This window comes from Protopterus annectens, chromosome 1.part1 (genome assembly GCF_019279795.1).
Source record: "Protopterus annectens isolate FY-2018-M chromosome 1.part1, PAN1.0, whole genome shotgun sequence".
Lineage (NCBI taxonomy): Eukaryota > Metazoa > Chordata > Ceratodontiformes > Protopteridae > Protopterus > Protopterus annectens.
This window is the reverse complement of record NC_056726.1, coordinates 537,665,822-537,730,963: the sequence shown is the minus strand read 5'-3', so window position 1 is coordinate 537,730,963 and position 65,142 is coordinate 537,665,822. Positions and strand designations below refer to the sequence as shown.

General features: G+C 40.7%; 1 protein-coding gene across 1 annotated transcript; it reads right to left on the bottom strand.

Annotated features, from left to right (window-relative positions):
- Positions 1 to 5,709: 5,709 nt before the first annotated feature.
- BTBD18 (BTB domain containing 18) lies at positions 5,710 to 59,552 on the bottom strand. Its single transcript, XM_044085624.1, has 2 exons — positions 59,377 to 59,552; positions 5,710 to 9,623 (listed from the first exon to the last, which is right to left on the bottom strand). Exons 1-2 carry the CDS (start codon positions 59,498 to 59,500, stop codon positions 5,905 to 5,907), a joined length of 3,843 nt encoding a protein of 1,280 aa, XP_043941559.1. The 5' UTR covers positions 59,501 to 59,552; the 3' UTR covers positions 5,710 to 5,904.
- Positions 59,553 to 65,142: the final 5,590 nt, after the last annotated feature.

The window sequence follows — 65,142 nt, the reverse complement described above, 5'->3', positions numbered from 1 at the left end:
ATAGAGTGGATCCACTGAGTGCAACTCTCCCATGTCACAGCTCCACCCCAATAGCACAGCTACCACAATGAACTCATGAAGATGACCACAGCATTCAACTTCTTAGTGCAAGAAATGTAGGGAAAGCTTTAAATAACATGGGGGGGGGGGGGCAAAGGCCAAAAATAGGGACAATTTTTAATTATTATTACAGTAGGTCTGGATTTGGATCCAGAATCCAAGGGTGGTGGATTAAGTGAGGAGGAACGGACTTCAATCCTTGACGAATTGCTAAAAAACCAAAACTTTTATAAGGAACAGACCAAAAAGATGAAGTAAAAATCTGGACAATTGACAGAAACAGAGATGACTGCCGCTCACAATCAGGTGCAAGTCTCCAAAGTCAATCTGTGCTTTGAGCCATAAGAAAACCAGTCCCAGGGAGCAATCCCGTGGAGTCAAGGCAGAGAGAGAGTGAGTGAGTGAGACAGACAAACAGTCGAGGTCTGTATGCAATCCCAAAACCATACAGGCATGAGGGAAAACAAACTCATCGAAGCAGCATCAAAAGCTAGCACTAAGGGACCCACCTATATAGCAAAAGGGGTACAACTCTTTTCCTTTCCCCATGCTTTCTGAAGGCAAAAAGAGAACCACACGTTTGTGTTCAAGACATTCTGCACAAGCAATGCACAATGGAAGAGCTGCAACACAGCAGGAATTGAACACACACCAGACGCCACCACAGTCAGATCCAATGAATGTCTCGACCCAAAGAAACAAGCAGCCCCTCAACAGCTCCATATCTGAAACCACTGGACAAAAGGAATAGCTCAGCTTCATTGGTGCATCTAGCTAGTTGCTGGATCCTGGGCTTGGGATCCTCCAATAGAAGAAAGCAAGCAAACAAGATCGTAAGGTTTGTCTTTCTTTTTTTTTTGTAAATGGGTGGATCTGAAACCTCGGATCCACTGAAAATACAAAAAGTTGAAAAGACCCAACCTGTCAGATCTGAGTAACGCTTTGGATCTGTAAGAAGTCCTAGGATCTGAATATTTCATATCAGATGGAATGTGAGTAAATTGTAAAAACTTGATCAGACCAAAACCTGTTGGATCCAAGTAACACTTTGGATCCAGAGGAGGTCCTACGATTCAAATACCTCAGATCCGACAAAAAAAAAAAAAAAAAACGAAACTGGAAAAAACAATTGGACCAGACCTGCAAGATCTGAGAGACACTTTGGATCCAGAGGAGGTCCTAGGATGTTAGGATCTGAGAGCAAGGATCCAAAGTCCTGTTGGTTCAATTACATTGATTTTTTTTTTTTTTTTTTTACATACATCATTTTATGGAGGGGGATGTGAACCCCTGAAGACAGCAGTGAACAATAAGGAAAGACACCATGAAGCTGCTCCAACCACTCTACATTTATATCTGAGAAACACTGGTAAGTCATTGCTTTTCACGGCTCAGCAGGTAAGTCCAAATCAAAATAAGAGGGCAGCATGAAGCACATAGGATCTTTGTCCGTCTCCCAAAAAACATACTCACAAAAGTCACTGACTAAAGCATGTCACAGCATGATAAAAACATAAGTGAAAAGTAAACAAGGTCAACCTATTACCCATCAGTGCTTTTCTGGAATAGACAGACTGAGGAACAAAAAATAAAAACAGTTACGTGTCTAATAGAGTAGGAACTAGTCAGCATAATTAATACTCATTTGGTCTCAAAAGGCTTTCTTCAAAACTAGAAGTCCTCTACCCACTCCTGTACACACCTTCAACCCTTTTCTTCTTCATATTCCTTTCTTCGAGTATATATTTTGATGGATAAGAAGTCTATAAATGCAACGGCTGACACGCAGACTTTAAACTAGAAGTGAGAAACCAGATATTCAAAGTAGAACAGAAGAAAGGAAATCAATAGTGCAAATGAAAATGATATGGACAGCAGTACCCAACCAAAAGGCAGCTGTGGAGATGCCAATCTATGCTGCTGGCAATACGGAACAGAGGAATCTCTTGCTGTGAGGCAGAGAAGGTATAGCTGCACAAAAGAAAGAATCCAAAAGGGACCAGCTAGTCTAACAGGCATAGCAAAAGCAGTGAAGAGCATCTGTGGCTAACTCAGGATTTAGATAATACTAATTGTACTGGAACCCAGGTTGACAGTAGCCTTTCATTCGACACTCATATTGCTAAAGTAGTTAGGAAGACCTTCTACATTGCCCACCTTATCATGAAGGGATTCACATCTAGATCAAGGGAAGTCATAGTCTCCCTATACTCATCACTCATCAGACCAATGATCGAGTACAATGCCCCATTCGGAATGTATCTGACCCGACACTTGCAGCAGCTGGAGAGGCCACAAATGTTCCTCACCAAAAGGATAAAGGGTCTCAAAAATCTGTCTTATGCTGCCCGACTGAAAGAACTCCAGTTATATTCAGTTGCTTACCGCTTGCTCAGAGGTGACCTATGCCTGACATACAAGGCCATGTCAAACCCAGATTTGATGAACATGCTTCATCTCAAAAAATCTAGATCCCTCAGAGCCACAAGGGCGGGAGACTTAAACCTCGACACGGTCATTAATAGGACGTGCTGGAGGGATAGATTCATCACCCAAAGACTCCCTATGCTGTGGAACAAAATCCCGGTTTATGTGAGGCAGAGCACCTCGCTGGCCTTGTTCAAGAGGAATCTTGACCAATGGATGGGAGATCGCAGATACACCCCAGGGGTTACCTCAGTGTCACTGCTCGACAGAGGCACAGCAAAATAATGGGCATAGTTTCTCCAAACTAAAGGGGTGGCGTAAGCCACAAAACTATGGGCTAGGCTTATAAATGCCCTCGGGCAGATAGCCTAGTATGAACCTATGAACCTATAAAAAAATAATTAAATAGAACAGTAACTACAACAAACTTGTTGACAGAGGGAGGAAGGTGCCATTAAAAAAAAAAAAGAAAAAGAAAAAGATTTCTAGGCTTACAAAAATTCCATTTGAAGAAAAGGAGAAGAAATAAAACTACCCAATAGCTCGAGATTTAGCAATCTTCTGTCTTACCACAAAGGTGGCAAACGAGATCTGTCAAGATAGGGACAAGTGTGGTGTATTATAGGAAGAGGGAGGAGCTCGAGATTGGGATCCAAAGTCTAGTAAATGTGGCCAATCCAGATCCGAGGATCAGATCCAAGACCCATAGGTGAGGAAGAATGAAAAGGACAACATCAGATCATCATTTTAGCAGCAGAAACTACACCCTTATTGTCTTTCTGTTTCTTCTTCCTAGGGACATCTGTGGATGAAGACTGAGAAAGGGAAATTATATCATCTTGAGTAAGAAGTCTCTTTCCTCACACTGGACACTGGAACAGCTGAAGAGGACTTGTTAGACCCCAATTTGTAATTACTAGCAATGCTACAACATAGGGAGTTGAGAAAACCAATAAGTGGTCTAAAGGACCAGCAGTAGCCAATGTAGTTTCCTGCCATTGGCTGATGTGCTGAATGAACTTGTATTATAGGCAAAAGCTTGTGTGTTGACTTTTTTTTTTGGCAGGGGGTACACTGGAGGAAGTAACAGCAATACCAGGAAAAGTATCAAACATACTTCTCAACTGTCCAGATTTTTGCAGAATGTCTGGATTTTTTGTCTCATGCTTTTGGTCTGTTCATCATAAAAAATTTGGTTTCCTGGTAAATCGGTGACAAGCCATTGAGAACTCGAGTCAGAAAATGACGACAGACATTTGAATTTAAGACTTAATACCCTTCGGAAAATTCATGCTAATGCAAAACCTGTTATTCGAGCAATGCTTCAAGTTTGTAATAGCAAGATTTAAAAAATGTTCCTATTTTGCCCCCACCTCCCACTGTTTATGGATTTTTCCAGATTTCCTGTTCAAAGAGTTTGACAGGTGTGTAGATGAGGAAGATGCCCGATTGCTTGTAAGTGCTTCTGGGAAGAGTCAGTTGGAAGGAAAGGTCAGACAAGTATTCACAAGCAGCATACTTTTGTCTTTTAAAAGAAGCAGACAATTTAGGTAATGACTTAGGGACGTGAAAAATCCTAGACACTCCCTACATTAGTTTATGGCTCTCATTTAATTGCTTGAGTACTTGTGTAGCAGAAGGTCCGTATCTAACTTCTCCCTCTAAGGAAGAGTTCAGGATTCCTGGCCAAGTCATTTGAAAACTTCTGGCTATGTACACAGACAATCTTCAAGGCTGTGACAGAATCAGAAGCCCTAAAAACTGTACCAGCACAATCATACACACTTTACGTTACATACAGATAATTTAATAAAAATTATTAAAAATGTGAAGAAAAGTAACTTATGACATAGGCAATCATGCATTTATAAAGATGCAAACAAACCATACTGAATCTGTTACAAAACATTGTACATCACATATAATCTTCTGTATAGTAATTACTGTCAATCCAAAATTACACAGATCACTCGATCCTTGCCTTCCCTTAAACCTCATTCCTCCTCCAAAACATTAGTCTGCATACATTGCTCCCACAATTCCCACTTTTGTTTTAATGTACTTTGCTCCTACCCTTTTCTAAAGGTTCCACTTTCAGTTCTTTTATCTCTGTTACTATGTTCACTACTTCAAATACGGTTGGTTTAGTCTTTGATTTCCATTTTCTAGTAATTGTGTTTTTTGGGTCAACTGAATTAAACTTAGCAAGGCCTTACTATGTTTGGTAATTCAGATCCTGTATCCCAGCTCAAAAAAATAATTTCCTTAGTAACATCAATTTTCTCACCCTGTATTTCTGACACAGTAGTCTGTTGGGAATTTCTAAGGTATGTTTAGATACCTGAGACACATTAGCCACAATCCGATTAAACTAAGTACTCCCTTCAAAATTCCAAAGTAAAATCACAAGCAGTACGCTAATTTCCTGTCAGATCCAAGTCTCTTTCACAGAAAGTGCACTTACAGAAAACAAGAAAAGATGTTATGAAGGGTATTCAAGCACCAAACAAATACATTTCAAGCCCTGAAATGCACTTCATACTGCCTAAACATAACACCTTCAAGCAAAACGTCTCAAGCAGTGAAATAATGAAGACAAGTAGTCACGAAGTTTACACAAGCACCGAAGCACTCAAGTAGTGTTTTAAGAACATCAAAAAAATCCCTAAGCTTTAAATCCTTAAACTTCAGTTAAAATGTCTTAAAAGTGGTACATTTTGTCATAAAAAACAAAACGTAGCTACCCAGTATTCAATAAGCCTTGTTCTAAAAATAGCAGTTTCTGACAAGAAACTTCTGATATTAATAAAAATAGACAATATTCTTTATAAAACATAAAATACATAAAAAATATTTAAAAGTATTTTCAGTGTGGAAAGGCTCACCATGAGAGCTTATCTGTTAGAAATGAAGCCTGTAATAAATTCTTGGTTCATCTGAAGTGTCTTAAGTGTTTATTCCTTGAGGCATCAAGAAAGTTCTGAAGATTTTCAGTCACTCTGGCTGTTTATATAGCTTCTTCCAAAATGGTTTCAGCACATAAACAGCCAAAGCGACAGTGCAGGAGGTGATAAAAGCATCTGAAAGCTGGCCAGTTGCTATATCCTTGGCATGATACAACCCATGAGCTACTGCAACAGAGAGAATCACAGGTGATTGCACGGCTGTCATGTATGCCATTCTACAGCCAATAATGTTTTAGATCAGCATGTAGTTCTGAACTTTTTTTTAACAGCACTTTTTATTTTTTTTCCACTCACATGAAAAAAAATACACACTAACATGTAAATAATTGTTCAAAATACAGTATTTCTAATTGGCCAATAAACATATTTAAATTTTTTTCAATATGGTGTTAGTGCTAGTAGACATTTCAATGTTCTTTCCAAATATACCTTCATGAATTCATGTTATATATCAGTCAACTACAATAAACTCTGTTTCAGACTCTGAAGAAGGATCAGGCCACACAGGAATGTACTCTATCTCAGCTTCACAGCCTCCAAGGATGTCAACTTCATCTGAATCAGAGGAATTAACAGAAGACCCAGAAATATCCAGATTGCAACAAGTAGTCACAAGAGGCAGACTACTGTTCATAAACTCAGTCACATGTAAGGAAGCGGTCATATTTCTTAGATCTTTACTGCTGCCAGCAATGGATTTTATTACATTTTCCTTGTCTGTGATACAAGTTTGTACAGCATTACCAAGATTTGCATTAGTAAAGTCAGCAAAAATGTTTATTCCTTGATTGGCTTTGCCACGTAAATAAGACTTTACTTTCCCTTCTCCTGCTCTGGCTTCAGAAGCTTTGTTGAAAACAGCTTTGTGGTTCAAAACATCTGCCAATGAAGTGCTTCCAAGTTCAGCTATTGCTCTCGTGCCAGGCACTTGCTCACTTTTTTCTTTCCAGCAACTACCACACAAATGTGGAAGACATGAAGTTTGTGTGTTAAAGTTTGCTACCGTGGCAGCAAGCTGTTTTAGTGACTCAACTTCCACGCAATCTAGAACACATGATTTAGTAGCATTCATCTGATTATGTGGCAAATTCTGCATCACAGGATATGCAGTTAACATACACTGATCTCCCTTAGGAATGGGAACAGGGTCTACACTTGGAACAGATAAAGTCTCAAGGTAATTCTCACTGCCTAGGGTGGCAGTAGTTTGTACTTGCCTGGGAGATCTCCCGTCAATTTTAACAGTACTACATACTGATTTACATGGTAGCCCTTCTCTTTTCAGTAAGGATCCTGCTGGACTTGTAACAGTACTGCTATTCGGCTTTCCTTCTCTTGGCTGACAAACCATCACATGTGAATGGGAATTATTACAAAGACAAGACGACACTTCTGATTGTTTTGCCTCATCCGCAATTAACAATTTGGCTTTTTTTCCACTGTTTTGTGTTAAATCTATGTGCTCTTGGAACTGCAGCTCAGAACAGAGACCAGCAGTTTCCTGCTCTACATCAGCATTGCTCTTTTTATTCTTGACTTGACAGGAAAGAATTCCTTCTCCAACTGACTCAGCCTGACAAAGGAGTTCATTGGCTTTAATAAAGAATTGTGTTTCTTTTAAAGTCAACCGAGCTCCAAGATTCCCACAGCCAGTTTTAGAAGGCATTTCAGAATATGGAGACAACTGAAAATTTGTATCAGATACCCTACTCTGATCAAGGATATCCATAAATGACTTTTTCATAACATCATCTTCCACCTGTATGTCTGTGTTACAAAGAAAATGCTCTACAGGGAGACTGTCAAAAGCTTTGTTTTTAGAGTGGCCTCTGTAAGATTCACTCTCTTTGTGGTGGTTAAGTGCAGCAGGTAAGGAATCTGTTGCTTTGTTTATACAACTAGGAACCCACAGACTGTTCTCTTCTCCTGTGATAGTAGTGTGAACCTGTGAAGACTCACAAAGTTCCACAGCTATATCTTTTTTGTCTGGCTTCTTTGCAATTACTCCTTCACCTCTTGTCTGTGTGTCTTGAGATCCAAAGGTATGAGTCACAAACTGATTAAGGTCTTCTGGTTTAATGTGGCTGCCAGCTGCTGTAGACAAGCTATTTTCACCTGTCGTATCAAGGGGCTTGTCTATGACATCAAGAAGTTTGTCAATCTCTTCCATTATAGTGTCTGTTGAATTACTTTCTATTGAGGATTCATCCAAGTCGTCAACATTTCCAGTCACCAGTGGTGCATTTGTGTTCAGTACATCTGCAACATTATCCTGCCACACATCCACACAGCATACTGTGGAACAGCTGTCAGAACTTGTCTGTTTCTGGGTGACAACAGAATGTGGAAGCGTTTCTGTATCACTGGTGGCAGAATGTGGATTATTCGCGGCAGTATGATCTTCTGTTTTACTGGTGAAAGAGGAATGTTGGCAAGTTTTATTTGCTTCCTTACAATTATTTATCAGATTATCTACTTCCTTAATGCATTCTGACAATTTGTCTACAGACTGACTAGAACTATCTGTACACTCATTGACTGTCATTATAGGATCTTCTGGGCAGCATACAGTGTATTCTTTAAGTGAAATCTCTGTACTGCTGCCAAATGGAGGTGTAAATATTTCTGCGGTCTCAACAGTAAAAGGCTCTCCTCCTGCCACACTCTCCTCTTTGGGGGTATTTTCTGTAGTATGTAAAGAACTGCAGACTTTAGTGCTATTCAATACACCTAAAATACCTTCACACATAACAGTCTGAAGATGATCTAGTGAAACATGATCACACTCAGCATACTGCTCGACTTTTAACTTTTTCGGGTATATCTCGGTTTCCTCACTGTTTCTGTCATTTCTGAGAGAGCACACAGGTTGTGTTATTTCATTATACAAAGTAGTACCTTTAAAGATTTTTGGCATAGGAAATGAGATACTTCTGTTAATGTACTCATTTGACTCGCAGCTTGTGTAATGTTTGGATGATGAAGGAAGTCTCTCCTCTTGCCAATCAGTTCTCAATGTTGTCCGCCAACGTCTTCCACGGGTGAGTGTCCTGTTGTCTACAGCATTCTCACTACTGCTAAGTCTTTCACTGAACACATTATCTTTAAATGATTTAAGACAAAATCGGCTAATCTTAATCTTTCGTGGTTCTCGAGTATCACATTGTGTATCATTGTTGGCAGCATGAGTCTTATCTTTGACAGTTTCCTCCTTTATTTTGTCAGGTTTTGATTGATGGTCCATTAATGTGGCATTTTTTGAGGGATTTCCAGTAACATTGCTGATAAGATTCCCTTCAGGGCTCCTTCCTTCATCTGTGACAGATGCAGATAGTGAAGAAATTATATCTGTGTGTGTTTCTAAATGTCTGGGTATGCTGCATTCTAAAATGGAAATACACTTTTCTTCTGGAGAACTACACACTGAGGATGCTGGTAGGGAGAAAAGACAGTCAGTATTAGGCAGGCTATATTTCACTGCAACAGGAACTTGTGATTCTGAATGTTTTGGCAATGGTGACTTGGGCAACAACAAGTTCATACTTTTGGCAGGATCTGAACTTTCAGACCCAGATTGCACTGCACTCAGGTCTGTAACACTGCCTTGGTCACTGACCACAATTTCCATGGCAGTTGAGAGAGAAACATTTTCAACCAACTTTTCTTCTTTCCCCTCAGCAGTCACTTTGCAAACCAAGGTTTCTTGCTCAGTGCTGTTGCTTCTTCCTATGCACATACGTTCTTCATCATGTTTCAAATTGCTAGCTTGACTTAGCTCAGTATGCCTTTTGAGTAACCCGGTTGTGTTTTCAAGGGAAGGATGCAAGAAGTGAGCAGATATGCTGCTCCCACATGCTGCTCTGAAGCAGTCTCTATTGATACGCTTGCCAAGATGTACCTTTGTTAGCTTGGTCCCATCCAGCTCGACTGCCTCAAGTTCCTCTATCTGGAAATATTTTGCAGCATTCAGAAGCTCCACAACCTCCTCCCTGAAGACTACTACCTCAGAAGTATAAATAAATTCCAAAAGCATCTTCAGAGTTTTTAGCTTTATGCCCTGGAGTTCCATTGATATATTTTTTTCAGACTGAGAGTGCAGGGTGGAGAACTGAGACTGGAAGTAAGGACTGACAGCTGACAGAATACACTGATGGGCTGGAACTCCTGTACCTGTGGAAAATATATAATAAAAATTAAAGTAACAAGTGCTTAGGTCCACATGTTTAACAGAAAACAATGACCAGGTGTGCTCTGCAATAGAAGAAAAAGTAAAAGTTTAACAATGGAGAAACCCTGCTACTCCATCATAATGCACACAATAAAATGCATTTTTGTGACTTACATACAGTTAACAGAATCAGCCACTAATACTAATGAACCATGACAAATTATAAAAGAGCTTTAAAAATATAACTAAATGATTTGCTTTAATACTAGTTATGCAATATAAAAGTGTTCACTGCTGGATGGACAGAATAACTGGTCAATTAAATGGATTTTTTTAGAAATTTAAAATTCACAGCTATAAAACAGAAGCCTTTGTACATAAACACCCACAATACCCACAGATCAGGGAAGATCTACAACAGGTTTGGGCACAGTAGAGTACTTTCTCATCTTGTTCTACACACAACTTTGCAATCACATACAGTCACACCCTCCTTTGCATATCCTGCACACCTAAAAATAAAGGACACTCAATGCCACAGACTCCAAAGTCTTTTCTCAGACTGAATCAGGAAACCTTCATGTACTGAAATAAACTCTTCATAATGACTTTCTGTTACTAACTGATAAACTGTTTCAAATTCTCAAAGATGTTGACACATTTGCTTTAGACTCATCTCTTTAAGGGTCAACAGATAAAGTATTCAAATACTGATACCCTCTCATCTTTTAGGGACTCGTATTTGGTTCTTCAACTGGGGCAAGTAGTTTATCAAAAAGGACTGGGATAAGGAAGACAAATTTATGTAAATATACATACTAAGTGACCATCAGGATAGTCCTGCTAATATAGACTCAGCTCACAGAACACAGATGTAAATTACAGTGTGCAGTAAATGTATGCACTGGTAAGTATAATGCCACAGTTTACAGTGTAAATGTCTGCTACAGATGCATACTGAAACAAGCCACCAAAAATCCCAACCCTACACCTTAACGTCCTTTTAACCTATTACAAAGCAAAATGGAAACCGCTTGGTAGCAAGAAATATTGCATTTGTGCAACCACTTGAAGAGCATCTCTTGGGTTACTAACTTTCTGTACTTGCAGCAAAGATCTTTCCTCTTTCATGAGGATGAAAAATGGCCCGTGTATGTCAAAACACTATGGAGACTGGTTATGTCCCAGTTCTAGGCCTCTTGGAAAAACATTAGAAGATGAATAGAATGATTCAAGGGGATCTCCAACTCTACTGTTAGGAGAAATCAAGAATTATTTTGCAAGGAGAGCTGATTTCCAATGGAAAAATAAGTTAGTTCTGTTACACATACTAACTCGTAAGTTCTGAAAGGAGAAATAGATACCACAAAGATGCAGCCTTCCAGGACACAAACATAAAAACTGAAAAAAGGTATGCTTGAAAAAAGTCTGTCATAAAATTCAGTCTTAAGTAGCAAACATAATTCTGATACAGGATAGCATGGATTGGAATTCAGCTAGTGAAAAGGTATCTCAAAAGGATTACTTTCAGACTTCTAAGATGTCTGCACACTGATCAACAGCTTAACTTCTTCCCTTCCAGTGTGAAAAACTGAGACAGTTACTTGCTAGTAAGTACACTGCCTGGATGCCAGCAAGCAAAGAAGAAACTTGGAAAAACCTTAAAAACATCAATGAGAAAAGGTGAACAGAAAACACTGTCTTGGAAGGATTCTGCAGCTGGTCAGTTTAAAGCATTTCAATCTTCAGCTTTGGTTCAAGAGATGACTTCCAGTAATTTAGAGGAAAAATATATCAAATGCACTCTGAGGTGATTAAAATTAATGAAACACTGAAGGAATATATTAACTCAAATAAAACGCTGGAAAAATTAGAAGAAGCTTTAACTAGCTGTTCAGATGAACTGATAAAAGTGCACAAATCACAAGTTGAAATAAAGAGAAGGCTTGTTGAGTATCAGGTTTCTCATGAAGAGTGATTTCAAAAAACAGTAGAGGTAAAATACAGAGCTCTCAAAGCAAATCTGAGATTTTTCCTGCTAGACCAGACAAAATGAAAGGAAGAGACTATTAATTTTATGAATGCAAAAATAAGACATGGGACTGGTGTTCCACAGCAGGATTTGTTAACTGAAATGGCAAAGAGTGTATCCCCCAAACCTGGCCATGAGAAAGCATCCAAGACCGATATTAGTAAAGATATCATCAGAAAGAGTAGATCCTGACAAATCTATGACAGTAAGGCAAAGCATTAAAAATTGAAGCCAGCAGTGTGTTTGTAGAAAATGATTATTCACTCGAGACCAGGCAGTAGAGAAACAAATTTATCCCAGCAATCAGGGAATGTCAACAGACAGGCTTGTGATTCAAGCTGCTGTATCCAGCTGACTTCACAGTATTGTTTTATTGGAGGATCAGATATTTTTGATGCAGAGAAGGCTAAAGAGAAAATATAAAAGTTTATCCAACAAAAAGTGAGCCAGCAAGCAGATGGGGGGGACTCTGTTTCTCATTCATCTGACAGTAAAATCTCAGAGTAATTTTGCCAGTGAAAATATTTCCAATGTTCCAAAGGAAAATGCTTGAGAGAGAGAAAAAATGCAGAAGTTGACTAGAAGAATCAGGAGTACCTTGGACTTGAACCAGAGTCTAGTGTTGAGAAATGGAGATAAGCAGCAAGACCACCAGTAACACTGAAATTAGTGAGTAAATGGGAGACTATAAAGCATCAATCATGTTTGTGAAATATGGCTTTGCAGGAAAATTTTTCTGAAAAAGACTGGAGTTTTGCTGAGTGAAACTTGTAGGACTGTAAAATATATACCCTACTTTATGCCATTAATGTTTAGAAGGGCGCTAAAAGGGTAACCAAGTAAGAATTTTTGTTCTTATCTGCATAAAATTTATACTGGTGTATTTGTATAAAACATTTCATGATATACACCATGTTATATATAGTAAAAAGTTTTGTGTAGTCAGGAGTATTTTAAATGTAGGGGAGTCTTCAGTGACTGCTGTGTGTGTAAGAGAAGAAAGGCTGGACAAAAGCAAATTTAATGTTAATATGCTGTGAACGTGGGCTGCTGGGATGGGGGCAGGGTGTAAGAGCACACTAATTATATGTAGAATTAAGTAAGATATTTTGTTTTTACAAGGGTGAGTTATCTAGATAAATGCAAGTTTTTTTTTTTTATAGATCACAGATCATAGGATCATAGATTAGTACTAGGCTATCTGCCCTTGCGAGACATTTTAAGCCTAGCCAATTATCCCTTGTGAGACTCAAACCCTGCACCTTGTGTTTGTAAGGCAAACACCTTAACCATTAGCCCACCCTCCCTTATAAGCAAGTAGCCTTGAAAAATAAGATAAAATGATGAAAGCCATGAAAAATCCAAAGCTTCTCACATCTGCAAAGATGTTGGCTTGTTTTTTCCATTAGTAAATATTCAGTGAGAGTCAAGACAGCTGTAGCTGAAAACAGTAATATATTCCAAGTGAAATTTACAGAGACTCACTGGTGACTACTTTTACATGGAAACGAGCTGTCTGCAAGTTGTTTGTCTTTTTGGCTTTTCCCAGTTAGGGGTCACCACAGCGGAACTCCGGTCCGCTAATGATTGGCAGTAGATATTTTATGGTGCTAAGTTGCCAGCCCGACGCCCAACCTTCAGTGAAGGCACGCCCATTCACACACGTCTTTCGGAGGCCACTCGACCGCGGGGAGGACATGCAGACTCCACACAGAAGGCACTCCAGACGTGATGTTATATGTGTGGCTATATTAAGAATATTTCTTCCTGGATTATCAAAATCATTTTTGATGTAGAAAAGGCTAAGGAGGAAATACAAAAGTTTGTCCAGCAAAAAGTCAGCCATCAAGCAGAAAGGGACTCTCATTCTTGCGAGCTGTAAGTGCAAACAATTAATCTCGAGTTCTAAGCAGTTGTTGCTGAGGGTAATGCAAAATTTAAAGTTACAATGACAACTGGTTCAGTGAAGAATAAGGTTTAAAATTTTGGGAAGTGAATATGACAACAGCCTCCCAAACAGCCTTAATACTTTGATGCATTTAATAGAACAGTGTACAATTTAGTTTTATTTAAAGATAGGCAGTGCACTTTTCCTTAGGAATAAAAATTAATGTTTTTTTTAAAGTGTACAAGCTGTTCTTTCACATCAGAAATAAGAAAAGAACAGACAGCGATCAGTGCAAGTTGGAACACAGGCTGTAGAATGCTCTTTAGCATGGGTAACCTTAATTTTAGATTAAGTAATGCCTGTGGGGCAGCTGTCAATTTGAGGCAATTGTTTCTATCTGGAGGGTAAAATTTCATTTTTTGAAGCTGTAGATATAGTTGTGTGTTCTAAGTTAATAGGAGATGGGAGGATCTGAAAAAGTATTTTTTTTTTGTTTTGAGTATTTTTATTAAAACAGTCTTGAAAATGTGACATAGTTCAAATGGAGATAAAGAACTGTATAAAAGTTCAGCCTGCTAAACAGTGTGCGCATGTAACACAAAAGCTGGAAATGTACAGACATGCATAATACATGGAAACAATAGCTTTTTATCATAATGGCAACCATATCCATATTATCTGCAATGTAAATGGCCTTACAGGTATAGACGAAAAAGAAACAGTACTGAATTATATTAAGAAATGCAGATTGCAAATATCAATGCTGCAGAAGACAAGTTTGGAAAGAAATCAGCACGTGAATTTGACAAAGGATTTCAGGATGAATATTCAGCAGAATATCAGACAAAGGGAAAAAGAGTATTTATATTAACTGCAATAGTAACAGAACAGTAAGGGGCTACTAGCAAGGAAGGAGAATTATGCCAGAGTTTATTCATATTCCTCCAAAAACTGGTATTATGGAGCTTAAGAAAATTCTGGGAGAAGTAATCACCTTTCAACAGGGAATATTACTTATAGGCAAGGACTGGAAATTGCTTTACAACAGTGACTATTTATCAGAAGGACCTAGAAGGTAAAATTTTATAAAAAGTGTAGCTTTCTGAACACATTTATGAAAATATTTGGTATGGAACATGTGACGTCAGTAGTAGGAACTCTGACAGAGTTTACACATTTCCAAAGGTATGATAACTGGGCTAGACAAGGCAAACTATATTCCATAGGAACATCTGCGTCAAACTGAAATATTAGAGACACATTCAGTAACTATGTCAGGTCATACACCACCAAAAATAATAAAAATGTAGGGTAATGTTGCAAGAATGAGACACTGTCGCTTTCCTACCAACCTGTAAAAGGGAGAGAAAATTAAGGAATGAGTAGTAGAAATTATTCAAGAGTTATTAGGGAAGACAGAATTATTTTCAAAAGCTATAGCTACTGAGTGGGATAAAATGAAAACAGAGTTTAAAACAGCGTAAAAAAAGATATATGGTTAAGCAATACAACTTACTTAGGTTTACAAATGTTAACATATTGGAGAATACAGGGAATCTCAGAGAACAGGAGTAGGCATAAACACAGAGCACTGAAGAGAAAATAAGGGAATATCTGGATAATATGCATGAGTTTAGAAAGACTGCTGTTAAGCAACTATTTTTGGTAATAAACCCCATAGCACAAAAACTTTTGGCATGACAGCTTACACAAGTATTCGTGTCTACAACAGCTAAAAGAATGGCAAAGTAGTTGCCAGAATTGATGGATATGGATCAGTGTGGTTTTGTAGAGGGAAGATAAACATTTGACAACATTAACAGGGCAATGATGGTCCTGGAGGACGTAGAATGTAAGAAAATTTCACTGCTATTGATCAGTCTTGATGCAGGGAAAATATTCGGAGTCAGCTGGGATTTTATGAATAGGGCAAAGGAAGAGTTTTCATTCCCTGATGCAATAATAAGGTTAATTAGGAGAATATATGAGTGATTGGAGGCAAAAGTCAAAGTGGGAGGATTCCTCTCTGATACGTTGTGTCTGAACAAAGGAACCAGGCAGTGGTGTCCTCTTTCCCCTTTGTTATTTTCGTTATATTTAGAACCATCGGCAAAGAAAATAAGGGACTCAGAAATTTAACAATATAATTGGTATGGTATTTAAGAAAAGTTGACTTTATCTGATGATATTTTGTACCTGATGGAACCAGAAAAGGACATCTCAGTGTTGTGGACGAGACTTTTTTTTTAGGATATAAAATTAATGAAGATGCAACAAAGGTTATACCTCCTGCAAACTATGCACTCACACACAAATCGGTTCATCAATACCATATTTATGGGGACATGATACAATGAAGTATTTAGGAGTATGGGTTAAAAAGGATTTTGTTATGTTAGCTAAGGATATCTGTGAAGGGACTACACAAAAATTAAGAGAAACTGGAAGCTCTTGCCCCTGGATAAAAAAAAAAAAGTTTTTAGTCCCTTTAATCTTATACACAAGGCCAGGCATATTTTTATCAACCAGAGAAGAAGTTGTAGATAGTAATTAAGAGAGTTGAAGGATTTTATCTAGGAGGGAAAAAGGAAAAGAGTCAAGTGGGATAAGCTGATCCTTCCAAAAGAACAAGAAGATTTAGGATTACCTGATTTGAAGAGATATTTTTGAGCTACACATTTAAGGCTCTTACACATAGCAGCAAAAAGCTACAATTCAAAGTAGAAAGGGATGATGATGAAGCAGGGGGCATTCAAGAAATAAGGAAAGATTTAGATTTTGGGTGCAGATCCTTAAGGAGAACATCAGTATACAGAATATTGTTTTCATAAAGTAGTAGAAAGCATACTAAGAACTGAACCAACACAAGAATGGAGAAAGGAGAGTTTGCCGATAAAAATGACTGTAATTAGGGGGTACACAGAATAGGCAAGAGGGGGTTGAAATTTACAGGAGGAAACTGGCAAATGAACCAAGGTATTGGGAACAGACAGAAAAAGAAATAAAATGGGAAGAGACCAAGAAGACATTTGCACTGCAGGCTAGAGAAAGCCTTCCCTATCGGGGATTGATATCAAGAGTTTAGGTAAAGAGAAAGGGATAAGGGAATCCTAAATTAAAGACCTGCACTGGTTGAGTTTTTAGTTGAATCGAAGACAGAAGCTGCTGTTGAAAAACAGATAATTAGTAGGGCAAGTAAAATATTGCATAACTAGGAATCAATCAGGTGGTCAAAAAAGATTGCAAATTTCTTATCTAATCTCTTTTTCCATAGATACAATGGGAGGACATGTATATGGCTTCCAAATATGCAACAAAATCTTGAAGATTTAGGATTTTTGCCTTGAAGTGTTTGCATATGTACTTTTATACTCCAAGCAGATGCCAAAGACTTTTTCATCAGGGAGATGGCAAATGTTGGAGGTATAACTGGGAAGAAAGGGATACCTGGAAGCATATATTTTAGGAGTGTAGTGAATTGGCAGACTTTAAAAATTCCCTACAGAGTACTCTCTCAGGAATAATGTGCGAGCAAATGACTGTCACTAAGGAAATGATTTTGCCTAGCATAGTAAGGACTTAAGTTTAATTCTGTTGGCTACAAAAAAAGCATACTTGAACTAGTGAATACTGTTAACGCAAAAAAGAACAGGAAGTGGGATCTTTAGAAAAGGGTAGGAGTACATTAAATTAAAAAAATATGGAAATTGTGGGAACAATACATACAAAAAAATGTTGTGGAGAAGGAATAAAGTTTAAGAGAAAGCAAGGAACTGAATAATTTACACAATTTTGGTTTGATTATATTGTGTAGAACAATATATATGTGTAATGTTTGTAAATGTGAACTTGTTAATATATGTTTTGATTACTTTTATATAAATATGTTTTCCTATGTCACAAATGATAATTTAATAATGTTGATTAGAAAATACCATTTTACTAAATTTCAATAACTAAAATGAAATTATGTCAGAGATGGAGACAGACTAGACAGTTGTAGAAAATAGAAGCAGGAGGATCCAGAACAAGTTCCCAAGTCAAAAACAGAGCTATGCTTCACTTTTCTATTTTAATTAATGTAAAAAGCATGTTTCTAAACCACCAGCATGATCTCAAGACCAACTTCAAAAGGCCAAGAGAACGACAAAGAAAATATTGTATATCCATGAAATGAAACTCTGCAGTGATGTCCAGCTCTCCTATGTAGTGAAATGAAGGAGACAGTGATAACCAGAAGCAGCTATACTTCTTCCTCTTCAAGAAGAAATCATCAAGACCATTAGGACTGCGAACCAAGTGACTAAGTCGTATGTATGCTGACAAGACATTTTGCTTTCACATTTGTTTTAGTAGAAAAGCCCAGACTACCTTAACGTTTGAAAGAACAGAGCAACTCAGCAATGTAAATGTTAGTAGTGTTATGTTTACTTTTTGGAACAGATTAGGTGTAAGCTCTTGGCCTACTGGATAATTACCTGTGAACCTCAGAAGGTGGGTAGTCTAAAGTCAAGAAATCCACTCAGTAACTTAGTTTATTCTGAAAAAGTATTTGTTGCTATTTCCCCCCCTTAACTCTTGCGTCCTTTTTCTGTTGTGCTCTTAACTTGGTGGCTCATGAATAATGTGCTCCTTATGCTAATTCATCTTAAACCACCTTCTCCTCTAGGAATCCTATTTAATGTTCCCATTTGATCTCTCAAGTTTGAATAGACTAGGTACATGAAAAATGCTGCTCACCTGCACAAGTACTTTACCTTATCAGTAGATCACTGTTGCAGTAGCCTAAGCTATATGGGACTTCTTCCCAAGGACTTGACCAGCCAGCTTCAAAGCTTTAGGATACCTTCCACATGTTGCTGCACAGTGCAAGGAAGTCAGGATAAAGGCAATGGCTAGGGTGCCAAAGCCTGAGAGCTTTCTTGCCTCAGAACAGGGAGTCTACAGTCCTGGCAGGTAGATACAAGTTAGGAAAAAACAGAAAAGCACATACATCCACACTCCAGTAAAAAAGGGGGCAGGGTGAAGGTACTGCAACAGTGATCTACTCTAACTTCTTCTGCTATGTTAAGCTTACTTATACAACTGTATTATGTTCTTCATTAGATTACTACTGTAGTAGCCTAAGCTATATGGGATGACTATCGGAGCTTAGCAAGGAGGAAGAAGGTTGAGAAGTTCAGGAGTCCCTGGAGAATACTACTAGCAAAGCCTACTGTGAATCTACAGAAAGAATCTAGCTTATAGTGCTTGTTAAAGGTATTCACAGATGACCAAGTTGCTGCTTCTAGTACATTTCTAGAGTCCACCATTTTCCAAAAAGCCACTGAAGTAGCCAAAGCCCTGGCAGAATGGAACCTGACCTTACTTGGAAGTCTTATTATGATTAGAATACCAAAGGGCAATAACATGGGACAATCATTTAGAAATTGTATGTTTTGAGCCTGCTCAATTTCATACCTCCACAGGAAATACAACAGCTGATCCTCAGTCCTAAAGGTTTCTGTCCTGTTAATGTATCATCTGAGGTGCCTATGGACATCCAAAGTAAAATGCTTTCACTCACACATTTTTAGGCTCTGGAGAGGAAACAGAGATGCATAGTTTGGCTTAGTGTAAACTCTTAAATAACCTTAGTACTTAGGGTTACTTTAAGAACAAATCTTTCTTTATTTTTGTGAAAAATTAAATAGGGATGACTCACCATAACAGCCTGCAGCGCAGAAACCTTTCTTGCAGAAATCAGCAATGAGTAACACTGTTTTCCAAGATAAGAACTTCAAATTAGCCTTATGACTAGATTTGAAAGTAAACAGTGTTAAGTTTTAATAGTAGAATCCCAAGAAGAAGCCACCTGCCTTCTAAGTGGAAAAGTAAAAACCCTTTAAAAACTGTTTTCAATTGAGGTAGGTTAGAAAGGGGGATTTAAGGGCTGACAAGCAAAAACGGCCAAAGATAAAAAAAAAGTCAGAGGATAACTCACACAAATATGGAAAACTCGCATGCCAAAGATTCCTGTCAGTCCATGAAAGACTCTGCAAAAACAAGGCAATCTAAATATGGAAAAAAATAAGAATGCCCTGCAATATGCTATTACAACAGACAAGCACTTTGTAAACACTCTTGGAGCTGTAGATAAAAGCCAAAGGGGAATGCAGAAAACTGAAAATCTAAACCAAACACAGAAAAATGCAACAAGCATCTGAATTATTTGATGTCTGAAATTTGATATGCATTTTTTAAATCCAAAGATAACAAATAACAGATGTGGCACAAGATGTAACAGAGACTGTACAGAGAGCATTTTGAACTTTGGGATTTTGATATGAAGCTTTAGAAAACTAGGACAGGTCTCCAGGTTCTTTCTTTCTTTGGCACCAGAAAGATTCTTGAGTAAAATTCTTTCCCTCTCTGATGAAGGGGAACAAGTTCTGGAACCCACTGAAACATACCTGCTCTAAGATAGGACAGACCACAAATTTTGACTGGATGGGACTTCCACTGCCAGTTGTGGCCTTTGTGAATAACTGAGTTGCAGAATACAGGTGTCTGAAGTTACCTGATGACAGATGAAAGTGAAGATCTACATTTTGGGACTGCCAAGGGGGCAGGGAGGGGAAAACATCTGAAAGGACGTATAGTCAAGACAGTTTTCTTAGATTATCTTTGGTTATGTGCGGGCCCTCTTAGTCTTCTAACCTCCTGCTAAAAATGTCTGAAAATTTTGTCTGTGCTTAATTAGAAATGTTTATTCTGTTTCCTGAAAGAACCAGAACTGGAAGAAAAAAATTCTATTACACTCTGTAACTCCTTGATTTAACTTTCTCCATTTTACTAAACCTTTCAAGGGCCTTAGAAACGAAGAACCAAATAATATGTCTTTAGCCAGAGGAGCATTCAGGATCTCAGCTTTGATATACTCTGAAAAATTCTTAGAATGGAGTCAAGCAAATCTTCTCATAACAGAGCCAGTGGCAGCCATTCTGGATACAGCATCAGCATTGTCATAAGTACATTTAAAGTATGTTTGGTTACCTGAGACACAGAAGATATTACAGAATTCAGTGATGCTTTGACTTCTGAAGAAGAGAGGTCAGCACTTAATTTCCTAATACTGTAAAATGAACAGAGCAGAAATTTAGACATGCAAGCCTAACCAACTACTACTCTGAAGGCCAAGGTGGAGGAATTAAACTTTCTTCCCAAACCTATCAAAGGCTTTCACTGGTTTGTCAAAAGGGATAGGGCTAGCTGCAGATAGCAGTTTGGCAGAAGCTGATTGACAGAGAAATTACTAAAGGATCTGACCTGAGTTAGAAAAAAAGGAATTTGTGGGACTAATGAACCTCATACCATTCAGACTTCTTGGGATCAGGTGGCCGACTGTCAAGCAAATTGCTGGCTGCCAAAAATGCATTGTTTAAAGCTGGCAACACAGTAGGAACAGCTGCAGGTTGAGGAAATCACCTGCAACAAAATCATACCACCTTTGCTGAGATTCTGGAATGTATTTTTGTTTCCACTGAAACACATCCATCATTCTGGCTACACTATCAGAAAAAAATTAACTCTTCAGGATGCAAATCTGAAGAATAATATTCCTCAGTCATATTCCCCATTATGAGGAGTGAGAACTTAAGAAACATAGTCCAAGTCAAATTCTTGACCCAGATACTAGGAATCAGTATTACAGGGAATGGAAATATTTTCTTTGAAGTTGAGACAAAGACTCAGCATTTAAAGACTCAAAAGCTCTAAATAAACCCTTAGCAAAGCCCAGCCAATCCTCCCTATTTACATTAGGAGAAAAAAGAAGTTATGTACTCACCATAATGTTCCATGTTTGTAGTCCATCTCGCTGCCCTTCATTCTTACATATGGGTTCGGAGCTGATCATCGGCTCTGACTCGGCCAATTACAAAGCTCAAAGTCTCTCAGTTGGCTCGTGGCAAGATAGGTATCCCATAGTTCACTAGTAAGAATCTCCAGATTTTGTTTGCTGCTGACTATAAAAGTGATAGAAAAGTTTTCCACAAGGAACAACAAGATGAAAGGTCTCCACCCTAAAAAAAGCAATACTATCTTGTCTCCAGATCCTCCAAGGATACATGGACAGGGGTAGGTGGGTGGGTTCATAAGAATGAAGGGCGAGATGGACTACAAAAACATGGAACATTATGGTGAGTACATAACTTCTTTATGTTCTATAGTCCTATCTAGCCTTCATTCTTACATATGGGACAGCGTCCCTAGCACCTTTTTCTCAGGTGGCTCACGAGAATATACTCCTAAGAACCGTGGAACCAAAGGAGGCTCTACCCCTTGAGGTCAAATCCAATTTGTAATGAGTAATAGAGGTATTAGGGGTAGCCCAAGTTGCTGCTGCACAAATACTGTCAATTGGGACTCTTGCTTGAAAGGCAGCAGATGTGGATAGGGATCTGGTAGAATGAGCCTTAATTTTAAATGGGAGTTCCTTGGCATTGGAAGAGTAAATGAACGAGATATAATTTGAAATTCAATTTGATAGAGACTGGCATACCTGTCCTTGTCTCAGAAAAGGATACGAACAACTGGTCTGATTTTCTAAGTTCCTTGGTTCTATATAGATAGAACCTTAGCTGTCTGTGAACATCAAGTTGATGAAATTTATATTCTGCACTGTTTGAATGAATAGGAAAAAATACTGGCAGTTTGATAGTTTGATTCAATTTAGATTGAGAGCAAACCTTGGGGATGAAAGACGGGTTTGTACGAAGGGAAACTCTGTCTCTATGAAAAATCAAGTAAGGAGGTTTGACTGACAGTGCTTGCAACTCTGATACTCTTCTGGCAGATGTAACAGCTACTAGAAAATTGGTCTTCCAAGACAGGAACTTCAGTTCACAGGAATATGCGGGTTCAAAAGGAGGGGAAGTAAGTTTAGACAGAACGAAATTTAGATCCCAAGGAGATACAGGTTCCTGGAAGGGAGGTCTTAGCAAGGTAGCCTTTAAGGAAAGTTTTACACAATCTGTGAGTTGTAAGATTAGGCTCATGTTCTCCCAAACAAAAACTGGATATCGCTGCCAGTTGAACTTTGATTGTAGCAGCAGCTGATCCCTAATGAAAAAGTTTGGTTAGGAATTCTAACACCAAGGGAAAGGAGGCTGTGTAAGGATCTACATTTTTCTATTTTTGTCCAGATAGAAAATCTCTTCCATTTGCTACGTATAATTTCCTCGTGGAAGGTTTGTGGGATACCGGAGGATATGGGTAACTACAGGTGAAAAATCATGAAGCCTGACTAGGGATGGAAGTAGAGCAGCCACAGTGTCAATTTGAGGGTGTGGAGGCAGGGGTGGAGGGTGCCTGACATGTGTCAAGAGGTCCGGAACTGGGTCCAGAGTCCATGGATTGTCTAGAAGATGAGGCCCGAGAAAGGGGAACCAAATCTGACGAGGCCAGTAAGGAGTGATCAGAATCATTCTGCTTCCATGGACTTTGCTTTCTGGATCACTTTCGATATGAGCGGAAAGGGGGGAAATGCATAAAGAAGTCCCGGAGGCCAATTGTGAACAAGTGCATCTCTCTGTGTCTCCCCCAGAGGGGGGATAAGGGAGAAGTAGCTGCTGCATTTGGCATTGATTGAACTGGCAAACAGATCGCAGCAAGTCTGTCCCCATTTGCGGAGAATCTACTCCGTGACTTTCTGATTCAGAGACTACTCGTGAGGCATCAAGATTGCCCTGCTGAGCTTGTCGGCTATCACACTGGTTGTCCCTGGGATATGCGCTGCTACTAGAAAGCGTTGGGAAGATATCGCCCACTGGCAAACACGAAGAGCCTCTCGACATACTGGGTAAGATCTGGTTCCTCCTTGTTTTTTTAAATATCATAACACTGACATATTGTCCGACTGGATTGCTATCGTCCCTAGAGGAAGAAAGCTCTGAAGTGCTTGCAATGCTAGTAGCACTGTTCTCATCTCTAGGACACTGATATGCAAGTGAGCCTCATGATCTTGCCATGTGCCTTGGACAGTCCTGCCTAGATAATGCCCCCCCCCCCCCATCCTATATGGGAGGCATCCGTGGTCACAGTAGCAATAGGTTGGCGAGCAAGGAAAGGTGTTCCTGTAGTTAGCTGATCGGGCTGAATCCACCACCTAAGGTCCTTTTTGCAAGATTCCGTTATCAAAATCTGATGAGACAGTGGTAGCTGTTGAAGAGACCACTGGGAAAATAGTAGCCATTGAAGGATTTGCATATGTAGTCTGGCTAGTGGAACTAGAGTTATGGTAGAAGCCATGGTCCCTAAACGTTTCAGCACTGTCTTGGCTTTGACTCTGTTGAGGAAGTAGGCTATATATCTGTTGTCTGAGATTTTGAATTCTGTCTGCAGGAAGACGAGCCATCATGGCAACTGTGTCTATTTCTGCGGCTATAAAAGTCACATATTGAGAGGGTGACAAGGCAGACTTTTCCCAATTTATCGTAATTCCTAGCTGGGTGAAGAGCTGGATGGCTGAATCCCTGGCTTGTAAAAGTAGGTGCCTGGTGGTGGCGGTCAGGAGGAAGTAGTCCAGGGAGAGAAACACTTGGAATCCAATGCGTCTCAAGTGAGCTGTCATTACTGCCATGCATTTGGTAAACACCCTGGGGGCTGTGGTGACACCAAAGGCAGAGCACGAAATTGGTAATGAGTGGCTCCCAGCCAGAAGCATAAATGACTCCTTGATGCTCTGTCCATTTTGATGTGGTAGTTCACATCTTGGAGGTCTATGGAGCACATCCAATTGTCTTTCCCCAACAGAGGGAGTATAGACTGCAGAGTTACCATTCAGAACTTGGACGTCTTCACTGATTCGTTTAATTTACTTAGGTCCAAAATGGGCCTCCAGTCCCCTGTTCATTTTGACACTAAAAAGAATCTGGAGTAAGTTCCGAATCCTATCTGGTCTGTGGGGACAGTTTGGATGATTCTTTTTGTAAGCAACTTTTGAACTTCTATGGTTGATTGATCCCTGTCATGGGTGGAACATCTGGGATCTTCTTGGTGGTATGAGGTGGAAGAAAGAAGGGTATGCAGTATCCTCTGGTGATTAAACTTGTCTTGGGTGATGTTGAGGCTTCTGGATAGAAAGATAAGAGACACCCGACTGGCTCCAGAAAAGCACAGTCGGGCCCCACTTCAGGAGCGCTGATAGGGACGACCACGAAAGGAATCATGGTCACTCTGGTTTTGCAGACCCCCCCCCTGCCTCTGAAGTAGGAATCACCCTATGTGTCCGGGAAAAATCTCTGGGATTTTTGAACCACATCTTCCTGCCTCTCTGACCTTTGGGGTAAGGTCTAGAAGGGACGGAAAAATGTATTCCCATGGCAGAGAGAGTTTTCCCTTCCTGCTCGCACCTGGTGAGTGTATCTTTTACCTTAGGTCCAAACAAAGAGGAACCGTCAAAGGGGTCGCTGGTAAAAGTAGATTTGAAGGGCTCCGCAAAGTTACATAAGCGCATCCAGGAGTGTGTCCTAAGGGAAACTCCTGAACCCGCTGCCCTACTCGCTCCATCTGACACACAGGATATCAGCCTCATGGAGGAGTTAACAATGGAGTTTAAGCTGGACAACTGAGCAGTAACTTTCTCTGGGACTCCTTCAGTTGATGTACCTTGGACATTTTCTCCTAAATTCCTTTAGGAGATCTCCTTAAAGCCTAGTAAAATGGGTGAGGTAAATCAGCGGTCTGAGAGTATAAGCCGCTGAAGAGAAGATACGCTTCCCGTATCTATCCGTTTGAGTCTCCTTGTTCTGTGGATGGACAGATGCAGATGTATCCGCTAGTTCCTTCTTTGTGGCTGCCGCCACCACCATGGAATCTACAGGCACACCTTTGGTCAAGAATTCTTTCTCTTTGGGGGCTGAGAGAAATTTGTTGGGCCTTCTGGGGACTGGTTCCACGACATCAGGAGTTTCCCACACCTTTTCACTAACTAGGTCCAGGAGCTCATCGAAAGGTGGAGATACCCAAGAGGCTGAAGGTTGAGACTCGAAAGCCTTCAGGTACGCTGACTCCTCAATCAGAAGGGATGACAGTGGGCCAGCCACCTTTCTGTTTCAGGATCTCTAAGATATCTACAAAGGAGATATCATCAGAGGACGACCTAGGGGACCCTTCTGACTCCTCGAGGTCAGTGCCCAAGGTGATGGACTCATCCAGGGAGTCTACATGCTTTCTCTTGCAAGTCCTTTTCTGAGGGGGCTCCTCAGATGGGTATTCTGGGGAGGTCTCAGAAGACTGGGGGCCACCCTACAGGGGCTTCTGAGGCTGCGGGTCTCCGCTGCCAAGAGAGAGAGAGATGGCTGAGACAGAGGTCGGTGCTTGAGGGGGAAAAGCATCAGTACCCTTGTGTGGAGCTGACGACCTAGACAGCACACTCCTCATCATGTCGAATGCAGATCTCTCTGGCTCAGAGGACAGCCCCGGTTCCGAGGAAATGGAAGTAGCCCTCCGCTCCAAAGTGATCGGCTCCAAGATGGATGTAAGCTCCGAGCCCAACCTAACCGACGCACAGAGTGGTAGGCTCGGAACTGAAGAAGTTCGGGTCCAAGCATCCCTGTCGGGGCCGACTGTTGAGCTTTGGCTCCTAAACACCAAGGATGGCGCCGAAGGTGTCGGAGCAGAACTCTGCTCCAAGACAGACACAAGGGGTGCTGGAACCGAGGGTTCCACAACAAGTGGCACCAAAAGCTCTGGCTCCGAAGGACCAACATGGCTTGGAGGAGGAACAGCAACAGGGAGAATGGTCTTAGATGGTTCTGGAACCGACTGGGTCGGAGCCAGCAACAATTCTGGTAAAGCAGACGACTTCAAGAGTCTAAGCACTACATCCCTTCAGAAAGGCTCTTGCAGGATCTGGATGATAGGGTAGGCGACCTAGATCTCTACAGTATGGGAGATCGTAAAGTTGGGGAGACTGGCAATAACTCTAGACCGTCTCAGAGATAATTTCTCAGTGGTCGGATCTGAAAAACTTGGGGCTGACACTGAAGTGTCAATATCGATAACCTCGACCGGCTCAAAGGGCAATGGAGCTGAAGAGGTAGAAGGCTTGTCCATTATCAGTACTTTTTGAGGAGGTTCAGACAAAATAGTCTGTGCAGGAGAATGTCTCTTGGCCGACATGACCTTCTCTTTCTTATAAGAAGGAGACTTGGAGTGTGAAGATGAAGAGCTGGCTTAAATCCTCCTCAAAGGAAGGCTAAAGGAGTCCTTTCAGGATTAGTTTGTTCTTCCTTTCTTGGCGAACTCAAGAGCTGAAGGAGTGACAGAAAGAACAAGTTTCCTGAAGATGAATGACGCCAAGGCAGTAAACAGTTACTATGCCCATCAGTTATTGACATTTTTTGGGAGCACTTAAGACACTTTTTAAAACCCGAAGGTTTATGATCTCTAGACTCCTTAGACATGCTTCACACAAACAGAAACTATCAAAGGCAGAAAGAGAGGACAAGGTCCTCTAACTTAAACGGACCTCGCCCTGCAAGAATCACTGCACACAAGAAAGCACAATGGAGGACTAGGTCCTCAAACTTAAACGGGCCTAGCCCAGCTAAAGATAAACACACACACAGACTAGCAAAAAACAGAGGACTAGGTCCTCCAACTTAAAAGGATCTAGCTCTGCTGAGGAAACAACACCGGCGAAAAAGGGTTAATAGAGGACTAGGTCCTCTAACTTAAACGGACCTAGCTGTCAAAAACAAGAAAGAAGCAAAGCCAGGAAAAAGGTACCACAAATGTAAATTTAAACAGGCTAAAACTAGCCAATAAGAACAATAAACAACACTGCACACAAGAATACTATTCTAGTGAAAAACAAAACTAGAATAAAAGGTCTTAACACAAAACGTGGACCTACGCTAAAAGAAAAAACTCTCTCAAGAAACTATGACACAGAAGGGATACCACTCGGAGAACCAAACCAGGCCTAGAAACGGCCAACAAGCTCTCAACAATAACTACAGAAAACAGCAAAACACACTAGTATATACTACCTAAACTATATTATATGCAAAATTATCAATAAGAGCAATAATAGTAATGAAAATATCCAATTTAGCCATGGCCATGAAAGAAGCACTTCTGAACTCGTAGATGCAGAAAACAAGATCTGGGGATTCGTACTAGTGCACTATGGGATACCTACTTTGCCATGAGTCAACTGAGAGACTTTGAGCTTTGTAATTGGCCGAGTCGGAGCTGAGGATCGGCTCCGAACGGATATGTACGAATGAAGGCGAGATAGGACTACAGAACATCTATGGTTGCGTAAGTTACACTTAACCATAACAGTAGATGTTCAAATACCTTACTGCTGCAGTAGCCTTTATACTATATGGGTTGCATCTTGAGCAACACAACCATCCAGCTCCTAAAGGTTCCTACCCACACTTCCACTCCGACTGCTGACTAGTCATCACAGAGGACAGAAAATCAGCAGAGTGGAAAACTGTCTGGACTTTCTTGCCTAAAAGTTTAGTAGCTTACTCATCCTGAACTAAACAAGAAATAACCACCAAAGTGTTTCACAAAAAATATATGCTACATTAGGGTGATGGACCCTAAAGCTCAGATGGCTTACTGGTAAATTGCTGTGGCTATGGTGTGCAGGGTCCTGGGCTTGATTATTTTGGGTGGGAGGTTGGCATAATGGTTGAGTTGTTTGCCTTACAAACACAAGGTGCAGGGTTTGATTCTCACATGGGGTAATTGGCTATGCTTAAAATGGCCCACTAGGGAAGTTAGCTTAGTACTAACCTATGAACCTATGGAGACTGGGTGTGGGTACTACAGCAGTGAGGAATACAAACATCTGCTGTTATGGGTAAATACAACTTACACAACTGTACTATGTTCATCATTCCCAGTGCTTTAATAGACTTCAGGCTACACGGGCTGATTACCAATGCCTGTGAAATCTGGGAGAATTAGGAAGGCCATGGGTCCAATAGCCCCCGGAGAATGGTCTTAGCAAAGCCAGTCATGGATCTAGAGAAATAATCCAATTTGTAATGTCTAGTAAACATACGTAGAAAGGACCATGTAGCTCCCTCTAGAAAACTTCTTGAGCAACCCCTTTCCAACATGCCCCTGAAGACAAGACCCTAGTACAATGAGCCTAGATACTACCTAGAACTGGTTTACCATGATGGAGATAAAGGTGAACAGTCAAGGACAGCCATCTGGAAATGGTCTGTTTTTACATGGTTGTCCTTTTTTTAGTCCAAACATAAGAAATAGCTGATCAGCTTTTCTTAAGGGCTTGGTTCTGTCAAAATAGTACCTGAGATGCCCATGCAAGTCTAGAGTATATAGAATCCTTTCTCCCTGGCTTTGAATATCAGGATAGAACACTGGGAGATTAAATCAGACCATCAAAGTAAACTTAAACAACCCTGGGCGTGAATGAGGGATTTGTTCTTAATGATGTACCTCCCCAAGACCAGACAAGGTTCTCCCTCCATGACAGCTTGCAACTCAGATACTCTTCCTGCAGATGTCAGAGCAATGAACAGTTTTCCATGCAATGAACCTTAAATCTGCTTGATGTGCAAGTTCAAACAGAGATGTGTTTTACTTTTCCAGCAAAAAGTTAAGATCCTAGGAAGGAGCAATCTATGTGGTAGTCTCAGGTGTAACAATCCTTTCAGAAACAGTTTTACTAAAAACAAAGTGGAGGATCCATGGACAATCATGCTGAAATGGCAACAAAAATTTCCTTGACAGAGGAGAACGAAAGGCCAGAGCTCAGCAACACACAAATACTTCAGTACCAGTGGTACATAATCCCTGATAGAGCCCTAGTTATTGGCTAGGCAAAAGCTAGAAAATTTCTTCCATTTGCCAATGTAAGATTTTCTAGTAACAGGTCTCCTCTGCTTTAGTACCTGCTGCACTTCCTCTGAAAAGAAGTGCCTAAAAGGTATTAGAAAGCGAGTCATCCATGCAGTTAGTTGAAGATGTTTGAGAATGAGGTGCATCAAACTCAATCTTGTGTCAGCAGGTCCTGTTTGTGAGGAAGCTTGTGGTTATTACTCTTGGCCATTGCCTTAAGAAGGGAAAAATAATGTTGCCTGGGCTAAAATGGGGTCATCACAATTACTGTGAAGAGTCTTTCTGAATCTTCAGAATTAGCCTGGATATTATGTAAAATGAAGGAAAATGCATAAAGGAACATTCCCTTCCACGAGAGTGAGAAATTTATCTGTTTTCCATGCCTGTTTGAACAAGACTCTTGGTGCATACTGTGATGAGTAGTATGTTTTGAAAGGAAGCAAACATATCTAGTTGAGGTGTTACAGCTGGATGAATTACTGAAAGAAACCCTCATTAGTGAGTGAGTGTCTGTCCTTGTCCTGCTCAGTTTGACTGCCACTACATTTTGCTCTGACAGAATGCAAGTTGTTTGGAGGGTTAAAAGAGTGCTGAAGAGCTGCACAGAGGGTATGACCTTGTACTCCCTTGCTTGTTGATGTACCGCAACACTGATGCTTTTTTAAACACCTTTACTAAATCATCACAAAACATAGGCAAACATACTCTAACAGAAAAGAAAACAAACCATTAACATTTTTTCCATATCCATACTTTATACATCACATAGCTTTTCTTTCTTTTTAACTATCACCAGTCCAATATTACACACATTTCTGAATTCTTGCCTTCCCTTAAACCTCACTCCTCCTCCTGAACATTATTCTGCATGTATAGTTTTATTTTATTTTACATTTGTTTACTGTGAAAATTTGACTGGAACGAGGTCCATTTACAGCAGAGGCCCGGGAAGAAAAGCTCCACATCAAATAATATGTACACTGGCAATTTTACAATCAAAAGGTAAATCATACAATCAGTGGAAAATTTACAATGGTTTGTTCCAAGCAAACAATTTAAACATAATAGACCCTGGATGACAGAAATTGGGAGAGAAAAACTCCACACTGGTTGGTTAGTTCCCACAATTTCTATTTATTTCCATGTAATTCGCTCCTTCCCTTCTCTAAAGATCCCTCTTCCAGTTCTTTTATCTCTTTTACAATGTTCAGTACTTCAAATACAGTTTTAGACTGATTTCTATTTAATAGTAATTGCTTTTTTTGTCAGCCAACAGAATTAATAAGGCCTTACTATGTCTATGGAATTCAGGTCCTGTGTTTCAGCTTCCTAATGTTGTTACAGTTTATTCTTCCAGTATTTCTGACAGAGTACTCTATAGGGAATTGAAATCTGCCGACTCATTAAACTTCCAAAATATATGCTTCCAGTTACCTCTTTCCTCCCCATCACACCTCCAACATTTGTTATTTGCCTGAGGAAAAATTTTTTGAAGTCTGCTTGGGGTATAAAATACCTATGCAAACACTTCCAAATAAAGATCCCAAACTTCGACTTTGCTGCATTTTTGGAAGTCGTACACATTTCCTCTCAATGTTCTCTTGTAAACTGCTATTTCAGTCTCTCTTCCCACTCTTTTCTAACCTTATCAGACCGATTCTTATAGTTATCGTGCAGTATTTTATATGTCCTACTAATTATCCCATTTTAAATAGCAGCTTATTTTCAAGATTCAATTACCCATCTATACCAGAGCAGGTCTTTCACTCAAGATTCCTCTAACCTTTTCTCTTTGCCTACACTCCAAGTCCCTGGAGTAGGGGAGACAGTCTAGCCTGCAGTCCAAATGTTTTCTTGGCCTCATCCCACTCTATTACCTTTCCCTCTCTAGTTATTTGTTCCTAATAAACTTTGCTCCTTTGCCAATTTTTTCCAGTAAATTCCAGTCCTTGCTTGCCTGTTTTCTATACCACTACTTTCAGTCATCCCTACTGGTAAAATCGTTCTCCATACTCGTGTTGGTTTAGTTCCTGGAATACTTTCTTCATACAACAAAACTACAAAGAACTCAGAAACCACACCAAAAAATAAATTGACAGAAAAAAGTTTTACCATAATGCCCCAAACAAACCACCACTCTAATCTCAAAAAAATCTGGAGTACTATCAATAAGATTCTTCACCCTGGAAGTCCTACAACACCAACCCCCTATCCAAACAATTCTGTACAAGAAACCCCCACCCTTCTCAACTGCTACTTTATTGATCCCACCCAAAAAATAACCCATATACACCCCAACACAACCCCACACCCCTCCCCTCCACCAACTGACAAAGCACCCTTTTCACTTAAGCCAGTCCCCAATGCAAGCATTCTCCTGACTCAACTTATTTAATTTCTATACTAATCAATAGATCATTCCAAGAATCTATAGTCCCTGATATGTGCAAAACATTCTATACCATACTTTTACACAAAGGAGGAAACTCCACTGACCATGCCAATTTCAGGCCCATAGCCAATCTGTCCCCACTTTCAAAAATCCTTGAAAAATGCATATAAACACAGCTTCAACTTTCTTATTCAAAAAACCTTCTGACAACAGCCCAACCATAGTACTGCTAATAACCTCACATCTTTCACATATACTGTAGTTGAAGCTAGAAACAACAAACTTCTCTTCTCTGTTCCTAGACCTCTCAAAAGCCTTTGACACAGTCTCACACTGTAATCTTTTAACAAAGCTGGCAGACCTCAACCTCTCCACTTCCATTCTTGAATGGTTCTTCAGCTACCTTACCTACAGGCTGCAATCTGTCTGATGGCACACTTTCTTCCCTTTCCTACCTATCCAAATAGGTGTCCCCTAAGGCTCCATTCTCGGATCTCTACTGTTCAACATATTTGCTAACAACCTTCACACATCTTGCTGTCACTCCTCTCTTATTAAACATGCAGACAACTCTACACTAATCTCCTCTTCTGAAAATATCTTTCAATGCATACAATTACCCAAAACTTACTTTTTTCTCCTGAAAGATGGCTTACAGAAAACCAGCTCATACTAAATCAAAAAACACTTCTTTTCCTTCCAAAATCTCTTTCTCATCACACATCTACCTTTAACATCTCACCACTTAACACGACCATTAAAGTAGAATCTCACACGAAGCTCCTTGTTACTATAATCGACTAGCAATTAAAAATCAACCTGCATGTTCAACAATGTATCAAAAAAAACAAAAAAAAAAAAATCACACAGAATTCCCAAAACAACTCCTTCGCTCACAACTTCACATAATGCACTCCATACCCAAACCCACTACCTGCCTCTTCTCTGGTATCTTACTACACCCCAAATCGTTCACTCCGAAGCTCTGACCAAAATTTCCTATACATATATATATATATATATATATATATATATATATATATATATAAACACACACACACAAGCCCAATAAAACCATTGGCAAACTTCTCACAAATACTCAATATCTCAAGCCTGGAACAAACTCTCTTCAATGTAAGAAGTATTACCCACACAAATAGCTTCAAAAAAGAACCAAAGACATCTTCTCAAACTCATGGATCTTCTACCAGGACCCTACATAATCCCCTCCCCTTTATTCTTAATGCAATGTTTTTACAGCTCTAGCTCCCCAGATTGTTCCACTGTTTTGTATCACTGCCTCACTTAACCAAGTGATATATCAACTTGTGTTTCAATGTATGTTTCAAGCTATGTATCAACTTGTATTTCAGTTTATGTTTCAAGCTATGCATCAACTTCTGTCTCAATTTAGATTCAATGTGCGTTTCAAGCTATGAATTTTTTAAAATGTTTGTTTCATAATGTTTATTATGTATGGGAGCATTTCTCCTCAGGTCTCCACTGAAAATGGGCTCATGCTCAGTTGAACCAACTCGGTTAACAAATGTAAAATAAAATAACAGTTTGTAAGGCTGTTATTCTCCATAAGGATCTGCATCCAAAATCCCACTCTTCCTTTATTTCTTGAACTTCCCACCGTTTCTTCATCATCCCTTTTCGTTTTGAATTATAACCTTCTGATTATGTTATGTTATATATGTCAGCCTTAAGGGTGTAGCCTTAAAATATCCCTTCAGTCAGGTAATCCTACACCACCCTGTTCTGCTGGAAGGATCAACTTGTCTCACTTAACTCTTGCTCTCTTCCTCTCACAAATAAATTCCTTCAACTCTATTACTGTCCACAATTTCTCCTCTGGTTAATATAAATGTACCTGACCAGTATATAAAACTAAAGGGACTAAAAATGTTTTCACCACTTGCATCTTACTATCCAAACTCATTAACATGAGCTTCCAACTTCTCAGTTTTTGTATTATCTTTTGTTTAATCTCTTCCAACATATCCTTAAGCTATCATAACAAAAGCCTTTTTAATCCATACTTCATCTTATCATGTCCTATAAATATGAATATTGCTGAACCAATCTGTGTTTAGGTATATAATTTACGGCTATAACCCTTGGTATATCTTCATTCATTCATTTTATATCTTAAAAAGATGTGAAACTAGTCTCAAAATGTTCCACAATGCTATGTCCTTTTCTAAATTTAATCAGGTACAAAATTATATCATCTGCAAATGGAGCCATCTTCTGTCAATTACCATACCAGTTATAGTCTTGCATTTCTGAGTCCTGTATTTTCTTTATTTGCTTTATATTTAGAACCACTGGCAAAGGGGAAAGAGGGCACCTCTGTCCATTTCCTCTGTTCAAAACAGAACTTAGAGAGGAACCTTCCCACTTTAATTCTCATCTCTGATCCTTCATATATCTTCCTTATTAACCTTATTACGAGGGGATGCAAATGCTTCTGTTGTCCTCCTCATAAAATTCCATTTTTTCCAATCAAATGCTATCTCTGCATCAAGACCCATCTACAGTGGTATTTTCTTACAATCAGCTTTCCTCTAGATCACCACTGTTCTATTAGTTGTCAAATGTTTGTCTACCCTCCACAAAACCACATTGATCTGTACTATCAAATTTGGCAACACCTTTGCCATTCTTTTAGCTGGTGTAGACAAATATGTTATTAATCACAGTTTAAAACTGAAATGTGCTAATATAAAGGGGGGGTCTGAATGGTCTTTACGATCTTTAGATAACACAGCCAACCACAGTTTTCTTCCAACATGCTGGTGCTTCCTCTCCTTTTAAAGTTATTGTTAAACAAAATCTTCCATATCTTTATCACTTTCTTCCCTCCTAACTTCCAAATTTCCACAGGAATACAATCGGTTCCTGGAAACATTCCTGAAGATTGACTATAGATCGCCATTTCTATTTCATCTCCTCCCATCTTAACTGTGAATTGTTGAACCTCATCTACCGCTAATCTTGGCATAATTAAGTCTACCATAAATATTTTCATTTGTGCTCTTTTATTTATTTCCAAATTTCTCTGCTTTACACACATTTTCATAAAATTCCGAAATATCTCTTAATACCTCTACAGGACCTCTTGTTATTTTTTCTTGTTATAAACACCCTAAATTTGGCAACATCCTTTTCTATTTTCTGTTGCCTAAGTCAGCGTGCTAAAAGTTTTGGTGCTCTGGAGTTGTCATGAAAAAATAGTTGCTTATCGGCAATCTTCCTAAATTTATGCATATTACCCTGATATTCCCTTGTTTTCTCTTTAGCACTCTGCATTTGCATCTCTTCTTGTTCGGTGAGATTCCCCTTATTTTGCAACACTTTAACCTTTGTCAGCTCCTCTAAGTAATTCTTATTACTTCTTAACCATCTCTCTCTTTTGCTTTAATTTTTTACCCTATTTTTAAATTCCATTTTCATTTTAGCCCACTCATTAGCTATAACTTCTGAAGACATTTCTATCTTCCCTAATAACTCCTGAGTAATTTTCACTACCCATTCCTAAAATTCCTCTTTTTAAAAGGGTTTGTGAGAAAGCGTCAGTATTTCATTTTTACTTTATTGTACTGCATTTTCATATCTTAGCTTTTATTGGTGCATGATCTAAAATTGTTATTGGATGGGTCTCAATGCTTCAAGTAACTTAACATGTTCCTTTGAAATATAATTCTAAATAGTCTAGCCCAGTTATTACACCTTGGAGAAGAATATGTTAATTCTGCCAGAAACTACTGAATTCACATCTTTCATATCAAATATTTTCATAAATTCCTTCAGAAATCTACAATCTTTTGTTATATTTTCCCTTCTAGGTTTATCTGATACATACTCACTATTGAAAATCAAAACTTCTAGTCCACCCATAAGTAAGAGTCACCGAAGAAAGCTAATTATCTCTCTCCAAAATTTCTTAAGCTCCATAATACAAGTTTTTAGTGGAATATAAGCACATGCCAGCATAATCCTCGTCTGTTTTCAATAGTCCCTTATTACCACAAATCTTCCTTTATTGTCTTTCACCCTGGTCTATCACTACTGCAGTCCTGCAGCAATTAGTATATTTACTCCCCTTTTCCTTTGTCCCAGATATTCTGTGATATCTATCCTGAAATCCTTTGTCAAATTCACATGCTCATTTCTTTTCAAATAAGTCTCTTACAGCAATGCTATTTGTCATCAGCATTTCTTAATATAATTCAATACTCTTTCCTTTTTTCTCTAACTGTAAAGCCATTTACATTCCAAAATAATATAGATAGCGTAGCCATTGTGATAAAAAGCTACTGTCCCCACTTATTATGCATGACAGTTTTTTTTTTTTGAATGTGTATTTTCAACTCTGGTGTTACATGCATACACTAAGGTTTAGCAGACTGATCTTTTATACAGCTTCTTTTCATCTCCATTTAAACCTATGTTACTTTTTTCAAGACTTTGTTATAATGAATACTCTCAAACAAAAAAACTGAACACATTTTCAGAACACATCCACTATACGCTTAAGCACACAAAACTATGTACATCTTCAAAAAATGAAACTTAACCCTCCAGACAGAACTGTCCAAAACTGACAGCTACACCCACATGCATTACCTAACCTAAAATTAAAGTTAACCCTGGTAAAGCACACCCCAGTTACAAGGACTGCTGATGGTCTCTGGTTTAATTCCAGATGTGAAAAACAGCTTGTATGCTTTCAGAAAGCATTAACTTTTAGCTCTAAGAAAAAGTGCACTGGTTATCTTTATATAAAACTAAAATCTACACCTTTCTATTAAATGCATTAAAGCTGATGGCAGACTGCTCTCTCTTATTCACTTCCCATAATTTTTAAATTTTATTTTTAACTGAACTGCTTGCCATTGCACCTTTAGGATTTGCACTTCCCTCAGCAAAGAATGCTCAGAACTCTGAAGATTAACTGCTTGCACATGCAGATAGCTCGTCTCCATGCAAAAGTAGCCAGCAATGAATCTTTATAAATTTGCCTCTGAACAGAATGTACAACTACCTTAAGCTGTAGACTACTTGACTTCCACTGAAAACCATAATGTTCCATCTGTGTTGTCGCCTCTCACTTGCTCTTCAACCTAAGAGTTTTGGATCCGAGCATCAGATCACACTCTGCCACATACCAAAGCTGAATGCTCTAACATCTGAGCTCCTCCCCTACCCATAATTGCTCCTTCTCCTCCAAATCCCTCCGGTCGAGTCTGCTACAACATATGACATCACAAACATAAAACGAGAAGAAACATTTACTTAGAAATAAAGGAATCAGCCAAGTGGGGTTACTTCAGGAGCTCAAAGGAGAACAGAAGTATATGTCCAAAAAGTTTCTGTTAGGTCCTTCAAAAGGCAGGGGTATGGAGGGAGGGAGGGAAGATTAAAGAGAAAATGAGAGGCAACACCAAGGGTGGAACTTTATGGTAAGTACATGACTTCTTTATCTGACGTTGCTGAATTCATTTGCTCTTCAACGTATGGGACAGAGCCCCCAGCTACTGAAAGAACTTGGGAGGCCCTCAAGGAAGGATATTCCAGAGCACAGCAGAACCAAAGAACTCCCTGGTCCTAGCAATAATGTCTAGTTTGTAAAGGGAAAAAGTATGATGGTCTGAACAAGCAGTACCTGCAAAAATTTCATCTATGGGAAGTTTTTACCAGAAGGCTGAAGCAGAAACAGATCTAGTAGAATGGGCCTTAATGTGGCCAGGTATGGAAATGCCCTCAGAGGAATAATCATGTTTGATACAACTAGTTATCCAAGGAGCTACAGTAACCTTGGAAACTAGTTTACCCAATCTGGACTTGGAAAAGGATACAAACAGTTGGTCAGATTTCCTGAATGTTTTGGCTCTATCCAAAGAGAAACTGAGTTGTCTATGTACATCTAACATATGAAGAAGGTACTCCACCTTGTTTTGAAAATTTGGAAAGAAAACAGTAAGATTGATGACCTGGTTTAAATTAGCCTCAGAAGCAATCTTTTCGCAAAAAGGAAGGATTAGTACACCAAGTCACTCTGTCCTTGTGAAAAATCAGATATGGAGGCTTGCAAGACAAAGCCTGTAGCTCAGATACTCTCTTGGACGAAGTAACAGCCAGCATAGTTTTCAAATTGAGAAACCAAGTCCATCTTAGCTGAAGGCTTGAATGGGGGGGGGGGGCGAAACTAAGGCCTGTAGAACCAAGGAGAGGTCCCAGGGAAGAGCAGGATCCTTAATAGGAGGACTTAGGCGACAGGTACCTTTCAAGAAGACCTTGCACAATTTAGATGAGACTAAAGAGAAATAATTCTCCCCTTTGTGAAAAGCAGAAATGGCAGCCAGTTGCACTTTCACCACAGAAAAACTTGCCCCTTTATTAAAAAGATATGCCAAGAACTGGAGCAGAAAAGGGGTCTAAATTGTTCTGATGAGCCCAGATAGAGAACCTCTTCCACTTACTGTTGTACAGCTTTCTAGTGGATGGTTTGTGTGTCACAATCAAAATTCTTTTGACTGGGGAAGAAAGCCCTTGAGTTCAAGCAATCACTGGAAGTGGAGAAACCAAGCAGTTAGTTTCAGGTTCAGAATATTTGGATGGGGGTGCCCCAAGGGATGGGACAAGAGATCTTGAGAGACATCCAGAGTCCAAGATGGGTAAACTAGGTGAGATCAAATGAAGGGGAACCACACTTGTCGGGGCCAAAAGGGGGCAATGAGGATGATTTGGCACTTCAACCTCTGTGCTTTCTGTAGAAATATGGGAATGGGAGGGGAAGGCAGAGTAGATTGGGGGGGCAAGCATGGACTACAGCATCTCTCAGTGACCGTCGCTGAGGAGGGATCAGGGCAAAAATCTTGCTGCACTGGTATTGGAGGGAGACGTAAACAGGTCATAGTAAGGTCAATCCCATCTCTGGAAGATCATATTTGCAACTGCAGGATTGAGAGACCACTCATGAAGCATCAGAATGGTCCTGCTGAGCCTCTCCTCTAGGATGTTAGACTTTTCCAGAATGTGCATCGCTATAAGAAAGTGATTGGAAGAAATCACCCACTGCCACAACCTCAAGGCTTCTTGACACAAAGGATAAGATCTGGCTCCTCCTTGCTTGTTGATGTACCAGACCACTGACATGTCATGTCTGTCTAAATAGCAATAGTTCCAGTAGGAAGACAGGAATGGAGGCCTTGCAATGCAAGCACCACCGCAGTCATCTCCAGAATGACATGTGCAAACTGGTCTCCAGGGAGGACCATGTGCCTTGGACCATCTGTCCCAGATAATGCCCCCTATCCGAGTTGTGACGCGTCTGTGGTCACAGTGGCCAAGGGGGGGGATGAATGGGTGGGCCTGCAGAAAACTGTCAGATTGAATCTACCAGATGAGAGACTGTTTGCATGCTTGCGAGATCCTGATTCAGTAGTTTACTGGATAGTGAAGGAGAGACCTCTGTACAACTCATGTGAAGGTGGTCTAAGGGCACCAGAGTGATTGCTGCCACCATGGACCCCAAGGCCTGAAGGACAAGACTTGCTGAGGAGGGGGAGTCTCCATTATCTGTTTGACATAATTTCAGATTGGAAATCCTGTCAGGAGTAAGAAGGGCTAGAGAATGAGTGGTGTCCAAATGAGCTCCGATGAAGTCTATGACTAACTGGATGAAGATAGTACTTGTTAAGATTGATATAGATGCCCAAGGTTGAGGCTAGATGGAATAGGTATTCTATGGCTTGAAGGAGTTGATAGCTGGTGGGAGCAGGTAGCAGCCAATTACTGAGGTAAGGAAACACCTGGAATCCCTGCAGTCTCAGGTGAGCTGCTACGACTGCCATACATTTGGTAAACATCCTGGGGGCTGTGGTGAAACCAAAGGGCAGTGCTTAGAACTGATAACAATGGTCTCCTAGCCTGAAGTAGAGATACCTTCTGGAGCAGCTGTTCATTTTGATGTGATAGTACACGTCCTGAAGTTCTACAGAACACATCCAGTCGTCCTTCTGCAGGAAGGGCAGAATGGACTGTATATAACTTTGAACTGGAAATCAACTTTATAGAGGTGAGATCCAGAATGGGTCTGAGCCCCCCCATCTTTTTGGGCACTAAAAAGAATCTGGACTAAAAGCCTGATCCAAATTGGTCTGGGGGACACAATGGATGACTCTCTGAGAGTAGCTCTGCTCCAATGCTGCCACCTCCCACTGATTTGGTGGAACATCGGGGAGGATTTTTCTTGAGGGTTTTTGGAAAAAGGGTACAGACTAGCCTGTGGATATGAATTTTAACAAACGATCTTTTGTAATGGCTTCCCAGCCTGGTGGGTGTAGAGACAAACTTCCCCCAACTGCCTCGAGAGTTGAGCAGTTGGGCAATCCCTTAGAACCACTGTGGGTCTGTCCAAGAAAGAATCTCGAGACACTTCTGCATAGAGGACAGCATCTGTTGTTATAACCATTTCTCCCGTCTGCCTCTGGGAGAAAGATCCCCTTGTGAATGTTAAAAAGTACCTTGCAATTTATGGAACCACAACTTTTTACCTCCAAACTGGTTCTTGGAAAATGTCCACTGTGGGGCTGAGAAGCGTATCCCAATGGCAGACAAGGTCTTTCCGTCCTTTTCATTTTGGGAGAGTGTTGTCTAACTATTGAACAGAAAAGTGTCGATCCATCGAAGGGAGTATTGACAAAGTACACCTTATAGGGTTCTGAAAAATCACACAGTCGCATCCAGGTGTGGCATCTGATGGCAATGCCTGATCCAGCCATCCATGAGGCACCCTCTGCAGTATGAAAGATCAAACTCATGGATGTATTGGAGACAAGACTGGACGGTGGCCGTTCTTGAGGAAAAGGTCTTCTGTTACTCAGCACACATGGACCCTGGGACAGAGCTACAGAATTCCTTAACTAAGCCCCTCTGTAGCCTGGTTACATATGCCAAGTACTTCAGCTTTCGCAATGCAAAGGTCGCTAAAGTGTAAAACCACTTTCGGAATCTGTCTGAAGCCCTAGACTCAATGTAAGGGGAATGGACAGTGGAGCATTGCTGGGCCAGCTCCTTTCTGGTGGCAGCTGCAACCACCATGGCATTGACTGGAATACCTTTAGCCCAGTGTGGGCAATCAGAAGGGGCCCAAAGGATCTTATTGGCCACCTGGGAGTAGGCTCCACTGTGTCCATTTCCTTTCACGCCCTGTGGGACACAAGGTCGATAACGGGGTCTGTGGGGGGGGTGGACACCCAAGAAGGAGATGGGCCTGACCCAAAGGCTTCCAGAAACACAGATTCCTCTGGGTTAGGGCTTTTGGAAGACCAACCATCCTTTTGGTTGAGGATTTCCATGATGTCTCTAAAACAGAAATCCTCTGGTGGCAATCTAGGGGGACCCTTCCCCTTCATCGAGATCAGTGTCCTCGTGAGGGATTTCAAAGGGGAATGCAAGTGTCTCCTTTTACATGTTTACACTGGTACTTTTGAGGAACTTCCTTGTTGGGGTGTCCTGGGGAGGTATTGGAAGACTCTGGGGGTTCCAAATGGGAAGCAGGCTGGAAGTCCTTTTGGGCAGGCTATCCCAGAGGGAACAGAGTAGATGTCTCAGGCATAAAGGCTGCTGGGGGGGACCACAATCCAAAGAAGGTAGAGTTGTGGCTTTTCTGGGTGCAGAGAGAACCCACTCCACCACCTCGAAAGCAGAGGGAGATAGAGACACCGCTGGCACCCCTACTGGAGCCAAAGCTGTCAACAGGGAAGCTCAATGAACCCCAACCACCCCTGGATTCAAGGAGTCCGACCTGAACTGTCACATACTGAAGCCCTGTGAGGAACAGACAGCTCTGAAAATTTCATAGTAGTCAACGCCTCAGAAGAGACATCGAAGCTACGGCTCAAAGAGTCACTTGTCTCCAAAACAGTCAGAGTTCGGCAAGACTGGGAGACCATCAGGGTCAAGGTAACAGCACCTGTTGGCTCTGGCGTCTTGGCTCCAGGAAGGCTCAGACCAGGTAACTCCAAAATCCAGGGTCAGATCGAGAAGGAGAAATAGGGGTGAAGGCAAGAATGTTGCTCACAGATCCAGAGAGGGCGGGGTAAACAAGAGCTCCAGCTGTATTTGTGCCTTGAGAAATTTCACCATCATAATGTCCACCTTGGCTTCAGAAAGGCTTCAGGAGGACCCAACAGAAGAAGCTACCAGAGCAGGCCTGGAAGAGGGCCTCAGCTGCTGCAGGAGAGGGGACTTTGGGCTAGATGTTACTGGCTCTGGGGGAGAAACTTCGGCTCCAGCAAGGAGGGGAGGCTTGTATTCTATAGGCGTCGAAACTGTCAACTCAGAGTGTTGGAATTCTGGTGGGTGGTTTCCCTGACTGGCAAGATTTGCTGGGGGATCTCTCTCACTCTTTGTGCGTCTTGGCAGGGGTTTGAGCCCCCAAAGTGGAAGGGGTGGCTAAACAGGAGGAACTAGGGAGGAGTCCCTTTAAAATAAGTTTATTACGGCGGTCGATGAGTGCCTGCTGATTAAAGCCAGCACAAATGGTACAGGCAGAATCCAGATGAGCCGCCCCCAAACACACTACACATTCATACGCATCTGAAAATGGGATTTTGTGCCCACAAGTGCTGCACTTTTTAAACCTAGCGGGTTTTGACTCACCCATGCTTAAGGAAAGACACATGCACACACATTATTTAAACAGAAAGGGAAGGGGTAGGGAAAGAGTCCAAAAAAGCTCTTCTCCTGAAACTATCCTAAGACCAAAAGACAGGTAGGTACTAGAAAGGATAACCACTTAGAAAGATAACTAGATGAATTACAAAAAAGTCACTCTCTGACTGGAATACATCTCTGAACTGAGGAGCTCAGAGTGTGAGAACCAATGCTTAGCAAAGCACAGCAAACATGAGATCTGAAGGATTTGGAGGGACAGCAGCATACTGGGTAGGGTAGGAGCTCAGATGTTGGAGCCTTCAGCTTGGGTATGAGGCCAAGTCGGATCCAATGCTCAGATCCAAAACCCATAGGTTGAACAGCAAATGAAGGCAACATCCTCAGATAATTTGTTAAAGGAGAAAAAAGCTGTTATCTTTGCAAATATAAGAAACTTAGCATTTTTCATGGTTTTTATTTTTTCTTGTTTTTCAAGCTTATTTGCTTACAAAAAACACTTGTTTATATCTTAAGCCAAAAGCATTAATCTAGACATTCACCCTTGTAAAATAAGGGAAAATATCTTAATTCTACATAGAATATAAACGGCGTTTCACATCCACCATCAGTCCAAGATCACAGGATATTAGCATTACATTTGCTTTTGTTCAGCCCTTCTTCTCTTGTGATACTGTAAAGCCTAGATATCTTACAACTAAAAAAGTGTGTTTACTTCAATATCTTTAACACATACAAGCCACTGAAAAGACTCCCTCCACATTTAAAATACCCAGCTACACAAAACTGCTTTACTATACATAGCATGCAGTTTATATCATGACATTTTTATACAAATGCTAACAAAAATTTTACTTACTCTTAGTTTTTTTCCATTTTAGTGTCGTCCTAAACTAAAATGACAAAGTGGGGTACGTGCTTTACAGTCCACCCACAAGTTTAACATAACAAAATCAAGTCTTTTCAGCCACTTTTTCTTGCAAAGCCATATTTTACAAATGTGACTGATGTTTTATAGTCTCCCATTTATTCACTAATTACATTGCTGGTGGTCTTCCTGTTCATCTCCATCTTCCAACACCAGACTGGCTCAAATACAAGGTAGTCCTGATTCATCTAGGCAACTCCTGTGTTTTCTTTTTCAAGCATTTTGTTTTGGCACACTGGAAATGTTTCACTAGTAATGCCTCTCTATGAGCTTTATTGTCATAAGAATGAGAAGCAAGGTCCCATTCTGCTTACTGACTATTTTTGTTGGATATACTTTTTACATCCAAAAATGTCTGATCCTCCAAGAATATTCTGAAGACAGCTAGAAAAGCAGCTTGAATCTTGCATGTGACTCTCAACATTTCTGTGGTAGAATACCAGTCCAGTTGCTTATTTGTGCTTTCAATAAAATGAATACAGTCTATTCCTTCCAGTTTATCTAGTACAGCAGAAAATCTCAAGTTCACTGTGTGCACTGTTTTTCTACCATTTTTTGAAAGAAGCTCTTATTGAGAAGTCTCATACTTAAGCCAGCCTTTTCTTTAGTTAACCCTCTGATTTTTTGCAGTTTTATCAGTTCATCTGAATAACCAATTAAAGCTTCTTTTTTCCAGCCTCTTGTTTGATTTATACTTTCTTCAAGGTTGGTGAGGTGCCTTCTGTGTGGAGTCTGCATGTCCTCCCTGTGGCTGCGTGGATTTCCTCCGGGTGTTCCGATTTCCTCCCACATCCCAAAGACATGCTGTAGGTGGATTGGACACTCTAAATTGGCCCTAGGTGTGAGTGCATGCATGTGTGTGCCTTCTGTGGAAGCTTGGGTGCCGGGCTGGCAATTCAACACTGTAAAACTCCACTGCCAATCATGAGCAGACAAGTGATCTGCTGTGGCGACCTCTAACTGGGAAAAGCTGAAAGAAGAAGAAGAGAAGATACTTTCTTCAAGGTTTTATTTAATTTCCTATAAGCAAATTTGATTAATTTTTCATTTAAATTACTAGAAACCACCCTTGTACCAAAACTGGAACAAACTGCTTTTTACTAAACAGCTGCTGGATTCTTTCCAGCCAATGTTTTATCTTCAACTTTTCTGGTTGATTTTCTTTGAAATTCTCAATGTCTTACTTGCTGGCATCTAGGGCAGTGTAATTACTAGCCAGTAATGGAATTTGACTCAAGCTGTCATGATCACTGGCAATTATCTCTCAGTTTTTTTTTCACACTGTGAGAGATGAAATTAAATTACTGATCACTGTACAGCCATTTTGGAAGTACCACATCACTGTGGTGCTATCGGTAATCATAAAGTGAATTTTACTCAAGCTATCAAGATCACTGACAATTATTCCTCAGTTTCTTTTTTCACACTGTGAGAGATAAAATTACACTACTGATCAGTGTGCAGCCATTTTGGAAGTCCCACATCACTGTGGTGCTATCGGTAATCACTTGGAAAAGTCTTAGGGACCACAGATGATTTTTGAAGGCATAGACCACAGCCAACATCTCTTTTATATTTGTGTGTTTTGATCTCTTTGAAGAATCCCACAGGCCTTGCAACTCTACCCATGGAAACTGCCACCAAGCAAAATCTGAGGTGTCTGTAGTTACAGATTGATTTGGAGGTAGAGAAGAAAAGGGGCGACCTGCTTGTATTTGAAGTCTCCAGCAGTGCAATTCCTTATTTTCTTAAAGCCCATGATAGGTATCTGAACAACCAGAGGTTGCAAATGCTGGGTCCATATATATATTTTTTTAGATACTATTGCATCTTTCTCATGTGTAGCCTGGTGAGAGGAATCATAGATGTCATCAACCCAAGAATCCTGTGAAACTCTCTGACTAAAGTCTGAAACTGAGCTGAGAAGCTCAGGAAGGTCCAGATAAAAATTGACCTTCATGTCATTCTGAAGTTATAGACAGTCCTCTTCTGAAAGGATCCCAGTATTTTATTGTTCCTATCCTGCTCTTTTTTGTTCCCTGTTTGCCAAAAAATGGAGTATTTGAGAGATCTTTAAACAGCACAGTTGAAAAATCTTAGAAACTCTCCGAATTAATTCTCCATTTTCATCACATTCATTTGAAACCTGATTAGCAGAGTGGCCTAACAAAAACTCATTATCTAAAGCAGAGTTTAAAATCTCAGACTTTTCATCGGCAAACTTTTGGTTGCATACCCAAGGCATGCTTCTTCAGCACTGTAGCAGTAGCCCAAGACTGAGTATCTGCATAATCACACCCACTCTTAAAGAGGTTTAGATACTTCAGTCAGATTAGAAATGACAGGATTCAAATAGGAACTACCTTCTGAAGGAAGTGTGGAAGGGTATTCCCGCAAACAGTCTACACAGCTAAGAGAAAATTATCATATGTGCTTGGTAGTTAATGCCAAACATATGCTAATGTTGAAGAACAGAAAATTCTCTAATCAAATCTGTCTAATACATTACTTATTTTACCTGCAGAAGAGTTTGTATTGACCAAAAGTGTTTCCAGCTGGAAAGAGGTTGAAATGGCAGCTAGGTCAGATCCATGATGAGAAAACAGGAATTTGTTAGTTTGAGGTACTTTATAAAGTCTGCTTGAGGACTGAATGTTGAGAGACAGGGTTATTAGAAGGAACATTTAACATATACCCAAAGTCTGGCAAAATAGGAGGGATGGCTGTAATATATGGCACATCTAACTACAAAGTATCTCCTCATTTCAGGGGGAACATCCACATGTACCCACAAAAAAATACATCATTCCTGGAACTACTTTCTAAAAAGGAAAACTCCTCTAAGGGAGATGGGGAGAAGCTACTTTCCTCAGAATTATAGCTATAGGCTTTGGAATCTCTAGCAGAATAATCATCCTTGTCATGGTCAGTGTCCATAACCTCTGACAAAATTTCTTCAGGAATTTATTCAGATTGCACTCTGGTATGGATTTCCAACTGCCAAGATTAATAGCCTCTAATAACTTTCTGGCAAAGGTAAGGCAAGGAAATCATCTTTATGAACAGGCACTATGTCCACAGATGAACAATATCTTAACGGTTTGTGTTTTCTTTATAGAGTCCTCCCTGGAAGAAGACAAATGAAGGGATGATACTTGACCAGTGGTAAGAGGTCTTTGTCCAGCAACCCTGTGAAGAATGTAGAGCATCTCCTAAACCCAAATATGGTTCTTCCATGCCTGGATCAGTCACAGGAACAGCCATACAGGATGTGGCTGACCACCCAGTCCATAATGCCTTAAGGGGCTACACCACAGGAAACCGGAGTAACAAGGGAGTGGTCTGAGGAACAGCAGTCAGCCACAACAAAGTTACCCACTAATGCCTGAGGCACTGTCCAAGCCTGTGGTAGCTGCAAGGACTCCTTAATGTTTTTTTTTTTCTTTTTAAGTAAAGCGGGAGAAGAGCCAGCAGGACTGGAACAATTATCTATGCTGCAGCTGAGGAAAAAGTCTTACTGCTGGTAAGTGCTTCTGGCTTGTTCCAGCATCTGGGTGTTGGGGGGGGGGGGTACCTTGATGGACTCAAATAGGTCCAGGTAGGAGGAATGGGTGTCCTGAGTCATTGAGGGAGGTCTATAGCTGGCTATAACTTGGATGGGTGTCTTGCCAATTGTCAAGTGCATTTGGAGACGTTCTAGTACATCATGCTGGCAAACCAGTCTGGAGGTGTACTTGTCTTTAATGAAAAAACTCCACCCTTTTCCTTGTTATAGGCTCTGTAAGCTTAGAAACAATCCTTTCTACTTTCTGACTCGGCCGAATACTTAACTGAAAGTCTCAAACCTGGCTCGTGGCAAAAAGGTATCCCACAATGCAGTGGTGTAATTTCCCCAGATCTTGTTTGCCGCTTTACGAGGTTGGATGTGCTCATCTTGGCCATGGCTAAGTTGTCAATTTTTTCTATTACCATGTCTAAAACTTGTTATATTTGCATATATATATATATATATATATATATATATATATATATATATATATATATATATATATATACTTTTATGCTTTAGTTTAACATGTTGTACCTCTTTGCTCATTGTTAGGTTGTGATAATTTTTTTCCCTTTAACACGGCTTTTGCCGTCACTTTGTAGGCCCCCCTTTTGGTATCCTGTGTAGTGGTACTGTTCGTCTGTTGGTCTCTTACAGCTCATTTAAGTAAGAGAGCTATTTGCCCATTTAACTTAGAGGGCTGTTGGTGTTTATTGTCTTGTCCAAAAGAATAAATATAGCAGTTTAAGTTTGAGGTTCTAATTTTCTCCCCTGTTGTCACTCCTTGTGTTGTTCTGTAGTAATTTTTGGTGTAGCTATAGCAATTTTAGCCATAACAAACATTTTTCTTGCTGCTGTTGTCACTAGGGTATTAACCTGAAAATGTCCAAAGACCAGAAAGAGAGAACACAAGCCTTCGGGCTTTAAGAAATGTCAGAAGTGCTTGCAAAAAATGTCCATCACGGATGGACAAGTTATATGTGTTTATTGCCTTGGTGCCATTCATCTCCAAGAAGACTGCACATTCTGTCATTCTTTTAGTGTTAGAGTACTTCAGGAAAGGAGAAAAGCTGATTCTGAAAGGATTCTTAAAGCCTTCTTTTGAGGAAGCCATCCATAGTTCTTCTTCATCTTCTTCCTCTAAAAAGGATAAGTCTCACAAAAGACATTCACCCGCAACATCGCCAGTCGGAGCCACCAGTCAAACTTCCTAAAATTTCAAAGGCCACTCCTTCCTTGGCTTCACAGTTCTCGGACTCGTCGGAAGTCCTTTTGGTTGATAGGTCTGGTACTTTGGCTCCAAAGCCTTCAAAGCCGCAAGATACCTCCACTCGGAGCCAGTCCATTGATATTTCACCGGTTTCTCTAACGATGAGATCGCCAATCCTTCATAGGTCTCCATCTCCTTCCCAATCTTCCAGGTCTACAAGGAGTTTATCAGATGATGACGTGGAACGGGTGGTGGGTAGACTCCTCAAGTCGCCGGTCCTGACTAAATTATTCTCGGCTCCCACTCATTTGGTCTCAGAGCCTACAGTGCCCACTGTTCTTCCTCTGAGCCAAGCTGGTCCTTCAGAGCCAGAGTGCTTGGTACCACTTACTGTGGACCCATCGGTTCCGGGACCCCCTTCGGTGTTCATGGAGCCAACATCTGCTCCAACTCTCTCGGTGGCGTCGGGTGAGCCTGGGAGCCGAGGTTCCCTGGCCGACCCCTGGAGGGATTCTCGGCCCCGATCTTCTTCAGTGCCGAGTTTACCCTTCAGACAGTCGGCTCAGGCTAGCTCAATTCCCACATCAGCCTCGGGTCCAATCTCATTGGTTCCGTTGCCTTCCTCTGTCCCCCCGAAGACGGGGTGTCTTCAGAGCCAGTGGGATCTGCCTTTGAGCTGATGAGAGTGTTGTCTACCCATTCAGCACCACAGAGGGACACCAGTACTCGCCCCCCCAAGGCACCGGCTATTGTCTCAAAATCACCAGTTCCTCAAGACAGCAGAGACCCAGAGCCTCAGAATGCCTCATTGGGTGAACCCCTCTCCTCCGATGCCTCCCCAGAATATTCTTCTGAGGAGCCACTTCGGAAGAGAACCTGCAAGACGAAGCATGTTGACTTCCCAGATGAGTCCATCACTTCAGATATTCTAGAGATCCTCAAGCAAAGAGGCGGCTGGCAGACCACCACCCCTTCTGATGAGGAGTCAGTGTACCTGAAGGCTTTTGGATCTCAACCTTCAGCCTCCTGGGTGTCTCCGCCTTTCGATGAACAAGGACCTGGTCAGTCAAAAGGCGTGCGAGTCACCCAACACTACGGAACTGGTCCCTCAGGGGCCAAACAAATTTTTATCAGCTCCTTCAGGCAAGGAATTTCTAACAAAGGAAGTACCCGTAGATGCTACGGTGGTGGCAGCAGCCACCAAGAAGGAACTTGCAGAGAATTCCTCATCTGTTCATCCTCTGAATAAAGACTCTCAAATAATGGACAGATACGGGAAGCGCATCTTTTCTTCAGTGACTTTCTCACTACAATCGCTGAACTACACATCCCATTTTACGAGCCTACAAAGAGATCTCCTGAAAGAGCTAGGAGATGCTTTACAAGGTTCATTAGCTGTGGGGTGGGAAGCAAGTTCTGGAGTTTCCCTTAGGACACTCCTGGATGCACTTGTGCAATTTTGCAGAGCCCTTTAAGTTTACCTTTACTAATGCTCTTTTTGATGGTTCCTCACTCGTTGGACCCAAAGTAAAAGACACTCTAACCCGGTGCGAGCAGGAAGGGAAAACTCTCTCTGCCGTTGGAGTACATTTTTCTGTACCTTCAAGACCTTATCCTAAAGGTCAGAAGAGCAGAAAGATGTGGTTCAAAAAATCCCAGAGATTTCTTCAAGACGCATGGGATGATACCTTCCCCAGGGTCAGATGGGGAGGTAATAATGGTAAACACCACCCCAGAGGCAGAGGGGGGCCCGCAAAACCAGGGTGACAGCGATTCCTTTTGCGGACACCCTTAGCAGCACTCTTGAAAGGAAGTGCGACTGCTCTACTCTGGAGGCAGTTGGGGGACATTTATCAACGTACCTAGAAGTCTGGCGAAATATCACAAATGACAAATGGATACTAAATATAATATCCAGAGGATACTCCATCTCTTATTCCAAACCTGTTCAACAAACCAAAACATTCTCAGATGTTCCACCCAATCTAAGGGAACAAGCAACTATAGAAATTCAAACGTTGCTCCACAAAAGAGTCATCCAAGAAGTCCCCACACACCGAATAAGATTCGGAACTTACTCAAGATTCTTTCTGGTGCCAAAAAGAACAGGGGACTGGAGGCCCATATTATACCTAAGCATGTCAAATGAATCTGTCATGAAGTCAAAGTTTCAAATGGTGACACTGCAGTCTATACTTCCCTTTTTAGGGAAAGACAATTGGATGTGCTCGATAAACCTTCAAGATGCTTACTACCACATAAAAATGGACAGGACATCAAGAAGGTACTTATGCTTCCAGCTGGGAGCCAGCCATTACCAGTTCAAAGCTCTGCCCTTTGGTCTCACTACAGCCCCCAGAGTGTTCACCAAATGTATGGCAGTAGTCATGGCTCACTTGAAACGTCTAGGATTCCGTGTGTTTGCCTTTCTAGACGACTGGCTCCTATCTGCCACCACCAAGCATCTACTTCTACAAGCCAGGGACCCAACTTTGGACATATGCAATCAGCTGGGCATTACAGTAAATTTTCAAAAATCTGCCTTGTTGCCTTGTCAACATATTACATTCATAGGTGCAGATCTAGACATTTCATCTATGGTAGCACGTCTTCCAACAGAAGGAGTTATAGCACTCAGACAGCAGATACTTCACCTCCTTACCAAGAACAAAGTGAAAGCAAAGATAATTCTAAGATTATTAGGAACAATGGCCTCCACGATTGCACTGGTCCCTCTTGCCAGAATGCACATGAGAATCCTTCAATGGCTATTATTCTCCCAATGGTCACTTCAAGAGCTTCCAATGTCTCATCTGATCAGAATTACAGAATCTTGCAAGAACGACTTAAGATGGTGGATACACTCCACTCATGATAATGGGCAGACCCTTTGTTCCACTTCAACCAATAGCTACAGTGACCATGGATGCTTCCCAGATAGGGTGGGGGGGTGGTGGAATTATCTGGGAAGAACAGTCCAATGTAAATGGCAAGAACATGAAGCTCACTTGCATATAAATGTTCTAGACATGACAGCAGTGCTTGTGTTGCAAGCACTTCATGACTCTCCCTCTAGGGCCTATTGCGATTCAGTCAGGCAATATGTCTGTGGTTTGGTACATAAACAAGCAGGGGAGAACCAGATCGTACTCCCTTTGTTGAGAAGCCCTAAGAGTATGGCAATGCACACTTTCTTCCCAGTGCTTTCTAGTCGCAATGCACATTCCGGGGAAGTCCAACGTGATAGCGGACAAGCTGAGCAGGGCAATCCTAATGCCTCACGAGTGGTCTCTCAATCACAATGTAGCAGAAATGATTTTCCAAACATGGGGACAACCTTGCTGCGATCTAATGCCAAGTGCAGCAACTACTTTACCCTAACCCCTCCATGCGGGAGACACTGAGAGACGCTCTTGCCTATAGAAGTCCCGAGGGCCAATTGTGAGCCTTTCCACGGTTTCCTCTCATACCCAGAGCAATTCAGAAAGCACAATGCTCGGGAAGCAGGGTAATTCTCATTGTTCCTTACTGGCCTTGCCAAGTTTGGTTCCCCTTCCTTTGGCCTCAGCTTCATGAGAAGCCTTGGATTCTGTACCCAGTGCCAAATCTGCTGACTCATTTTTCAGGGGAGCTTCATCCTTCCACCGCACCCTAAAACTGACAGCTTGGCTGCTCCACTTCCCAATTTAGTCAGGCTTCACAATTTCACTCCTACGGTTAGACATATCTTAATGCCCTCCCATAAAGCTTCAACTAGAAAGCTGTATTCTAGTAAATGGAAGAGGTTTTCCCTTTGGGCTCAAGACAGGAACACTGATCCTTTCTCTGCATCTATTCATTCTATTTTGGAATTTTTGGCGGAACTGTTTCAACAAGGCACAGTTGCAGCAGCCATCAAGGTTCAACTTGCTGCAATTTCAAATTTTCATATTGGTGATTCTACTTCCAACTTAATGTCACATAGGCTGTGTAGAGCCTTCTTAAAAGGTGCTTCCTTATTAAGACCTCCCTTTACGGAACCCCTTTCTCCTTGGGATCTAAATTTTGTTTTGTCTCATCTCACGTTACCTCCCTTCGAGCCCTCTTTATCTTCAGACCTCAAGTTCCTTTCCTAGCAGACCTTGTTTCTAGTGGCTATAACTTCTGCTAGAAGGGTGTCACAATTGCAAGCTCTTTCTATTAAACCATCATATTTGATTTTTCATAAGGATAGGGTATCCTTATATACAAACCCATCCTTTCTATCTAAAGTCTCTTCTCCAAACAATATAAACCAATCCATAGAACTTCCAGTGTTCTTTCCTAATCATAGCAACAAGGCAGAGTACAAATTACATCAAATTGACGTGCATAGACAACTCAGATTCTATTTGCATAGAACCAAAGACTTCAGAAAATCAGACCAATTATTTGTATCCTTCTCTGATGCAAAAAAAGGATCCTCAGTCTCAAAAAGTACGCTTTCAAATTGTATTACATTCATCTATAACTCAAATCATAAAGATTTACCTTTCAAAGTGAAGGCTCATTCCACTAAAGCAATGACTACGTCATCTGCTTTCCAAGCCAGAATTCCCACAGATAATATCTGTGCAGCAGCTACTTGGTCTACTCCACATACTTTTATCACTCATTACCAAAGTGGATTTGGCCTCCAGGGACAGGGCAGCCTTTGGTTCCACGGTGCTTAAAAGTATACTCCCATGAGCCACCCAGGGAAAAGACGCTGTCCCATCATTGTAAGAATGAAGGCGAGATAGGACAACATAACATAAAGAAGTTATGTACTCACCACCATAACGTTCCATGTTTGTTGACCATCTTGCCGTTCATTCTTACGAACCGAACCCTCCCTCCTTCCCCCTACCAAAGACTCCTTGTGGACCTGATAGATTTTTTACTACTTTCAGGAGTTCTTTGTCTCAGTTTGTTTCTCCTTCCAGTACATGTAGTATGGACTTAGATATAGGTTTATAAGTATATATGTTTGTAGATATGTATATAGTGTACATATTGTTCAGTATTAGCAGCAAACAAGATCTGGGAAATTACACCACTGCACTGTGGGATACCTTCTTGCCACAAGCCAGGTTTGAGACTTTCAGCTAAGTATTTGGCCGAGTCGGCTCCGAACCCCATCACTGTAAGAATGAACAGCGAGATGGACAACAAACATGGAACGTTATGGTGAGTACATAACTTCTTTTTTTCTTCTGGTGAAGCCATTCTTCTGTTGATTTGGATGTATGCTTGGGGTCACTGTTGTGCTGAAAGGTGAAATTCCTCTTTATATTCAGCTTTCTAGAAAACGCCTGAAAGTTTTGGACCCAAAGTGACTGGTATTTGGAACTGTTCATAATTTCCTCCACCTTGACTAAAGCCCCAGTTCCAGCTGAAGAAAAGCAACCCCAAAGCATGATACTGCCACCACCATGCTTCACTGTGGGGATGGTGTTCTTTTGGTGATGCGAAGTGTTGTTTTTTGCGCCAAACATACCTTTTGGAATTGTGGCCAAAAAGTTCAACCTTGGTCTCCTTAGACCATAACACATTTATCCACATGCTTATGGGAGACATGATGTATTGTTTTGCAAATTTTAGCCAGGCTTGGATGTTTTTCTGTTTAAGAAACGTCTTCTATCTTGGACCCTACCCGATATCCCAAACATATGGAGAATATGGGAGATTGTCACATGTAGTACACAACCAGTACTTGCCAGAAATTCCTGCAGCTCCTTCAGTGTTGTTGTAGGTCTCTTGGCAGCCTCCGTGACCAGTTTTCATCTTATAATGTCATCAATTTTGGACTGACGTCCAGTTCTTTGCAATGTCACTGTTGTCCCATATTTTCTCCACTTTTTGACGACCGTCTTCAGTGTTCCATGGTATATCCAATGCTCTGGAAATTTTTTTGTACCCCTATCCTGACTGATACTTTTCAACAATGAGATCCTTTGATGCTTTGTAAGCTCTCTGCGAACCATGGCTTTTGCTGTAGCAGGCAACTGACTAAATGTCAGGAAAATCGTACTAGGACAGCTGAACTTTATTTGGGGTTAATCAGAGTCTCTTTAATTGATGGCAGGTGTGTACCCAAGAAGACTGAATGTTGTAATTAAATCAAAAGTTGCTTCAACAAAGTATTAGTTTAAGGGGTGTGCACACGTATGCAACCAGCGTATTTACATTTTTTATTTTTTATATTTTTTCCCTTAACAGACTTGTTTTTCAACTGAATTGTACAGGTTACAGGTCACATTAAAGGTGGGAAAAGTTTTGAAATGATTTATTGTGGTCACATTTTTTTATATCACAAAAACCTGGCATTTTAACAAGAGTGTGCAAACTTTTTTTATATCCACTGTATCTACTAACAAATATATATGCTATGTGCATGAATGAAAATGCAGTCATTTTAAATTAAAAAAAAGTTACCTGTGACTTGACAAAATTACTCTATGCTTTGTATTACACAGCATAGCAATACTTTTGCATCTCGTACTGTATGCAACTATCTCACTGACAAGAAATCTTTGTGAACAAGTCGGCACATCTCCACAGACATTAATGAAAAACACTAATACACACAATATTGTGTATTTACTTCATTTTTTTCTGAACATGTTCTGTTGCATTTCATATCCCAATCCTTTCAAAAGGAGACTGTACTATTATTGTGATACACAGCCTTTGCACCATTAATGAGACGTTGCAGAAGCTTAAATTAAAAGAGATGCAGTGTAGAGAAAGTCACGGCTATGACTCAAGCAATCCTGGTTTGAACAGCATCTCAGTTACCTGACTGAGTTGGTACAAGGTAGGACAGTCAGAATATGACTTAAGTGGACTGTCCGTGCTTCAGGATGAGGGGATGGTGGCATGTGACTGGGCACATTCTTCACAGTCGTACCACTGGTGGAAACTGAGATGATGAGAAGGTGCTGCCTACAAGATAAGGCAGTCCTCTGATTACATACACACAGAAATGTATGTATATCACAACAGCCTGTTTCTTTGGGTGTTTCATATATATATATATATATATATATATATATATATATATATATATATATATATATATATATATATATATATATATATAAACATTTTTTTTTATTTTCTGTTCGCATACCCCCCGATTTTATGAGGTTTAGTAGGGCAAAGAACCATGTAAAATTTAAAGCCTTAAACTCTGTGACAGCTCAGTGCACTTTAATTGACATTTTTACATTTTTTTTCCAAATTGCGCCAATAGAAATTAAATGTATTCACAAATCAGTACACAAACTGCAAATATCAGTTTCATGCTGCATCTGAAATGTCTGTTTGTAATTCTGAGCAACACAAATGTCAATCAGTTTAGGAAAAAATAAGCCTAGTAAAAATTAACATTCATAGGTAGTAAGCTCAAGTTTATATCAGTTAATTTATAGTACTATAGTGTCTTTTTAGTGGTTCTGTGACTTTCTGTCGATGGTGTTCAACAATCTGATATACCAGCTTTCGCTGTTCCTCGTGAGTCAGCACTTGACAGAAGTCAGTTGCTAATTTGACTGCTCGTTCGGCAGAGTTGTTAACAACTTGCAAAGCTGTAACAGTTTGTTTCGTAATGATAAAGTCGGGCATATCACTCCATGCTGCAGGATCAGCTGTTAGGAAAGATAGGTTTATGTTGGCAGCAGTGAAGAGATTCAATGATAGTTCCGTTGCGAAGTCAGATAAGGTCATGCCCTGGAAACTGGCAACAGCTTTTGCATTGACTCTTCCTAGACCTTCCTTACTGGGTGGCTTTTTCAAGGCTTCAATAATATGCTGTTTCTCTTCGTTCCACACTCTATCTGAGAAAAAGGACAGTGCTATGAGATCTTTGCTCAAATACCAAAGGTGTCCCTTGAGCTTTCGCAAAGCAAATTAAGCCATCTGGCCGTCTATGGCTGTAAACTACTCCAGTGTCTGCAACAGGCAAAGATCATTGAGTGGAGCACTGCAAGTGTCAGTAGCTGAAAACCATGCCTTGACATACACTGTCACTGTGAAGAGGCAGATTCGGTGAAAAGCCTGCATTTCATGAGCAGTTAATCTAAACTGGAAGGGGTAGATTTTAAGGCAGTATGTGCATTTTGCCATCCACCTAGCATGATGGTATGCACCAGGTGGACTGAAAGCAAATGCTTCATCTTGTGGTTTGTCATTGGGAGCGAGCAGTGACAGCTTGAGAAATTCAAGGTAGTCATCACGAGGCTGTGTTTCACACGTCGACTTGTCTCGCAGTAGTGCAACAACCTCACTTAGCTTCTCAGCTAGCCAGTGTTTTTCACAGTCTAACAGGCATCCATTACCTCCAGTTTCCTTAACCCGTGGTGCGTATGCATTGAAGTCAAGACGTTTCCATTATTCATTAAATCTTCTAAAACTATTTGTGGTCCTGAAGACGGGAAGAACATGTCAAACACTGCCGTAGAAATAATTTTTAAAATGTGATGTCTGCGTGGTAAAAACAAGAGTAGTTTCTCAAATGCTCGCTGAATCACTGTGATGGCACCTGTGTGTATACTACTATTGGCACTGGTAGTATCAAAGCACAAACTGGCTAGCCATTCTGGAACACCTGGCCAGCTATGCAATATCTGTACCACTGCTTGTCCCATCAGCTCACCAGTGCTTGATGGAAGTTGGGGTATGTCCAGCAATTTTTCTGTATTTCGACCTGTAACAACTGGCATGTAATCAGCAAATTCTCCATCAACTTGAAGTAACAGCTTCCCATCAAAATGTGCTACAAGGGGTGTTGATGGTTGAAACTGCTTCTTTACTTTCTTAGCAATGGATTGCAGTGCAGCTTGCCTTGCTCTGTATATTGAACTTGTGGACATGACCAGATCATTTACGTCAATGCCAGCTGCTTGCAGCGCCGGTGCAACACCATGCATCACTTGACGAGAAGTTATTCTTGTGCGGTCGAAGGTGGCAACAAAAGGAGGATCATCCACCAGTCGTCGTTTTCTGGATACTGATTCAGGCGATCTTGTATCTACTGTGCTCACTTCTTTGACAGGCTGTCCCACCTGTTACTAAATTCTGGTGGCATTTTGACATGTTTGCTGCTGCATCATCTCCATTGTCATTTTCATGTTCACTACTGTCTTCTGCCTGTCAGCTCTCCAGCTTCTCTGTTTCTTTCAGCTGTTCTTTATCTTTGCATTTCATTTCTTCCTGTAGTTGTTTTTCCTTTCTGTCCATTCGTTTTTTGAATTCAATGTCCTCTCAACCAATCATTTTTCTGTTTAGCTCGGCTGATCTTGTAGAAAATCCCAGTCTTGAGTCTTTATCAATAATTCTGCATCAGCATGCCCCACATCAAAAAGCTTCAAAAGTGCATTGCTAAAATCTGTTTCTAACTGAGACTGTGTATCTGACTGGCACTTCTTATTCTTCCTGATTCTAGAATGCTTCTTATACAGACTTTTGAGTTTTGCCACTGCATTTGGCTTCTGCGTTGTAGGTATGCTAGCTAACTACCATAACTGCAGAACTTCATCAACAGCATTTGAACAACTTGTTGAAAGAGTTAACTTGTTGGTTTTAAGATCATAGAACAGTCTGCGTAAAACTAGGGTTACCACCTGTCCCACTTTGCAAGGGACAGTCAGTCCCTCTTTGGGCAGTTGTGTCATAGCAAATGTCCTGAGATTTTGAAACAAAGATATTTCATATATTTTATGTAGTAGTTGCATAAAACAGTTATTCTGTATCTGAAACACCTAAATGTTATAAGAAACAGAATAAGCAACTAAAATGCTACAATAATAAGCTTTTATTTGGGCAAAAAAGTGAAGTTCTGTCCTTTGTACTGGCCATGGGTATGTTTCACCCTGCAAAATCTGATGTTTGTACCAAAAACGTCCCACTTTGGGCATTTGAAAAGGTGGCAACCCTACGTAAAGCGTGAATGTTGGTTGGAAGCTGATTTGAGCAAGTTGAGATATTAAGGGTAGGTAACTGCTGGCCAACAAGCCAGACATTAGTAGCAGCTCTGGTTGACTTTCTCACTGAGCTCATGGTTCACCATTAGGGGGACTGGGTTCTATCAATTAACATTAACATTGCCAACCACACGTGCAGAAACTATATGAACTGATAAATCATCAAAAAGTAATTAAATAGAATGTTTCTCTGCACAGTGTAAACAGGAAACAGCATAGAATTTTGAACGATGAAAATAGAATTAAGCAGTGCACAAGGCTTTAAATAAGTAAAGTAGGCTGCAGGAGGTTATGGAAGCTCAAGTAAAACTGACTGGAGATAAATACAATACCGGAATGCAATTAGCGGTACTGGAAACAGTGTGATTTGTTAAATGCTGTGTGCTGTCACTTAAGTCAGACAATTCTATTTTTTTGCATACATATACACTGCGGTGGTGGTGCTGCGGTAGTGTTGTCGCCTCACAGTATGACGTTGCCCTGTTCGATTCTCAGCTAGAGCGTCTTCTGTTTGGAGACATGCGTAAATGGGCGTACCTTCGTTGAAGGTTGTGCATCAGAGCTGGCAACTCGGCACATAAAAATCTACTGCCAATCATTAGCGGACCGGAGTTCCGCTGTGGCGACCCCTAACCGGGAAAAGCCGAAAGACAACACCACAACTCACCAAACCTCACATTTTAGAAACCTATGCAAAATGATTAGAGAAAAACAATTTTTTGAAACACCCTACTGTTGCACACACACACTTCGAATGCTTTGGGCATAAGCAGTGGCCATTAAAGCTTAACCACAACCTCCCATTCCTGACATTTGGATTACAGGTACCAATCATGGAATGCTCAACGCTTAAACCAACAAGCAGGATGTACAGCTCTCACTCCTCAATAAGGAATGGGTTTACAAAAATGGCCAAGGAAGGTTGGGCTTGATGGTCAGTGGGGCAGTGCCATAAACATTAAAAGGATATACTTCATAGCATTAAAAAAAAAGAAACTCAGTTCAGAGTATCCATAAAGTGTTAAACAAAAAGTTCTGCACGTTGCACTCACTAATATATCATGCAGGACTCTCGAAAAGGATTACCAGAGTACCTTATTTACTACACTATAGCATTCATTTTACTGCTTCAGTGAAACAATTTCATTTTTACACTGCACAGCTGCTACAACAACAAACAGAAAAGCTCTCCCTTTTTCATTCTCACCTTCAGCATACAAGATCACATCACAGAAATTGCCCAACTGTTGCTGTTTTTGCAAATTAAGGATGGTAATGCGATGCAAACGCAAGCTACGGTAGACAAGGGGTCTGGAGTACATCGCTGCCATAGTAGTACCTCTCTCTCTCTTTGGAATTTAATGCTTCTCCTCCTGCCTGGAAAAAAATGTGAACTTAACGGAAATCTGAAATGAATAATGGTTTTATAAGTAGATGTAATACAGTAAACTCTCCGTTAACCAGAACTCAGGTAACCGGCACTCTCAAGCAGCCGGCAAGAAAATAGTGCAGAATACAGTACAATTTTCATGTGTTGCACTTTCAGCCCCCACCCCCACCCCACCCCAGGCAGAAAGATACCTTACGTTTTTAGAGTTTCAGAGTTTTAAAAAGGAAGATAGGAATACATTTGCTCCCTCCCCAACATGAGAACAAGTCAAACCAAACAAATAGTACAGTGTACAGTATTAGTCAGACCTGTTTTTAATAGTGCCTCTCAAGCAACCAGAAACTACAGTTATCCACCATATACCAATCCCCATGGGTGCCGGTTAATTGAGAGTTTACTGTAATACTCAAATGAAGGTGATCAGAAAAATGTCCTATGTTAATTTTAATATGGAAAACAAAATGAAGCAATAGTGGTTCAGAAGTGCCAACTTACAATGCTTTCAGATTTATAAATAACAGGAAGAATCTTGCTTTATCAATTAGTCTATGAGAATACCCTCTTTGATGGTTGCATATGTATTTTCTATCTATCAGAACTTGAACCTTTTTCTTTAAAATCCCATGTCTGACAGATTTACCTCTGTACTGAAGCACACCTTGACAAAACGTACTGTCTACATACCATACAATTATCAGATTCAGAGATTAACATTTTGCTTCCAAAGCACTTTAATGCAAACCAAAAACAACACATGACACTTGCATTATTAAACAGGTAATACAAAACTGCATACATATTCTAGTTAGAAGAAAATCCACTCATACAAAATTGATGGAGGGAGGGTATTCCTATCTCATCATAAAAGGCACTTCTGTAAATAAACTGATGATATAGGAAAATATGTTTTACATCTAACATCAAGGACCCTCACTGGCAGGTCCTTGATTTGAATGAATCCTACGCAGTTATCACTACAGTGAAAAGAGCCATAGGATTTCAAAAGCAAATTATTCAAAAGACAGTTGAGTCTCAGTACTGGATACCCAGCTGTAGCCAAACTGCTCAAGTTACAGTCAAGGCAATAACAACCAGTTAAAAAGTAAAGGCAATAACATCTGGAGAGACCATGCACTGAAAACCAAATGGCAGAAGTCATCAGCAGTCTATGAAGGATACATTCTGTAATCAAGCATTGGAAAGCAGACTCTCTTCTACTTGACAGAGCTTTAACTTCAGCATTTGCCAAGGAGTGGCTGGTTGCCAGATGACAAAAAATGTAGTTGGCAATCCATTTGGAAAGTGCCTGCTTGACAAATGCAAGCCCTTCCCTCTCTGGGACAAAGGCAATTAACAACTGGTTAAATTGTTATACTCAAACTGAAACCTGAGCAAATTTAGAATGTGAAGAATCCTGATTCCTCTGGTTTCTGCCTCTGCAAGAATTACAAAGATATTGATGACCGGTTCTAGGAAAGCTCAGAAATAAACTTTTGAAGGAAATATTTGTTCATTCTAAGGAACACCCTACCTTTGTGAAAGACAAGTTTAAGTAGGCCTAAGGTTTTGAAGCACAAACTCTGATGTGTAGAGATGTTGGCTACTAAGAAAAGTGTCTTCATGGTATGAATTTCAATGCTTCAAAAGTGTGGCTAATAGATGTGCAAGTCTTGACTATGCACTAACTACATACAAAGAGCTAAGCAGTAGGCTAACAGACTATATACTTACCATAATGTTCCATCTGTGTTGTCCATTTCCATTCTTCCTCAACTGTTGGGTTTGGATCCCACCTTCAGAGCTGACTCAGCCATTACTTTAGCTCATGCACACCAAAAAGCCATAGAGTTCTTCCCTTACCCATAATGCATCATCCCTTGACATACCTCAGATCTTTTTTGCTGTTTGAAAGAAAGTAGGATGAACTACTATAAAAATCCTAACAAAATAAGCCACATCTGGAGCTCAATATGAAGTAAAGTGGTGTCCTCATCTTTCATTCTTCCACTGTGAAAAAAGTTGGGGGTTGGTGCGTGGAGAGTTGAGGAAGAATGAAAATGGACAACACAGATGAAATGTTATGGTAAGTATGCAACCTCTTCAGCTGATGTCAATTTTCATTCTATCCTAATTGCTGAGACAGAGTTCCCAGCTACCTAAATTCCTGGGTGGACTCTAAGGAAGGATATTCCTAAGCACAGCTGAGCTAAAGGCTGCTCTTCCTCTCAAGACCAAATCTAGTTTGTAATGCGTGATAAAAGTATGAGGATTGTACCAAGCTGCAGCAGCACATGTCATCCATGGAAGTCCTAGAGAGAAACACTGAAGTTGCCATATATCTAATGAATGGGATCATAAAGGTTTTGGTACGGATAGTCCCAATTTGTTGTAGATAAATGATTTGCAATCTGTCAGCCATCTGGCTAAAGTTAACCTTTGCAACTGATTTTCCCAATTTAGAATCTGCAAAGGACACAATGAAAGATATTAGAAAGATGGATCAATTTATGTAGGTAAAAACTAATTGTCTGTGGACATCCAATAAATTTTAACATATATTAACCTTTGAAAATTTAGGAAAGACTGGCAGATTAGTTAACTGGTTAATACTGGATTCTGCCACAACCTTAGGAAGGAAAGAAGCATTGATACATAATGTTACTTTACACTTATGAAAAATCATGTAGGGGGGTTTACAGAACTATGCTTGAAGTTCTGAAATTCTAGCAAAGGTAATGGCCACTAGATCCAATATGAAAATTACAGATTGGTGCTAACTGAACTACAATCATTGAGGACCTCACTCCCTCATTAAAATCATTGCTAAAAATTCAAGAACACTTTGTACAGGAGCTAAGAAGGGGTCAATGTGTTTCTGCTGTGCCCAAAAAACTAACCTTTTCCATTTAATTCTGTAAAGTTTTCTTTTAGAAGCCTTATAGGAAGATAAAAGAATGAGACAGAGAAAGACAGCATCAGTTGTCTGGCTATTAAAGGAATTGGAGAAATGGCGCTGTTAGTTTGAGGTCTGAGATATCCGGGTGAGACAAGAGGTCTAGAATCAGATCCAGAATCCAAGGTGGGTGAAGTAGATAAGGCCGAAGGAAGGGGAACCAAATGTGTCGAGGCAATTAAGGTGCAATGAGGATGACTCTGCTCTTCAACCAGGGAGCGTTCTATAGGAATTTGGGAGTAAGCATCCCTCGGTGATTCCCTCTGAGGAAGGATAAGGGCAAAGAAGTTGCTGCACTTGTTTAGGGGAGATGCAAAAAGATCACAGCAAGGCTGGCCCCAATGATGGAAAATCATATCTGTCACTTTCCTGTTGAGAGACCATTCGTGAGGCAGCAGAATGGACCTGCTCAGTTTATCGCTTATCACATTGGACTTCCCTGGAATGTGCATTGCTATCAGAAAGTGGTTGGAAGAGATCGCCCACTGCCACACTCTGAGGGCTTCTTGACACAAAGGGCAAGGCCTACTTACCCCCCTGTTTGTTGATGTACCAAATTACTGACATATCTGTCTGGATCACAACTGTCCCAAAAAGGAGAGAGCCTTGAAATGCTTGCAATGCTAACAGTGCTGCACTCGGACCCAGATATGCATACTGGCCTCTTTGGGGAGCAAAGTGCCTTGGACTGTTTTTCCCCAGGAAGTACCCCCACACACACACACACACACAATTTGGGAAATGTCTGTGGTTACTATAGCCTTAGGCTGAGGGAGGATGAAAGGACAGCCTTGTAGAACCTGATCTGATTGAATCAATCATCAAAGGTATTGTTAGCATACCCGAGTGATTCTTATTTGTGCTGACAAGTGTTGATAAAGAATCTACCACTGTGTTGCTAGCATTCATTGAATTCTCATATGAAATCTTGCTAGAGGAACTAAAATTATGGCCACTGACGGACACTGACCCCAAAGCTTGCAGAATCAACCGGGCTGAAATCTTTGTACTGCAAATGATTTTCCTGACCTGGAATCAGATAGTCTGCACTCTTGAGAGGGTAACAGAAGTTGTCACTGATACAGGTGTTGACACCACTCCTACGAATTCCAATATTTGAGTCGGTTGTAACAGACTTGTAATTTATGGTTATCCCCAGATGACAGCAAGTCTGGAGTACCTAATCTCTCTCTCATTAGCAGATGATCGGTCAGGGTAGTAATGAGCCAGTCGTCCAACTATGGAAACATTCGGAATCCCTGCAGTCTCAAGTGAGCTGCTACCATTGACATGCATTTGATGAACACCCTAGGACACTGTGGTGAGGCCAAAGGGCAGTTCTCAGCCAGAAACAAATACCTTCTGGATTACCTGTTCATTTTTGTGTGATAGTACGCATCCTGAAGGTCTATCAAGCACATCTAGTTATCCTTGCTGAAAAAGGGCAGGATGGACTGAACCATGACCATCTGAAACTTTGTGTATCGAACTGACGTGTTCAAGTCACAAAGATCCAAAATTGGTCTCCAGTCCCCTGTTTTCCTAGGCACCAAAAAGAACCATAAGTTCTGGACTTTATCTGGTCTGGTGGAATCTCTTTGATGACTCTTTTCTAGCAGCTTTATTATTTCTAGTGCTGCTTTCTTCTAACTGGGTAGAGCATTGGGAAATTTGCATACCAATGGAGGTGGGAGGGAAAAGGGAATTATACAACCTCTGGAAATAATCCTCTTTACCAAAGTATTTTTTTTTATGTCTAGCCAGGCTCTCTGGTGCAGGGATAAAATCGACCCCTGACTCCAGAGGGGGACAATCAGGCTTCCTTTCAGGAGCGATGTCAGGGTCTATCAGAGAATGAATCTCTGGACGCTAGTTCTCCAGGCCTCCTCTGTCATGTCATCCATTAGAATTCCCCCTTCTGCCCCTGGGGGAACCATCTCCACGTGGATCTTGGAAAGGACCCTGGGACTTCCTGAATGACATTCTTCGACCACCTCATTGATTCCTAGAAAAGGATCTTTGAGGAGTCGAATAATGTATGCCCACTGCAGAGAGGGTCTTTCCGTCTCTCACACCTGCAGCGTGTTTCTTCAACTTTCATGCCAAACAACGAACTGATATCAAAGGGTGCATTGATGAACGAAGAATTTCTAGGGCACCACAAAATCACAGAAGCAAATCCAGGCATGCCTCCTGATGGAAATGCCTGAACCAGTCTCCCTTGAGGCACCTTCACCTGCATGCAAGAGCCTCATAGACAAATTTGAAATAGACTGGAGGGTAGCCAACTGCGAGTCCACAGACGATTGAGCCTCAGCAGTAGTGGCCCCCAAAAGGGATTATGAAAGCTCCTTTGTAGTCTCAAAGTGTGCCAAGCAGTTCAACAACCGAAGGGCAAATGGTGAAGTATACACATGCTTCCAAAATATGTCCTATGCCCTAGACTCCCCGTTAAGGGGACTGACAGGGGAACTCTGCTCAGCAAATTCCTTCCTGGTGGTCGCTGCCACAACCATAGCATCTATGGGCACCCCCTTATTCCAAAAAGTCCCTACCTACAGGTGGAGCCAGAATCCGATCTGGTATTTTGGGGATTGGCTCAACCGAGTCAGGTTCCTTCCATGCCTGCC

Excerpts from the sequence above, each read along its gene's own strand:
- BTBD18 (XM_044085624.1), bottom strand. The coding sequence starts at position 59,500 with ATGGCAGCGATGTACTCCAGACCCCTTGTCTACCGTAGCTTGCGTTTG. Across the intron at positions 9,624-59,376 it reads TGTGATCTTGTATGCTGAAG|GTACAGGAGTTCCAGCCCAT; the intron begins GTGAGAATGAAA and ends TATTTTCCACAG.